We start from the raw sequence: 60,948 nt of genomic DNA, 5'->3' as shown, positions 1-60,948 counted from the left end.
AAATCATACTCTTTTTTTTTTTTTAGTTGAACCCTTTTAGTTGTATACACCGTAGAAACATACTGTCATGGATTACTTTCTTTTGATTAATATACAAATCAATATCTTGTTTTAAACCCCAACATTTTAACAGAACATGAATATGCTAAGTAATATAATATGCTAACCCTACACATGCAAAAGTTTAAATAAAGATTAGATAAAACATTCTTTTTGAATGAACTTTTTTATTTTATTAGTAAGATTGTGGAAATTGCATTCACAAACAAAAGTTCATAAGCTTTCTCTGCCCATGCTGTATAGGAAAGTCTGAAGAAAAAAATCTTGATACTAATACTAAACATGTGCACTGGTACATCGTGTGTACCATAAAAACCTGAGTGGTCACATTTTATCCATCTGATTTCATGCACAGCATACATACATTGTCATATACTACATCTAAGAATACATATGGCTTTGCAAAGTGAAGCAAACAAGTATGAAGTGTTGGTTAAAGTGATGTGAATGTGAGATACTTTTATTCCCCGTAATACAAAGTGGCATGCATTACATTAATATGAGTAATACTATGACACAGAATATTAATTAATCCAGAACTGGATCTAAAATTGGCATTGGAAATTTCCACATGCGGTATTTATAGAACAAAACTAAACTATTTCAGGTGTTAGCTGAATATTCAGTGATTTGTGCATTAAATTCTAGCTAAACAAAACCTCAGTTAAACAGTCAGAATATATATATATATATATATATATATATATATATATATATATATATATATATATAAATAATATTATATATAATTCATTTAGTACATTTAATGTTATTTTAATGACAATTAACTCCTCCTAATTCTCATTACCATAATTCACATACAATTTATTTATATATATGTTTAATTGTCATGAAAATAATGTCACAATACAAGTAATTATAACAATCCTTTTTTAACTTCTATTATAATTTTGAATGTTTAATTTGTTTTCTGTTTTCACTTTAAATGTTAAAGTTTTAGTAATTTAGTTTTTGTCATTTTTATTATGATTTATATTTTAAATGATGACAATAAAGTTATTAATAATGAATTTCAGTTTTAGTATAATCGAGCTAAACTATATTAAAATGAGAAATGTTGCTTCGCCAACTAACGTTAACAGAAATAAAATTAGTTTTTAGCTCATGTTAATTTTATTTCAAGTAAAGTCAAGTAGTTAACTATAATAACCCAGCCTAAAATAGGCTTAATTTTCTTTTTGCAAAACAATTTTTTTTTTCACTGTTTAATTTTGAGGGGAAAATGACATGAACATCAGAATGCTGATCGTCAGCTTCATTCCCAAATGTGTGTTTTAGTCTCGTAAACCTTTAAATAAATATTCACTGATCTAAAATCAAGTTGTGTGACCTTGACTAATGCATGGACCTAAACAAAAGACACATGCAAACATCCCAGATTAAACAAACCTGAATTTCATACAATCAGACCTCCTCAGCAGTTTGTAAAAGAACTGTAGAAACAGGCGTGACATCTTTAGATTTAGAGCAAGTATAAAGGACTCATTCACTTCTAGAAAAATTTCGGTTAACAAAGCACTGGATTATTCAAACTCTTTGGAAAAACTGCCTAACGCGTTGCATATCAACATAGCGGTTCAAATCCAAAAAAAGCTAAGCTTTTCAAGTTCATCTACTGCAACAGCACTAGAGTTGACGTGTCGAAAAAATACACATTGTGAAAAAACGCGTCTGTGTTCTTACTACCATGCAGTCTTCAGGAACAATGAACTGGATGTTTGGTGAAGCTGCAGCATTTCGAGCGTTAACTCTTTGTTGCGCGCAGCTTGCGGCGGAAATACTCCGGCGCGGCTTCATGCAGCCAATCAGAATCGACCAGGCACAGATCCCTCATGTAGCAGCGTGACGTGTGCAGGAGCTCGTTGAAGACCACGTAGGCAGGTTTGGCCTGGAAGAGGACAGATGAGGGATGGATGGACACAGTCTGATGGGTGTCTAGGGCCACGTAGCTGCCATCCAGCTGCAGTTCTGCAGCGTTCATGAACAAACCGTGAGCCAGACAGCGCCGGACGTTCGACAGGTCTGACAGAGACGATTCCAGCTTCATGTTCATCTGAAGAGCATATGATCACAGGGACTTATTGCATGCACACAAATCTGCATCATCTTCTGAATCTGTTGCTGCGTCCCTATTCGCCTACTTATACTACATCCTAAAAGTATGTACTCTTTTTGTGAAGAAAAAGTACATACTTTTGAGTGTTTAGCAGAAGAGTATGCAAGCTTCGGGACATACTACTTCGTCACCTAAATGGACTCTGTCGATTAGTAACGTGCATCCCATCGCAGTTTAAACTGCCCTGTCAATCATCCTCAGTTAAAATCCTCCACATTCAGTTTAATTTCCTGCCGTATCGGAGAGAAATGTAGCCGCACGTTGATCTGCCATGGGTGTTTAATGCAGAGACTCTCCTCATGTGTTTGCAGTTTTAATATAATGATGCATTTAAAATTTAGTGGCTAAACGTGTCATTACAAAAGTTCTCAATGCTGCTGCAGGTGAAATATAATGTGGATAACACTGAATAAATATATTTTTGTCAGGTTAAATATTGATAATTGATATTATATTGACACTCAAACCCCTATATATACATCTTTCTACGTAACTGTCAGTCTCACACATCCGCCATGTTTGTAGTTTTTTAATATTTTTATCCACGTTTGTAGTTCTAATCGAAATCACGTCAAACTCGCAATGGGTTGTGGGCAATATCAGCCGTTAGAGTGCGCATCGATCCGCACTTCGAATTCGGACCGGAAATAGTAAACCATCCAGGTATCGTTGGAATACTCTTTTCAGCATACTACGATTTGGGACTATTTTCGAATACTATTTAGTATGGATAGTATGCGAATTGGGACGCAGGGTCTGTCTAATTTCAACTTTTCCATCAGTTTGTACAAACAAACAAATATCAGATTTACTCAAGTGCACTTCAAATAGACAACTGCAGTATACTTCCAATATTAAATATATGTTCAGTACATTACTATAATTTCCCCATCGTACAAACTACTAAGATACCCAATAAAATGATTTAAGGCCAAGGGGTTAATCAATATCATGTCACAGATGCAGTATATAGAGTTATACTAAACCCAAAATATTCCAATTTGTTATGTGCAATAAATTACTTTCTCAGATCATAGACCAAAATTTAACTGGCGTTTGATACGACTCCAGATTGATTAAAGGAAGTCTAACATTAATTATTAAAATGCATTTGATGTGCTGTGCAAACAACAGTGATGAATGCAAAACAAAAGGTTTATTATAAGAACAAAGTTCACTGCAGTGATGACTGAAAAAGTCACTTGTTATATTAACATTTATGCATTATCTAAAATAAAATTTTTTTTTTTGAATGAAATGATTTTATCAGATCATGCATTCCCTGGTAATTAAACCTGTGACTTTAGGGTTGTTAGAGCCAAACTGTTACAAAAATAAAAAATCACACACTCACATAAAAAGCCAAGCATCAAAATGCCCAACTAAAGGAAACGTTGATCACCATAATGATGACCAAACAGAAGACAGATGTAGTTCTTGAGTTTCGCTTTCCTTCAGTGATGCTGCTCGTTATCATCAGCTGTTTTCAATGCTGGCAATCATAAATAAATAGTTCATAATGTCTGTCTGTTATTCAGATATTATTGTTTAAATTTTACTTTTTTGTGTGCAATTTGCAGTTACTTATTTTAAATGGATTTTAAAAAAAAAAACTGTAATGGACTTTTAAGGAATGGATTTGATTAATTCTAACTTGATTCTTATTTTGTTGAATTTAATTAATAATATTCATTGTAATATGAAAAAGTATGAAATGCTGTTTTTAAAGCTATTTGAAATATGAGGACATTTGAAATGTCCTCTGATAGTGGCCGGGGGCGTGGCCAGCACGAACAAATAAAGGCCGGTCTCAAATAAAGGCCGGGGGAAAATGAGTGGATAATCTCCTAAATGCTGTTAATTTAATGCGAAACCATCCTGATGCCACGCGCCCCGATTCATCGAGTTATGCCAGTGCGACACACACTAATCCTGGTCTCTTCTATAGTTAACCTAAACACTTTACAGGGATTGCTTTGTAAATTAAATTGAGAATATAACGGATGCATGTGCCATTTTAAATAGGCTACTGTAGTCTATGAGAGATGCGACGTCTGTGAAAATGCCGTGTCAGGCAGGCTACAAATATCGATCTTCACAATGCGTGCGCCTCAGTCTGCTCTGTCAGTAGTCAGGGCACTGATCAGGGATCAGCCCATTGACTTACCGGTATGTCCTGATCAGTGCCCTGACTACTGAACTAGGGAGCTGATTAAGACGCACCTAATATTAGCCTCTCGTCTCTTTTATGTCTTCTTAAAGGGGTACTTCAGCACTGGGAAGATGAATCTGTATTTAAACTGGGTCATCAATGCAGTAGAAATGTGAAATTATTTTTGAATTTGGTGTCTTCTAGACTGAGAAAAGACAGAAAATGTATTTTTGTCCCATGGGGATGAAAGACTACAATTCCCAGAATGCTTCGCTGCCCTGTGAGGCCATTCCCAACACCACCAACTTCATTACAGTGACTGAGTTAGAGAAGACACTACAATTAAAAACTGAACGTGTCTGTTCAATATAATGAGTCACCGCGCGAGTCTCACAGCACTGAGCACTAACTGCACGAGTGATGAGAGCTGAGGTAATCGCGACTACACTCGCGGCATACATTCACAACTCGAGTTCAGTCTGACGCGTTTCAGTTCATGCCTTTGCAAGCTTAACTTTCATAGAAATGAATTTGAGAAGTTAAAAGACTTACATTGCTCACCATAGCTCCGTTTAAATGAGTGCCTGTAGCTGCGAGCTGAGCTCTGAGTGTTATCTCCCATCCCCCAATGCTGGATTCAAAACATGCGGAAATAGCTCCCTCTGCTGGCTGTAGTCTTTAGCCTCTGGGCAAACATTCCTCCTATGATGCAAAAATCGTCATTTTGCATCATAGGAGGAATTTTTCCAGAAATAAAATGCATAAATCTCTTATCTCAGGGAGATATGAGGGGGGAAGCACAATAATTTGAATAATCTCCAGGGTTTCTACTGATACAAAGCCATATGCTAATCGCTGAAGTAACCCTTTAAGGGTGTCGCACCCAAGCCTCGAAGCTCAGCTCCGCGCAGCCCCGTCTCAAGCCTTGTTTATACTTTCTCCTGTCTCCACTGCGCGAGCCTCTGCTAACTGCGCGCGCTCCTCCCCAAATGGACAAGGCGTTTATACTTGACGCGCTCGCCGTTGTGCTATTCTTTGAAACGACAGAGGGCGATTCGGAGTAATTGTTCTATAAACCAGCGCGTCGAGAAGAAGTGGGCTAACGTGCACAGGTGATGATATTTATTTTAGTACATTTCACCAAAAATCACACTACAAAAGAATCGTGTAAAACTCAGTAAACCTTGGCTTGATATTATTACTTATGACATGAGAACAAAATATGCACTAAATTAACGATCTCTTAAATATTTCCTAATTTCACTAAACTTTAATGTCGTGATTTATTTATTTATTTGCTTAAACCTGGATCTTTATTTAAAATGGCTTATTTCTGCTTTTGTAGGCTCATTCCTTAAATATAAGCACCTAATTTGTATGTGCAAACTGGGGGCCGGTGTGCTGAGACGTCATGCTCGGCTAGATTCGCTGAGAACTCGTTCATCTTCGGCTGCGGAGCTGCGCGCGGAGTTACAAAAAATGCCTATTATTTTGTTGTATGGTGATTGTGGCAAGGGGGGCGTGGTTTAGCGAGGTCTGCAGCGGGAGAGAGAGCCGCGGGACGAGCGGTAAGTGAGTGGGTTGGACGCAGATTGATAACACCTGTATCTTGTTCCAGTAATGGGCGTGGAGAGAGGATAAAACGCCAGTGGAACCGGAAGCGAGGGAGAGAGAGAGACCGGACGGTTGATGCCACACACACCCAGAGACTGAGTTACCGGAAGCCGGAAGTGCCGACCCGGAAGTGATTGTTGTGTTATGAGTTTGAGAGAAGCCACACTATTGAGTGTGTTTCGACTATTGAGTTAATAAATAAAGAAAAGCATCAACCGTCCAGCCAACCCCCGTGTCCTCTTCCTTCCTTACATTCACGAACTTATTACAGTGATATTTTTGCAAATGTTTCTTAAAAAAAATCAATGATATTTGTCCACTGGAACGATCACTTTAAATTGAAAATGGTTTACATAAAGCATTTATATTTCAAACAGATGGAATTAGAAATACAGGTCTGCCCCTAATAAAAGCCTGCTTCAAATAAAAGCCGGTTCCCATCGGCAGTTCAGGTAAATCAAGGCCCCGGTCTTTATTTGAGGAATTACGGTATGTTCCTTGAGCTTTACTTATGAGATGTTAATAAAGTTTTTTTGCTAGGTTTTTTAGTTTACAAAATAAAATGCCCTGAACAAACATACAATCGCAATTCGGGACGGCGTTAAAATGAATCATCCACTTGTTTCCGACTCTGGGATCTTCTGAAGTCTGTACATGGACTCAAACCAGCAACAGTGACGTCACAGATGCAAATAAGCTTAATTTTTGGTGCTTAATTAAATGCCTCTTTTATAATGAGGAGGGCGTTTTAAGCTCTGAAACTTACAGGATGTTTTAATGGTACAAAGATAAACGTAAAGTTGATTTCTCATGCCATGATACCTTTAAACAAACACATTCTCTGAGGCTGCATTTACACTGCAGGTCTTGAGGCACAATTCTGATTTGGTGACTATATCTGATTTTTTTTGAAGACCCGCTTACATCATCTTTTCAAAAGCGACCCGTATCCGATATTTGCATTTACACTGTACACTGGCAAAACAGCCCAAGACGTTCTTAATCGGTGAAAGGAAGTAAAACAGCGCGATATGCGATGGACGCAGACAAAATGATTGCACAATGTTTTGCTCTCTGCACTGTTCCACACATCCTAAGTTTGGCAAAACATTTCTCTCTTAATGCGGAGAAAAAGAGGAGAGCCCTTGACGGGGTTGCCAGGTTTTCACAACAAAAGCTGCCCAATTGCAAATCAAAACTGTGTTAAAGTAGCCCAATTCTGCGTGAAAACCGCAGACTTGGCAACACTGGATCGCAGTTTGTGTCCACCTGAGTTGACGTCATTCGCCTCCGTCCTTTTTTCAATGACGTACGACTCGCATTTACTGGGGAATATCCGATTTGACCGCTTACATGGCAGACGCTAGGGGTGTAAGAAAATATCGATACACGTGAATATCGCGATATTATGTTTGGCGATACTGTATCGATTCTCAAAAAGACTGTATCGATATTTATATATTTATTTATTTACATCCAAGATTTGTGGCTTTGTGTTCGGTTTAATCCACTGACTATATAACACCCAACCACTAGATGGCAGTGTTATCTCAGAACGTATAACTGACGCGGAGCCGGAGAACCGCGTGCATCACTAGTGTTTACATTACCAAACCCAGCTCTCAAGACGATAGAATAATTCCGCTCTTGCAGAATACAGAGCTGAAGTGTGGACTCATTTTGGCTTCAGCTAAAAAGAAGCCACTAAGGAAATCGACAAGAATCATTTTGTTTGCAAAATAGGCCAAGTTATAATCTAATACTCGGGAAACACATTGAAACAGAGAGCTCGCTTAACATCCTGACGTCACCCGCGCTGCTGAGAAGTGTTTCGATAGAATGTCCTGCACGTTTTCCTCTCAGTAACAAAATAAACACACACCAAAACTGACAGCGGTGGCAGCAGAATGAAAGATCATAGCGGATATGATGACCAGCTCTGCAGTTCAGTAACGTTACTTGAAATAGCACTTTATACAATAGACTGCTTAATAGAAAATAGCTTAACGTCATTAAATATATAACAAACAGTCATTCAGTCATGAAATGGACTGCGCTTTCTGTTGTTAAATAGCCACTGCTATACTGTGAACCTTTAAAACATTTACACATAAAGAATCCTGCAGTCACTTTACATTTTACTTCACTCAGATTGCACAAAATAGTCATTGGTGATATAAATTATACTGTATTAATTAAATAAAATACTTTGTCTCGTGTTTTAGGCATATGGTTGTGTTCTTTATTCTTTTAAATTATAAAAAAAAAGAAGAAATATCGCAATATATTGCCTCTCTTACAATATCGCAATATATTACAATATATCGTATCGTAACCCCTGTATCGTGATATGTACGGATTTATTACCACATATGAGTGAGGCCTGAATCCGATCTGAGGATATCAGAATTCATGCGTTTTTTTTACTGCTTACACGTTCACATGTCATATCCGATCTGTGCCACATGAGAGGAAAAAATCGGAATTGGGTCACTTGAACCATGCAGTGTAAATGGGGCCGGAGTCACATTGGTACTTGGTTTTGCTCACTACATTTGTGTTTGTGCATATCTCTACCTTGATGCAGATGTCTCTCAGCTGCGAACGAACCTCCAGCACCAGCCCCATGTTCCTGCTGTTCACAAAGTTCTCTCGACACCACTCCTGGTGTAAAGCATGAAAATAAAAACAACATGAAGTTTTCTGAGGCAAAGAAAGAGCAGCAGTGAAAATCCCAAGCAAACTCAAATGCAATGCATTTCATTAAGATCCATGTAATCTTACAAACTAAGTAGGGATGCACTATATATTGGCCACCATTTCGGCATCGGCTGATATATGTTCATTTTTAATGTTATCGGCCCGATTAGAAAATTTGGCTGATATATTAAAAGCTGATAAATAATGTACTATTTCTTTTAGATGCGCACTGTTTATCATGATGGGTTTAAATTGCTTGAAACATGATTGGAATCACTTCAAAAAAGGAAAATACAGTTCAGTGCAACATGTCATATCGGCTACATAAATGTATAATTAGAATTAGGGATGGGTACCGAAACCCGGAATTAAACGGGCCCCGGGGCTGAATTTTGAAAGACCGTTGTATCGATAAGCTCGGACGTTATCGGTTCTGCTGTCGGTACTTTTGAAAATGCACGTGACGTGACGAGAGAGAGAGAGAGAGAGAGAGATAGAGAGAAAGAGAGAGAGAGAAAGAGAGAAAGAGAGAGAAAGAGAGAAAGAGAGAGAGAGAGAGAGAGAGAGCAAAACGACAGCCCACAGAGGACAGAACTAAACATTTAATTTAAATAGCCTAGTTTCACTTTACACTAGATTGTGATAATGTGATTTTATTTTAGATTTTGGCTTCTTTGGCAAAGATTATAATTTTGATATTTATGTCTAGCGCAACTTAATTCCCTTTGCAGCAGTTGCTACGCTGTCATTTCTCCATATAACTCAAACGTAATGACAGAATCAGCACGATCAGTGATTGTTGTAAAATACAGTCTAGCTACTGTTGGTAAATTGTGGGACGCGTTTTATAATAAAAAGAGCGATTAAAAGCACAAAAATGTGTGCAAGAGATTGTTCCCAAGTCAGCGCGAGCTCCGAAACAGCCGCAACGAGACGAGCAAATTACACTTTCGGTTTCACACTCACGTCTAAACAATCAAATGAACACACACATCTGTGTCAAAATGACCGGCTTGGAGAGTCTCTTAAACACAACACAGTTTGTGTCTAAAATGGACGTAGTTATTATGGATAGTTGGGAGAAAATGTAGTGCATCTGCCTATTATCAGTCGCCTATAGAGCTGCACATCTGTCTTAAAGAGGCAGTGGTATAAATAAACATGCTGACGAATTACTGCGAATTAAACAACCAAATGCAAAGAGAAAATCACTCACAGCTCTTGCATGAATAACTTCAGCTTTAATAAGCATTAATTTATCCTATATATGATAAACTATGCAGTGTTATTTTACATTTGATTACTAGAATTCTTCCTGAAATTAAAGCACTGTGTAGGCTTATATAATGTGTATCTTTGTTAATTGTGTGTGCAATGCATATATATATATATATATATATATATATTAAAAATCTCAAAAAGTACCAATAAGAATACTGTTAAAGTACCGGACCGATAAGCAGTATCGTTAAGAGTAGTAATACCGTTAAAACCTTAACGATACCCATCCCTAATTAGAATATCATAATTGTGGGATTGGGACATGGATTTTAAATGGCGAGACTTTTGTTTTTGTAATCAGGCTCTCAAAAATTAATACAAATTTGGGTTTAGATTTATCGGTCAATATAATGGTTATCAAATATAAAGAATAATCGTTATCGGCCTAAATTTTCAAAACAGTGCATCCCTAAATTCAAGAAAAAAATGAGTACAATTTATACATTAATCATCGGCTCTCAATGCATTTCATCTTACAAATTAGGAGCATAAGCATACTGTACTTGCTACCCAAGGACATTACCAAGTCAAATGATTTGCCATAAAGGGACTTAAAAAACGGAAACTTTCATATCCGTACCTTGTTACCGCTGACTTTCTTAAAGGCCCTGTAGATGTTGAGGAGCGTCATGTGGTCGCCCTCACTAGAGATGAACTTCTTGCGGACGGCGAGGACGTCGTCTCTGCGAGCCGGAGGATTGTAGAGGACCGAGTCGGCGGAGAGGAGCGAGATGATGGTCAAAACCTCCTCAGTGCAGCAGAACTCAGGTGAGATCAGGAGAGTCTATGGGCACGGAGAACAGTAAATCAAAGTAAACAAAAAATCTGCACAATGCTATTTGCTGCTCCCAAAAAATGTATTAAAAAGGACAATGTTTCGACCCAAAGGGTCTCCGTCAGGCAAACAACAAGCACAAAGAACAAGAACCAATTACCCAATCATCCAGTAGTGTCAAAAAAAAAACAAAAAAAAAAGGGAGATTATAACAATACAAAATAAACAATATATAACAAAACGGAAAACAATATATAATTTTGTCTGTATATATGTTTGTAAATTTTAAAGTGTTTTTTTTTTTTTAAACATTTGGCAGAAATGCTAACGAATTTGTACTGCCCTTTTAAATTAAATAAATTAAGGTAAGAGTAAAGTTAAGTAGACTGATATTTATGTGAAGGTCTCGGGAGGTTTTCTCCGGGAAACTCAAAGGATGTGTGGTTAACACGCGCTCCAGAGAGCCTCTTTTCTGTTCAATGACACATGACACCATAGGCGTTGCTAGGCCCTTTTTATGCCTCAGCACCCCAAAAAAATATGTGATTAACCTTTAAAACATATGAAACTGGCGGCAGGCTTCGGCTTCGTCCCGTTTTTTAGTCTGTCTCTCCAATCCGCAGCGGCTCTGAGCAGAGTGCAGCGCACGTCAGAAGCAGAGGTGTGTGTGTGTGTGTCTGTGTGTGTGTGTAAATCTGAGCGTCATTGGTCTGTCAACGCTCGTCAATGTCAAAATATTTGATAAAACCAATCAAATCAGAGTAGGCGGGCTTTATGGTCACACAGAAACTGCTGAGGCTGAGCGCAAATTTTAGCAGAGCAACTCGACGTCAAGTGAGATAAATGCAGCTAAATTAAACATTCATGTTTGACAGCTTCTGCTTTAAGTCAGAAATGTTAATCAAAAGAAAAAAAATATTTTTTTACATTTTTTAGACATTTTAACTGGAAATATGCCAATGTGATTCATAATATTAACAAAGCCATTTTCATCAGATTAGGCATAAGATTAATAATGAATGTGTATATATTGTAAATTAATATAATTCTATTTGTAACATTCAGTAAATAAAAAAAAAAACATCAGCTTTTTCAGCCTGTATTGGGCATAAGATTAGTAGCTTAATGAATGTTCATACTGTGATTTTAATAAACTTAAAACTTTGATAAACAGTAAATTAACGTGTCTAAGAAAATTATTCATGAAACATAAATATCAGTATGTTAATATGTAAACCATATGTTCACTTTATTCACTGACGAAAACGGAAAAAAAACAGTCAAAGCTCAGCGTTATGAAGAGACAGGGCAAGATAAAAACAGAGAAAACGAGAGATGTGGACATAAGAAAGACAAATAATTTACTGCCCAGTGACATGGTTTTCAAGCTATTATTATCAAATTTTTTGGCCTTCAGAACATCATAAAATGCTCATATGTAGATCATAGAAATCAAAATTTTCTCGGGGGACCATGTTAGAACCCCCTAACATTTGGGATCTTGGTTAAACCTACATTATTGGGTATGATTAATGCATGTACAATATGGCCATGCAGTAAGGTATTAATATTTGCTTTATAAGTAATGATAAACAGCCAATATCTTCTGGGTATGCATGTTTGTAAGCTATTAGTTAATAGCGCAATTTGGACCCTAAACTAAATAGTGTTACCATTTTTTCTACAGACCTTCCCTCACTGGGGGCTGAGCCCCCCTAAAATAAAAATCCTAGAAACGCCCCTGCATGACACTAATGCTTATACACTGTTCAGGATAAAGAGCCACACTGTACTGTAATGTCATTCAAACTATAGTCTCACATTGTCAGATATTAAGTCTTTAGTCTCAAATATAGAGGGTATACACATGACGATGACAAATGGATCGCTGCAGTTCACAGAAACAACTAGACTCTAGGCAGCGAAATGTATATTTGTATAATTGTGTTAATATGTTGAATTTTGGGTTAAAATCATACCCTATATATTGTATTGTTATAAATTGCATTGACAACTCGTCAATTATATATTTACCATCGTATATTCTGCCTAATTTAATGTTTTTAAATAAACACTGACAAAAACTACTCAAGTTTTAGGGCTGGATGATATGGCGATATATATAACATTGAGGTAAGTGATCACCTGGATTTAGACCTTCCTATACTGTATTTATATAAAGCTTTCACAGACAAATTTGCTTTATGTATTTCCCTGGCATCAAAATGCAGGCTCATATAAATGTCAGGAAATATGATTCCTGGCTGCATGTCAGTATATATGGATCACTGGATCTTTGGCAAGTTGTAAGGAACACTATATGGAGTTAAAACTTTAGTTTAAACTGTTAATCATGTTTTTTGCAGTTTCTCCTATGAACTCCAGTCACGCGCAGCCCTTCTGCCACTCAGTCCAGCTGAAGGGGCGTTCTCTGCCGGGAAAGTGACGTCAATGCATGCCCTCTGTACTTTATAATCAAACTATCATAACAGTGATTTGAATGAGCTCATCTGTCGGCGGTAAATTTCAAACATCACTGTGATCAGATGCTTTCTGAACGGCTGTTTTTTCATTTTTGTTGTGTGTTTATCTTGTATTTGAGAGGAAAGCGCGCAGGTCATATTCATATATTCATCTAAACGTCTCTCTCAGCAGCATGGACGGCAGCGGGATGTTTGTTAACAGTAAAACGCATTCAATCTCTTGTGTGTTACGTATGCATGAGTGTGAGCAATAAGTGCTGCTGCAGTTTACTGAACGGCCACCGGTGTCGCTAATAACAAGGATTTCGGATTCTACATATAGACCCTTCAAGTGAAGCCATTTGTATTCTTATGCATCATCAAATCAAATAAAAAAATAAAAAAATTACATTGCATTGTCAAATACCAAGTCATTGAGTTTGTCTTACTTTAGAGAAGCGAGGCTCTAGAGGGAAACAGGCCATTTTCTTGCCCAGCGGCGTTAATGAAACCTGCTCGTCTTTTCTGTCGACGGCCCCGAGGATGCTGAGCTGCTCCACGGCCGTCCGCATCGACTCTGCACACATAACGCACGGGGAAACATTTTATTATTGCACATGAAAGCTGATCATATTATTGAAGCAGCTATTGAGATTATCATCAATAATGAATGTGTGTAACTATTAGTGGACTAGTGGATATTTGTGTCCTTTTTTGTGTTGCGGTTTTATAAAAGCAACAACCTGGGGAAGGTCATATATTACAGCAGGAATCAGCGAACTAGGGAGTTGAGGAAAAGCAAATCATTATTTAAATGAGGAAAAATTATAAAATTAATATAAATAAATCTAAATCAATCAAATATCTGCCAGTGGGGTCAGAAAAAATATTTCAAATGAACTGCAAGATTTATTTATTTTACCGCATTGGCAGATTTTTTTCTTTATCTTGAGTCACTTTATTTTGAGTCACTTAAGTCACTTTATTTTGATACATTTTCAAAAAGCAAGACATAGGGCCCTATTTTACAAATCTGAGCGCATGGCCTGAAGAGCACGAAGCAGGTGCACTTAAGGCGTGTCTGATGCCACTTCTGCTAGTTTAACAATGGAAAAAAATGGTAGGTGCGCCAAAAGGGTTGCACCTAGTCTTTTATGAGTTTAGGGTGTGTTTTGGGCATGACATGCAATAAACCAATCAGTCTCCCATTCCTTTTAAAAGCCAGTTGCGCTCATGCCATGGCGGATGCGCTGAAATTTGCGAGCGGAAAGACTGACTGAAAAATGGGAAATGGATCTGCTCATGCGTGAGATTAAAAGAGCACGAGAAGACTATCTACAGGACAAGCCGGATTCCACCAAAGCTCCATGAGCATATGACATGTAGGCATTTTTATATTTATGAACACAATTATAATCTTTTACATTTTAATCCTTTCATTTTCATATTTAAACATGTTTTATGTGCTGCTGCACGTCACTGTGTGTGTAATAAGCAGAGTGGCCCTCATTTATCAAAAGTGCGTACACCAAATTTCCAGCGTACACCTTGCATACACCCAAACCCACGGTGACTTTGAGATTTATCAATATGGACGTTGACGTACGGCACGCTCATATCCTCCGCCAGCTCAGGAGGTGGTGTACGCACGTTTGAGTTAGTGCGAAAATGCACAGAAAAACAATTCCTAACACCACAAAACGCACTGACAAGATATGCTATATTATGACCCACTGTTAAAAACCACAACGACAACATTCAGTGTTTATTTTTGTGCAACATGAACGTCAATGTTTAATTTTTGTGACTTTACCAAAGCGTTTGATTTGTAGGAATATGTGTTCCTTCAGTCGCGAGCCTGTGCGCTTTATCTGACATTTCAGGCCCGACTGGCCCAGCAGCTGCGCACGGACTGGGACTAAAATAATTCAGACTGACAAAACAATAAAAATGTTTTGAATAAGAAATTCTTCTTTTAAATAATAAAATCAATAAAAACGACATTCTTCTTCTAAATAACAAGCGTCATTAAGAATAATAATCATAATAATAAGAAGAATCTTACAAATTGTCATGTAATTATTAATGTGAATGAATGGTAGTACTCCACACCACATCATCACTATTGTACAGCCAATACATGTGCTGTGATACGAAATTAAATGCTAATTGTTTCAAAACATGTGCTGTAAAATAATGCATTGTGGTAATTTATCATCCAAACAGCTATTTAAACTGCTGGAGTGCGCTTCTCAACCTGCACAGTCCCACACTATTAAAAGTACTCGTAATTTGAGTCCATATTTTGTTTTTGTAGGTGCCTTTTTTCCCACTCTTTATACTCTTAAATAAAACAATTTTGCATTTTCCACTTCCCTGGTGATGGTCTCGATGGGTGCGTCTCAATCATCTCACTAGTTCAGTAGTCAGGGCACTGATCAGGGAGTCAGCCCATTGACTTATGTCCTAATCAGTGCCCTGACTAGTGGACTAGTGAGATGATTGAGACGCGCCCGATCTCCACGTCGGAGAAGTTTCGCTTCTTTGCCGTCTTGTGTTTGTCCATGGCGTAAAATGAGGGCGTGGGGGAGGCGGAGACTTGAATATATAGGGGCGTGTTATTCTAATGACGATCGTTTTCAGCCGCGGCATTTATCAAAGGCAAGTATTGCGTACACCTGGATTGCAGAGGTGCGCAAAGCTTTATAAATCAGAGATGAGAGGAGTGTAAGCATAATCATACGCCAACATATACGCCTGTTTCTACAAAAGATTGATAAATGAGGGCCAGTGTGCGTGCAGTGTGCACCGGCCTATAGGTTCATATTACTAACACGCTCTTTAATTAACACAAAAAATACTGTTGTACTAAACTATTGACTTTAGAGCAGGTTTGTGTTGGTTGCAGTCGTTTTAAGTTCTTCAAAATAGCAACGCACCAACAATGCGCCTGAACACACCTGGTTTTCAGACCTGCATGCCCATGGGTGAACAGATACGCCTGTATGTGGATGTGGATGTGCTATTTAAACAAACGTGGAGCTGAATGTGAAAATGAGAACTGCATCAGGCTGAAACTAACAAATACATTTGTGTCGCTCTTGGCATCATATTGTGCCGGGTGTATGATAGGGCCCCTAATATCTTAAGTAAATTAGCTTCTCAAGTAAATGTGTGTTGATTTCAGAATGATTAGATATTTTTACTGGAAACAAGACAAAAATATTGATGAAGAAACAATTTTTTGCATTTGTTAGAGACTTCATACCAGGTGATGGTTTAGACATGAAGTCAAAGTTGAGAACATCAGGAACTCCCAGAGCGAGCAGCTGCAGGACGACACTGGCCAAGTTACACCTACAGAGTCATTAAAACCATTACTGAACACAGGCAGAAGATATAAACGTGCAGCTTTACAGGGCTTGCTTTAGTGTGCATTTAAAGGGCCGTTCACACTGGATGCGTTCTTACATTCAGACACAGATGCAAAAGAATGGAGCAGAAAGCAGGCGTCTCTACACGCATTTTACAAGATGAGCTGTTTTTCATTTGACTCACCACCTTAAAAGCAGTATTGCAAAAACAATATATTTGTGTTTTAAAAGAATTTTATTTATAATCTATTTATCTTTTTTTAAAGCAGTATTAGGGAAATAAGTATTTAAACAAAAATATATTGATTTTAAAGTAAATGAGTATAATTTAAAAAAAAGTATAGCTTTTTAGGACTAAGTAAAAAGTAACATCTTAGAATAATTTTAAAGATATATATTTTTTCACATCTAGTGTTTTAGGAAAATATGTATCATTTAACAAAAGAAGTACAATTTCAAAATAAGTGTAGTTTTTTTTTAAGTGTAATTTTTATATAGAGATTTTTTTTAGGAAAATAAGTATTTAAAAATGTATTTAATTTAAAAAAAGCTTTATTTTTAGTGAAAAATCTTTTTTTTGTTGAAAATAAGTATAATTTTCAAGTATATTTTTAAAGAAAATAAGTATTTTTCTAAGAAAGCAAGTATCATTTAGAAAAAAATAAGTATAATTTAAGAAGATAAGCCTCATTGATTCTGACAGTCAAGATGCTGAAAAACAGCGACTGGCAACACCGTAGCCAAAGGCTTCAACCTCCTGCATGTGAAAAACAATATATATTGTCTATTATATCACCACCACAACACAGTTCCAGCTTTAAAGGGTTAGTTCACCCAAAAATGAAAATGTGATGTTTATCTGCTTACCCCCAGGGCATCCAAGATGTAGGTGCGTTTGTTTCTTCAGTAGAAAACAAATGAAGATTTTAAATCAACCGTTGCTCGTATAATGAATGTCAATGGGATTTTTTCTATAAGAGTAAAAAACAAATACATACGAATCCATATTAAACCCTGCGGCTCGTGATGATACATTGATGTCTTAAAACATGAAACGATCGGTTTCTGCAAGAAACCCAACAGTATTTATGTTATTATGCTACATACGCCGAAGAAGGTCAAAACTCGGCGCGATCATAGAAATGTGTACATAGAGGCCTCATTCGACCAATCCGTGCATGCACTAATGAGGCATCTATATATATATATATATATATATATATATATATATATATATATATATATATCTATGATTGCGCCGGGTTTTGACCTTCTTCGGCGTATGTAGCATAATAACATAAATACTGTTGGGTTTCTTGCAGAAACCGATCGTTTCATGTTTTAAGACATCAATGCATAATCACAAGCCACAGGGTTTAATATGGATTCGCATGTATGTTTTTTACTCTCATAGAAAAAAAAAAAACATTGACATCCATTATACGAGCAGCGGTTCAGTTAAAAAATCTTCAAGAAACAAAATACCTACATCTCGGATGCCCTGGGGGTAATCAGATAAACATCACATTTTCATTTTTGGGTGAACTCTCTCTTTAAGAACCAGCATGTGATGACAGGACGTGTGGGCTGTACCTCTGTATCTCAGGTACGGTCATGTTGGCGAGATTGTCAAACTCTTCTTCAGTGTAGAGCCGGTAACATGACCCGGCGTCTTCTCTGCCGGCTCGCCCGGCCCGCTGCCACGCCTGGGCTTTAGACACCCGCTGCACCGCCAACACCTCCAGACCGCTGTCTGATCCACAGACACAGCAGCACATCAGCATCCCTCCTCAACACCAAAGCACTTCAGAGAAGAAGGCTGAGAGTCTCACCTGGATTGTAGCGTTTGGCCTTTACCATCCCCGTGTCAATGACGAATTTGATGCCGGAGATGGTGATGGACGTTTCCGCGATGTTTGTGGAGAGAATCACTTTCCTGGATCCCTGTAATGATCACAGAAAGGAGTGTGAGCAGAAGTACATGTTTATCAGACGTGTCGTGATTAGGGTTGGGTATTGTTTGGGTTTTTTACGAAACCGGTGCCAAACCGAACAGTACCGGTGCCTGGACCAATACTTAAAAAAAAAAAAAAAAAGAGTCACAAAACGACAGTTACAGCACTAATAACAGCAAAGTAGTCTGTATTCTTGGTATCATTTTGCAGAAATATGACCATATTCTCTGGCTAAATATTTTAGAACGGATTTACATAAATTCATCCTCGTCTCACGAAATACATGAAAGTAAGTAACCGGCGGACTCGGAGAAGAATAGAGTAAACTATATAGTTACGTATAATGTGTATCTGATATGAATAAAACACAGTCGAATTATAACTGTCAGATAGGATTGTCATTGCCGTTGCAGACATCAGTGTGTGTTTTTGCTAGTGTTTACGTGCATTTAAAGGGATTGTTCGACTCCTGTACGAGTTTCTTTCTTCTGCTGAACACAAAAGAAGATATTTGGAAGAATGTTTGTAACCAAGCAGATAGTTGTGATATGTGACGAGCTCAGCTATCAGTATCTGGCTCAGCACCAGCCAAAGTGCGAAAGCTGTTTGAACTTATTTCAGCGCTGGGAAGATGAATCTGTATTTAAACCTGGGTCATTAATGCAGTAGAAATGTGAAATCATTTTTGAATATCGTGCTTTCTAGACTGAGAAAAGACAGAAAATGTATTTTTGTCTTATGGGGATGAAAGACAACAATTCCCAGAATGCATTGCTCCGCACCGCTTCGTCTACATGAATGCCTGCAGCTGCCCGAGCCAAGCGATGTGAGTGCGATCCCACCCCCATGGACGGGTTGAAAACATGCGGAAATAGCTCCTCTACTGGCTGTAGTCTTCTCCATCTGAGGAATTTTTCCAGAAATAAAATGCATAAATCTCTTGTCTCTGGGGGATATGGGAGGGGGGGGGTCTAGTGATACAAAGCTATATGCTAATCGCTGAAGTAACCCTTTAAAGGGTTAGTTCACCCAAAAATGTGTGTCATTAACTCCTCCCCCTAATGTCGCTCCACACCCGTAAGACCTCCGTTCATCTTCACACACAGTTTAAGATATTTTATATTTAGTCCGAGAGCGTATGCAAGTGTATGCACACTATACTGTCCATGTCCAGAAAGGGAATAAAAACATCATCACAGTAGTCCATATGAGACATCAGTGGGTTAATTAGAGTCTCTTGAAGCATCCAAAATACATTTGGGTCCAAAAATAACAAAAACTACGACTTTATTCAGCATTGGCTTCTCTTCCGTGTTTGTTTTCAATCCTCAAACAAAGATTCAGACGGTTATACAATCATGATTCATGATTCGGCTCACCAATGTCACGTGATTTCAACAGTTTGGCAGTTTTACACGCGATCCAACGCGAGTCATTAATGACATAAATGTTATTTTTGGGTGAACTAAAACTCTTTAAGTGGCACCGAAATGAGGAACTGAAATCTGCGTTTTGATCCGATTCGGTACATACCGGTGATATGGGTAGCATATTGGCACCGGGTTTCGGTGTGTGTGTGTATGTGTGTGTGTGTATGTGTGTGTGTGTGTTCGTGGCTGTGTGTGGTGACCTTGGGAGCAGGATGAAAGACCCGGAGCTGTTGGACAGGTGGCAGCGAGGCGTACAGGGGCACGACCGTCATCGGCGCACAGGTCTCCGGCAGGTGTTTCGATATGTCCCGACAGGTGCGTGCCAGCGCTTCAATCTCCTCCTGGCCCGTCATAAACACCAGGATATCATGGGACGGAGGAGCTTCCTTAAAGAACACAAGGAGCGTTTATTTTTAAGAAAATAAGCAGCATGTTTAAAGAAAAAACCTTTGTTAAAGAAAAAAAGTACACTGTAAAAAAATAAGAATTTGAGTTGATACAATGAAGGAAATTGGTTTAATAAATAGAAATTCAAAATATTATTGTATCTGAACCACATAAATGTAAAACCAAATGTTTAAAAATAATCTGTTTTGTGATAAATCATGAAAAATTGCCATGTTTCACGCCATTACTACAAATAAAACACAATTACACAATATGCTTACAAAATCTTTTAATACTATTTGAATAAAGGGTGATGTAAATTCTCAAATGTTCATTGTATATTCTTTTTTTAAGTAGTATATATTTTTCAACAAAATAAGTTGTCTTTTTAAAACACACAAATATTGTTTAATTTAAAAGATTAATAGTTTCTTATGAGTATACTGATTTAAAAGAAAATAAGTATAATTTTTAGAAGGAAATAAATGTTTTACCATTTTAATAAATAAGTATCTTTTTTAAAGAAAATACATATTGTTTTACAATTTTATTTTAAAAATAATTATAACTTTTTAACCCTAATGTTTTTAGAATAACTATAATTTCTAATGAACATTTTTTTTAAAGAAAAATAAATAAATGTACTTGCTTAATTTTAGGATTTTTTAGGGAAAATAAATGCACTTTTAACATTTTCTGTGTCATTTCTTAAAAAAATATATACATTTTAAATAATATAAGTCTTTATTTATTATTATATAGAATAAATAAATAAATATCCTTGTTTGCACTTCAAATAAATCCAAAAACCTGCTGTGAACTGGCAATTCAGTGACAAGACGCGCGTGTGTGTGTGTGTGTGTGTGTGTGTGTGTGTGTGTGTGTACCAACCTGATGAATCTGAAATATAGAGACCAGCGCTGCCTGGAGATAGTCGGACTGAGGCTGTTTGGTGTAGTAGATCTGAATGGGATGCTGTCGGCCCTCCAGATACAGAACAGGTGATTTATTGAAGTACTGAGAGAACAGATCCACGTCCATGGTGGCAGACATCACAAACACCTACACATATAAACAGCATTCAGTCACGGACGCTCTCACAGCAGTGTGTGCAAAGCAGCAGAAGAGCAGCGTCAATCTCTGCTCAAGTCATGACACTCAGCAAGCCTCTGAGTATGAACACACAACCTAACATCTGATAAATATACGTATAAACATTGAGAAACACGTGAGAAAGCTGCTATTTTAACCAATAAACCGGGACATGTGAGGGAGTCTCCAGTCAATTGAGTCATATCTGCGTTACTCTCGGTTTCCGGTTTCATTCTGCAGAAATGCTTTACTCTTACTGCAGTGTGAACAAGTGTCAGACAAAGACACAGTGACACACACACAAACACACACTCAGATGTGTCTAATATGATCAACAGAGCTGCGCTTTCTCACACTCATGACCGGAAAAGTGGAAATGGCGAGGGCGACTGTGGCATAATAAAAGTCCTGCTGCTCGCGAGTCGTGTGTTATGTTAATCTCATTAATAATCGCTCCAGCGGCCGTGCTCAGCTCCTCAACGCTCAGCTCCTCAACACACAGTTTGACACGCGATCCCGAATCATGAATCAATACACTGATTCATAACCGTTTGAATCTTTATTTAAGGATTGAAAACAAATCCGGAAGAGAAGACAATGCTGAATGAAGTCGTAGTTTTTGTTATTTTTGGATGCTTCAAGTAGGGTTGGGCGATGTCACTTAAATCGGCAGCTGACGATTTGTACAGTAAAACATCGCGATGGACGATGATATCGTCTGGGGGGGGGGGGGGGGGGGGGGGGGGGGGTTGGGGGAGAGAGATAATAATAATTTCGTTTCGTTTTCGTTTTTTCGAACTAGAGCTTAGATCGGTTCAAAAAAATCAAGACCGACCCTACCCGAGCCAATGCACCCGAGAGGCCGGCCCTGCCCGACACCTTAACTGTAATTATGAGCCTGAGCCCCATTTAAACCCGACCATTTTTGAATACGTGGACGTTCTGTCGAGAACGAGCCTGTAATGAGCTGAGCGGAGCGGAGCCGGTGTGATCAGCTCAATAATCCGCAGGCGCGCACTCGACCCGCCGGTAAAATGATGTTGGTTCAAATCCAGCGCAGACATGACATAAATCTGTAGCTTAGCCCCACTTGTTGTAGCCATTAAACAATGTTTTTAATTTATGTTTAAATATTATAGCCTAATATTATTTTTTAATTTCATCTGATTATGATAGGCTATAAGTGCAAAGATGCGAGTGGGTCAGAAATGATTTTGGTGGTTATATTTAGTTTAATATTAAGTTTTGTTTTGTAAAAAGCCTTTCTTTCGTTTTGTACAAATTGCCTCTTAATTTTAATAAAGGTTTCTTCGGCCAATTGCATGCATTTAATTAATAAGAAGCAAATAAGTAGCCTAGACTATGAGGTCGCGGAAGCGATTGCTTTCAATGATCATGAACTTGAGCGCGTCTCAAATAAACTGAAACTCAGCAGGCTTGCCTCACAGACATGAGGAATATGTAGCCTAATATGTGTAGAAATGAAAAGATTTAAATAAGCATATAGTGCAGTGTTCAGAACTCACTGTAAACAACCAGCGCTATACAGATGATCACGGCGATGGGCATGAGCGGGATGTTAAAGTTTAAGGGATTTTTTTTTACCTCATATTGAATATGATCGGGTGAACGCACATTTTAAACAGGTAGCACTTATTCACACACGAACTAATCGTTCTCTCTAATGCATTCAAAAAGATCTTGTAGTGCTTACCTGCAGACAGTTATCAGTAGCCAGTAGGTAGCCTATACAGTTATTATATTCTTTTATATGATTTTGAATGAGCAGACATCTGTATTGATCCGTAGATAAAATAACTGATGAAAACGTTCATCTTTCCAAACTTCCAAACATACAAACAAATTTGCACTGCAAAAAGCATCAATGATATTTGACTTTTGATAAAGCCAGTTTGGCATAGTGGGGGGAAAATGCACACAAATGTTCCAATAAACCACGTTGAGGCTCTTAATCTCCTATTGCTTATTTTTTATAATTTTTTTCAGTTAATGCAGGTTATAACCCAAACTTTATAGTGATATTTCAGAGCTTACTAAAATACTTTAGCAGTTAGCCGCAAATTTCCTCGGAGCGCCGAAGACGGAGCGGTGTTTCTGATATCAGTGAGCGAGGCGAGGATGGTGAACCCGGAGCGGAGCTGGAGCGGAGGGATTCTTGAATGCTTAGAAAGAGCGTGGAGGGGAAATTGCCGCCGCTCCACTCCGCTCACAGAGGCTACTCTGGTGTGTTGACTCGCAAGACTCGCAGCGGGGCGGGGGCGGGGCATCACGATGGTGTTTCTCCATCGTGATGTCGCACAGCCATCACGATGGACGACCCTAGCTTTAAGAGATTCTAATTAACCCACTGATGTCTCATATGGACAACTGTGATGATGTTTTTATTCCCTTTCTGGACATGGACAGTATAGTGTGCATACATTTGTATACGCTCTCGGACTTAATATAAAATATCTTAAACTGTGTGTGAAGATGAACGGAGGTCTTACGGGTGTGGAACGACATCAGGGTGAGGAGTTAATGACATACATTTCATTTTTGGGTGAACTAACCCTTTAACGTACCAAATGAGAGGGTTTCCTGTATAGTTTACAGCATTAGTTGAGAGAGATAAGAAAAGAGATGTTCGTGTTTGATACTAAGAATAGGTCCGATTCTCTCGTACCTTCAGAGGTATTTTGTTCTGTTCTTTGCGTTTGCGTTGGGCGGCCTTCACCACGCCGAACAGGACGTCAGTGTGTACGGTGCGCTCGTGAGCCTCGTCCAGGATCACCACAGTGTAGCGCAATAATAACGGATCCCCGATAGCTTCTCGCAGCAACATCCCATCCGTCATGAACTTCAGCTTAGTCTCCGACGACGTGACGTCTTCAAAGCGCACCGTATAGCCCACCTGGCGAACAACCATCATGAAGATGTCAAGTCAGCTTTATATCTACAGAGCTTTATACAATACAGAAAATAACTGAATCAATTGTGTAAACTTCATCAAATAAAGCAGCTCCAAAATTTAAAGGGATACTTCACCGCTTTTTCATATTAAACTATGTTATTCCCTTAACTAAGATGAGTTGATACATCCCTCTCTCGTCTCAGTGCGTGCTCTTAATCTCTCTGATGCGTGGTGACGATCTGATAGCATTTAGCTTAGCCCTCTAAGCCCAGTTCATTCACTATGGGACCAAACAGAGATCAAGTTAGAACCGACCAAACACCTCCACGTTTTCACAGTTACACCAATAGTTGAACGATTGTCCCTCACATCTTCCCCTTACTCTCTCATCTCTGTCAATAGAGAGGATTTTTCAGGCGTGACTTTTTACTGCGCCGAGTCGAAGTACTCTCAGAAGTGCTATTTCGCCATACAAAATAGTTCTCCTTTTAAATACGCTTAGAAAAGCGCCACGTTTTATTTTATGTCACCATACTTGATCGTTCAACCATTGGTGTAACTGTATTTAAATAGGGGAAACGTGGAGGTGTTTGGTCGCTTCTAACTTGATCTCTGTTTGGTCCCATAGTGAATGAACTGGGCTTAGTGGGCTAAGCTAAATGCTATCAGATCATCACCACGCGTCAGAGCGATTAAGAGCACGCACTGAGACGAGAGAGGTGTGTGTCAACTCATCTTAGTTAAGAGAATAACATAGTTTAATATGAAAAAGCGGTGAAGTATCCCTTTAAGACAACTGTGTCCTTGTTCAATAATGTATTATGTAATGGCAATCATGTTCAAACAATCAATCAACTTTATTTATATAGCGCTTCAACAATGGAGATTGTTTTAAAGCAGCTTCACAGTGTTAAACAGAACAATATTGCAACAAAATTCCGTTCTGGACTGATGTTATCAACTTATTTTAATGCATCATATAGCGACAATACTGGCAGATCAGCATTATAGTTTATAGAATTAAATACGTTTAATTTAATTTATATATTTAGATGAATAACTTAGATCGTAATTTTATTGTTCAATTTGGAAGATGCATGACTTTAATTCAATAAAAATTGATAACACACCAGTTTTCCCAGCTGAACTCTCTTCTCCTCGGCCACTCTTCCAGCCAGTGATATGGCCGCCACCCTGCGGGGCTGAGTGATGGCGATGATGCCCTGCCGCCCGATGCCCGCCTCATACAGGTACTGCGGTATCTGCGTGGTTTTACCTGAGCCCGTCTCACCTGCAACAGGAAAGCATTATGTGTACATAACATAGTACAAAATGCATGGTATTACCTTGAAATGTGAACAAAAGGCATGGTACTACAATGATACATGTCCAAAATGCAAGATATTACTGTGGTAAGTGTACAAGATATATAATATTACCATAGTACATGTCCAAAATGCACAGTATTACTGTGGTATTGCCATGGCACATGTTTCAAATATATAATATTAGCAAAGTACATGTCCAAAATGCATGGTATTACCTCGAAATGTATACAAAATCCATGGTTTTACCACGGAGCACTACCAGTCAAAACACACTTTCACATTCTCTGTGATGGCAATGTGTGTCCAAACTTTTGACTGGTAGTGTTAGTGTCCAAAAACATTTTATTACCAGCCCAATGTCTAAGAAGTAGTGTATTGTAACAATACATGTAAAACATACATAGTTTACCACGGTATATTTTCAAAAACAAGGTATTAGCGTGATATACTTTGTAAATAGTGTCAGCTAAGATATCATAATTGACAGACAGACATATATGACTTCTTACCGATGAACACAGCATTGTGCAGCTGTCGGAGTTGGTTGATGATCTGTGTGCGGCTCTGGTAAATGGGAAGCTGTCTCCGCTGCGCGTCCACGCTGACTGGCGCGTGTCCCGCTCTGGGAAGCAGCATGCCGGGCTTCTTATCCAGGCGGAAGAAGGGAGAGCCCGGCTTAAATCTCTTCGCCGGAGGAGGGTCGGGGTCGTGGGGCATGATCTGCAGGAGACGCGCGGTTCTGTGAATCCGTCTCACTCACCGAGAAGGGCTGGTCTCGTTCATAAAGGAAAGACAGAGAGCAAAGGAGCCTCGCACTGCAGTTGTTTACATCATCCGCTCCGCTCATGTGGCTCCGCTCGGTCGGCGCGCGTCGATGACGTCACATCGCCTCGTGGCCTCGTGGCGCATCGTTTTTATTATGTTAATATTTATTTATAATTAGATGGATGTGCCTCCTAATTTGTTTTAAGATTTGATACGATTTGATTTAGATAAGATACCCTAAGAATTTTTTTGAAGGTGGAAAAACGCATTTTCTTGGCAGTCCAGTGTCAACATAATGCTAGTTGAATTAAATTGAGGAAAAAATAAGAGGAAATATTTTGTGTATGTTTTAAACAACTTGGACTTTAGGTCGAATTATAAATTTTGATTTCTTTAGGAAGCGCCTGTCACGTCTGCAGAGTGAGTGACATGTGTATTGACCAATCAGCGCACAGACACGCTCTACTGCGCCTTTGCGATTGGATGTTCGATGGCTACTAATATCGCGCCACTTCCTACAACAGTCTCTTTCTTTCACGCGTCCCTATTGCGAGGTGAGGTGTTATGCGGCCTTGTGCTGCTTTATTCATTTTAAACGATACTTATGATCAAACGAGATATAAATGTATCATAATTGTATTAGGAAACACGAAGAGATATAATTATTGCCTGATAAGTGTATAAAAATAGTAATTTGACGAAACCATTAGCTTTAGCCTGTTAGCTTAGGCCTTTGCGCCATGTGACGAGACATGAAACGTTTGGAGAGTTGATTTTCTCGTTGCAGGTGGTTCTGTGTCTTTTATTTTGATTTCTGGAGGTGGATTTTATTTTTCTATGCGTATGTCTTATTATTAAAGAGAAAATAACTATATTGTACAGTAGTACATAACTATTTGTCATTAATTGGCGGCAAGGAATCCGAAAATGTGATGTGTTAAACGCTAAAGACTGTTTTAACAATTTCAGAAGACATAAGAGTAAAACTTTCACTTTAAACACCAAGTTTGTGGGTGACTTTACATAGTTATGTACATATACATTTTACAGCATTATAAAGGAATCAATATTTGTAATCTTTTTTCATAATCCCCAATATCCTTTAATGTAAAGTGGCAATCTTTACTATTTTAAAGAGATTATGTCAATTCCCTCCAGATACTATGGCTAATTTTACACTGTAAAAACAAGTGTTTTACTTTTTTTTTACAAAGAGCTTAAATCATGAATATCAGAGTATTATGACATTAATGATTTGACAGGGTAGATGGTGTGCGTAATTAAAATGTTTCTTTAGTTTTATTATGAAAACAATATTTATAGGGGATTTAACCAAGCTGTCCTCTGATTATCCTAAATGGCATTTCAAAACGTTTCATCTAGGTGCAGTTTTTTTTTAAAGTACAAATGTTTGTGTGTGTGTGTGTATATAACAGCAGGCTATCTACAGATCAGCTGTGTCTGTGCTGATTGGTCGTTCCCCCTGCTGAAATAAAACTGTTTCCTACTATCCCTGTCTGTCTACATCCCACGACTTGCAGGGACGCTTGGTCTCAGACACTCTTTTTGTAGTAAATTAAGGCTGATGGATAAAATAAGTGGCTAAGTTACCATGGAAATGTTTAAATGTTAATGCTCATGAAGGGTTTTCAAATATGTGTTGGTATGGTCGACTTGGCTTTGCGATTCAACCAGCTGTATTATAGCACTTAAGTTTTGTACAATGCGAGACTAGTCTCAGAAATTCCGATGTCTTAAATGGCTTTCAATCTTTTGGTTTGCAGATATTTCAACCTTGTCTTTAAACCGGCTGTTCACCGATCCTTGGAAGCACTGCAAAGATGCCCAGGGAAGACAGGGCCACGTGGAAGTCCAACTACTTTCTGAAGATCATCGTAAGTTCTCGCTGCATTATGGTGTGACCTACAGCAGGCTATCTACAGATCAGCTGTGTCAGTGCTGGTTGGTCGTTCCCCCTGCTGAAATAAAACTGTTTCCTACTATCCCTTTGTGTTTGCATCCCACAGCTCACAGGGACGCTTGGTTTCAGACACATTTTAAACATGACACCTATCAGGTCGAGCCGTTTCTGATCTGTCTTTTTCTGTGTGCAGCAACTGCTGGATGACTTCCCAAAGTGCTTTATCGTGGGCGCAGACAATGTCGGCTCCAAGCAGATGCAGACCATCCGTCTGTCACTGCGGGGCAAGGCTGTCGTGCTCATGGGCAAAAACACCATGATGCGCAAGGCCATCCGTGGCCACCTGGAGAACAACCCGGCTCTGGAGAGGTGCGTGTCAGTCGGCGCACAAGGATGAGCAACGGTAGAAAAATTAAGGGCTTCTAAAGTTTTGGGGCCTCGTTTATGTTAAAACGCCTCCGTAGGACTGGATTTGATTCCAAGGCCACATTTACACATAGCTGGGTATTTAGAGAAACGAATATTCCCCCCTCTGTTTTCAATTATAACATCGTGCACACATTTGAAAAAATTGTTGTTTATATCAACTTGCACAAATACGCCCTCAAGCGCCATCATAACTATGCCAAACCTATGGGCGGCAGTGTAGGGAGAAGGATAAAGCCATGCAAGCCGATCAGAAACCTCAAAATCGACAACGAATGGCACAAGCCACTTCCTGTTCCTTTTTGAAACAACTTTCCTTCGTCATTTGTATTTATTGCTCCTCAATATAGTACAGCATATGCAAACAGGCCTAAAGCGTTTGCACAAAAGTAAACATGAGTACCACCATAACCGCATCCATGATCAAACAAACTCAAAACATAGGGCGCTCGCCTGACATAAGCATTGTAACATAACCGGCGTTATCAGAAATCTCCACTTTGGCTGGAGTTTTTAGAAATCGTTTCCTGGGATTAAAAACTGTTTTCGTCTAAATTAATCAGGGAAAATGAGAAGTCGGGGAAATATTTATATTGTGTAAACGGGGCCTAAATCCTATGGGTTTTATCTGCCAAAAGTGTGGAACAATCTAGATTTATAAAATGTTATGCACAAAGCAACAACTTTAATAATAAAAACACCAAGCCATGTTTTCTGAGCATGTTTCAATTTCCTTGCCCACTGAGTCTGAACCATAAGACGAACTCCTAATTATAGGCACCTTACAAGGCACTTGGCCAACTTACAGCACAATAACTAATCAATAAAACAAAGCAAACGTATAAATCAAACCATAAAACTCACTAAAGTTGTTCTAAACAAATGTGCTTTCAGGAACAATTCTGTGCCTTCCAACACTTTGTAAATCAATTTGGAAAAGGTTTTCATTCACATTTGGGATCCTCTTGTGCACATCTTTATAAATGAGGCCCTGAAGTGCTTTGCACAAACATTTTAACAGATAGAAATCACTCTTTATAGTCAGCCATCTCTATTAAATGAGGCATTGCCTTCAATGTTGTAGTGATGAGAGGATCTATGCTGTGAATCAATTCAACCGATTGCTTCACAAAATATTCAAAGTTTTGAAACCGCAAACATGCTGGTGACCTTTCTGGTCAAAACCGTGTAAATGCAATAAACCCAGGCCAAACATGCATAACACTTTGCAAATGTTTTATTGAAAGTGAAATCTAATGCATTTAACTGCTCCTTTAATCATATGGTCTCATTAAAACCTCTACAATATTAGAACTGATTGGATCTTTCAAAGCTTCATGGTGCAGTTTCAAAAGCACTCATCACTACAATATTGTTTATTAACCGTTTAGTCCTTCGGATTAGTATGATAGTCATGTATGCAGGTTAAGTTACGGACCGGCTGTGTCAGTGCCTGTTTGTCGTTCCCCCTGCACAAATCAACATGTCTCCTACTATCCCTGTGTGTCTGCATCCCACGGCACACAGGGACGCTTGGTCTCAGACACGCTGTATTCCCTGCATGTGTTTTCTGCAGGTTTAAAGAGTTCCACATGAATGATTTATTCCCTGTTTTTGCAGGCTGCTTCCTCACATCCGTGGGAATGTCGGCTTTGTCTTCACAAAGGAGGATCTGACTGAGGTCCGGGATCTGCTGCTGGCAAACAAAGTGAGTATCACTCAGTGACCGTGAGTGTTCAGGGAATGAATGGCTCTCTTTTGACTAACTCTTATCTCTAATAATAGGTGCCCGCTGCTGCCCGTGCCGGCGCCATCGCCCCCTGTGAGGTGACCGTGCCGGCCCAGAACACTGGTCTGGGTCCTGAGAAGACCTCCTTCTTCCAGGCTTTGGGAATCACCACCAAGATCTCCAGAGGAACCATTGAAATCTTGGTGCGTACCAAAAGTCAATGATTATGAACGCGCATTAATCAAGATTATTGTGCTGCGTTGTTTTGCAGTGTTTTTTACAAGTCTAACACTCTCTTCAGCTTTTTTTTTTTTTTTTTTTTGTGACAATCACTACCCTTTTTTGTATATATTTATATATATTCAGTCCAATGAAATCCACTAAGGGTATTTTTCTTTCAATGCATGATGTTTCCAAATACAATATGGAGCAATCATGTTTAATAATTTAACTTATGAATTTCTCTAGTGGCATAAAATATTCTTTTAACCCTCTGGTGCCTTTTTTTTTTTTTTTTTTTTTTAACCTAACAAACAAAAAAAAACAATGTAAAATTTGGATTTTCAATCTCAAATTTATTATTAATGGCTTTAATAAAAAGCATTTTAGACAAATTTATTTAATGTAAAAATTGACAGTTTGTGCTTCAAAGCATTCAAGATTTGACTAAGTTAGAAAGTTTACAAAAAAGTGAAGGTATCAACTTGTGCACATTACTTGGTATCATAAAATCCCCATATATTAATAAAAAAAAGTAAACCCATGGTATGTTCTTTTAATGAAAATTAAAAAACAAATTGGTAATTTGACCATGTGAACAGCACTCGAGGGTTAACGGTGTTTTGCAGCTTAAGTGTTATTGAGGTTTCCAATTTTGACTGACCTGTTCCTGCAGAGCGACGTTCAACTGATCAAACCTGGAGACAAGGTGGGCGCCAGCGAGGCCACGCTGCTCAACATGCTGAACATCTCGCCCTTCTCGTACGGGCTGATCATCCAGCAGGTGTATGATAACGGCAGCGTCTACAGCCCTGAGGTTCTGGACATCACTGAAGATGCCCTGCACCAGAGGTTCCTGGAGGTGAGTGGAGTTTAACCAGTATTATGGACATCATGCTACAACCTCGTAGGGATGTCACAAGTACCAGTACTTTAAATTAAAAAAGACGATACCAGCATTTCTTAGTATCGAGTATATCTGCTACCCGCAGCTGCTTTCTTCAGTCGCTTCTGTGTTGATCTAAGCGCAGGGCTGTAGCCGGTTATATACTGCAAAATACTATTTAAATAGTACACCTGCACATTTTGCGTCTCTGTGTGACCGACAGATGCTGATATAGACGCACGCACGCTCAGTCATTGTAGTCTCTGCCAATTGCCGCGTGTCACTATATGAGGACACAAACGCAAGAACAGTCTCTTCGTAAGAATTTATCGCTTCAATTGAGCAAAATCATGTCATAAGAACACAGCAACTCTGAGGTCTTCACGGCAACCCGTCAAAATAAAAGTTCGGCTTAACAGTAAGAAATTGACAGAAAATATTAGGCTACAGTAGATTTAGCTATGTGTCTAATACGCCTCTATTAATAATAATAATGCCTAGATGGTTGCTTATTTTTCACTTGATCTTTAAACAATGTTTAATTTTAAACAGCATAGGCTATCCTTTAAATTTGTTTACTTATAATTATCATAAAAAAACTAAATTAAATTTTTGAAAAATAGTTAGTCATATTTTTTGCGCTGTGGTACTGTCAATTTTGTTATTGGTAATGACTACTGGAATTTTGGTATTGTGACATCCCTATTACCTCGGATAATGCAGGTTAAGTTACGGACCGGCTGTGTCAGTGCCTGTTTGTCGTTCCCCCTGCACAAATCAACATGTCTCCTACTATCCCTGTGCGTCTGCATCCCACGGCGCACAGGGACGCTTGGTCTCAGACATTACCCCATCCTTCAGGCCTGGAAAACCTTGCATTCCTCTACATCTGTCTATAACCTGTCCATTGTTTTTCTTTCAGGGTGTGAGGAACATTGCCAGTGTGTGTCTGCAGATCGGCTACCCCACCATCGCCTCCATCCCTCACACTATCATCAATGGATACAAGAGGGTCCTGGCTGTCGCTGTGGAAACTGACTACTCCTTCCCCTTGGCCGAAAAGGTACAACTTGGTTCTTTTTGCTATGATTCTTACATGTGCTCATCCTGACTTGCATCCGTTTGTGAGTCTAAAGCCCTATTCGGATGGGATTAGCTTAACATGGGGAGGTGGGGGTAAAGTAATTTTACCTCAGATCTGTATTATTAATGGCCAAATCGCACTGGATAAGACATCTCAGTAAAACTAGCAGAAGTGGGAGGGGTAACTTTACGAACCACAGTAACCTCCTTGTCATTTGCATGACATTGCTCAAAAGCGCCTGTGTGTATACACGTTATATAAGTTAGGTCCGGTCTAGTGATTCAGATTGGATTGTGTTGATAATGGACACTTATCTAGAGCTAAAAGAACGGTCGTGCCTCGAAGTACTTTGGATCTTTTTGCTTTAAATGGTATGTGGAAAATACTGGAGGTTTGCCACAGTTTTCCCACCACCTACAATGCAACCGACTGCTTCAAGCGCCTCCATGCTTGCAAAACGCGCCAAACTACTTTTAAACAAAGTGACTTTTACTGTACATTTCTACAGCGGGTCTATTCAAACTGGATTCGTATTAGCCAAGGTCATTTTTCTGGACCTTTTTAAAGAAGGTAAAAGTCTTGGTAATCTTTACTGACATTGTCCGTAATGATTACCGAGATGGCACATTTGGATGGGACTAAAATCACAGAACCTCTGGTAATAACTTTACCACCATCTCCCCATGTTAAGCCCTATTCGGACAGGATTAGTTTGTCAGTTTTTGTCTTGGCAGGCAAGGACACGTGGCCTGACAATAAATGCATTTCTGCCTTCACTTGCACAAATGGACAAATCTGACTTGCCTTTTTTTCCTCCGCAGGTGAAGGCCTTCCTGGCTGATCCCACTGCGTTTGCTGTCGCGGCTCCTGCTGCTGCCGCTGCGGTGGAGAAAGCCGCCGCTCCTGCTGCCAAAGTGGAGGCGGCCAAGGAGGAGTCTGAGGAATCTGATGAGGACATGGGCTTCGGCCTGTTTGATTAAACTGCTCAATGAACCTCAATGTCAGTTTATCACCAATAAAACATCTGGAAACCACTGTTGGGACTTGTGTCTTTGGGTTGGTGTGCACACTGTGTAGAAAATTGTAAATCTTGCTATTAATTCCTTTTTAACAAAACAACCGTTAAATACATTTTAGTCTTCTAATGCACATGTTGCTTTATCAAGGGGTCCTTAAAGTCCAAGTGAACCGGAAGTATCAAGTGAGTTTTCTATGGTGCTGTGACTCATTTCCAAGTGAATTAAGATATTGAATAGAGGGCAGAGTTTTACTTTAGCGCTCCTCCATCTCTCGCTCTTAGTTGGATGGCAGTGGTTAGATTTTCAAACCTCGCTGTTTCCAGACCCGAAAGTAACTTTTCAGATTTTGATTTAAGAATACTGCAACACTTTCTTCTGTGTATTAGCTTGCACTGATTAATTGTTCACTCTAAGAAATGTAATATCTGCTAACAAAGTAAATAGGGTCAATTTTGATTTCGTGGTGACTTTAAAGGAAAACCCCAGGTTTTTAGAAATGGGTTTTATTCAACTTCACTACATTTAGATATGTAGGCTAATGCATTTATCTCAGTGAATGCATTGTTTTAGTTTGGCAGGGTTGCTAGCTTTGGATTACATTCATTATGCTATGTTGCTAGCATGCCTCGTAAGTGATCCACAAAAAACCCCAACCTAATTACTACCATATATACCCGAATATAGGATGAGGATTTGTGTCCTAAAAATAGGGGGTCATATTCACGATGTAGACAATCACATCTATTAAACTGACCGGTAACAAGGTCACGCTGTTGACGCTCACGCAGCCTCTCGGGGATAAATCACATGACAAGCTCACATGAACATGCTTAAAGGTGCCCTAGAATGATTTGAAACTTAAATTTTTCTCTGATACCTACATAGAGGGTATGTGGCTTATTTAAGGGCAAAATTGGTCCAGATACAGTTTTACAGGTCCATTTACAACCCTATAAATTGTCCCTAGGATGTAATGCTCTTTTTTTGCCTTATTTGGAAGGGTCATGAATATTAATGTTGAGCTCTGCTCCGATTGGCTTATTTCGGCAGTTCAGTGAAGCGGCTCGTGAGTCCTGACGGAACACAGACCGGCTGAATGACTTTAAGCAAAACATCTCAAATGGAGATTGCTGAAATGCAGCTTATTTGTTTATTGGTGTTTTCAGATCATCTGCACACGAGAAAGAGCTCAAATGCTTCAGGTTGCCAGATTTCAGTCAATAAATCCCCCAAGCAGTAGCCTGACAAGCCAGACCCACATCAAGATGTTTGGTCTAGAACCTCACCATTGACAGCTCAATCCGAGGGGCGGATAAACGGTTGTCTTTCAAACTCCCTCTGCACGCGATAGGATAGCGCTACAACTAACTGGAGCAATGACGGTGAAGCGGAGCTCGCTGATAGATTAAACATTCGCCGTATCCGGTCGGCTAAACTCCGAACACATCTTCCCTTTTTAAGAATGACTTCAGTGCCGTTCTTTGTTCTTTTCTCAGAGAAAAGCTTAACTCCACGTCTTCCAGAGTTGCGCTCAAAGCTGATTCGAAAGACCGTCGTTTGCCATTATGTTAAGCCCCGCCCACCGACTATACACAATGTGATTGGCCCGCCCAGAGTTTGCCGTTTACAGTTCAGAAGGGTATTGAGAGTTGCTAGACGACACTCGCGGCAGATTAGATTAGCTGCCGCTAGGGTGCGTCTAGATTTCTAGGCTACCCTAATAGAGCTTTTCTGTGAAAAGAACTCGTATACTATCCAATGTTTTACCTAAACATGTCCAATCTGGCAACCATATGCACGCAAGCTCTCTATCGCGCACAGATGATCTGAAAACACGAATAAACAAGTAAGCTGCATTTCAGCAATCTCCACTCTATCGTTTTAACTTATTATGGTGGAAAAGGTGACATTTGCTAGAAGGATCGAGTGAACGATCTGTAAGTGAAGTATCTATGGTTGTATTTTGTAATTAATACAAAATAATATTACCCTTTGTCATTAGACACACTATTTAGTTTGGTATGGTACTTGGTGTTTCCTATTGTTACTGTAAGCATCTTGCGTTATCTAGACAATGCGGTCTCTCTAAGAAACTACATTTTTGAACTTTTTTGTCTTTACTGCTTGCAGGAATACAGTCACCCCTTTCTTCAGTTTAAGATGCTGAGCGACGCTTGCTTGAAATGGGCCGAACAAAAGAACGATCTTGAATTAAATTGTTGTGCTATTGGATTATAAACATCAACCATGGCTGTTGACATTTTTCATCTGTGGGAAGGGTAGACAAGTCTCCAGCACAGCCTGAACATGACATGCGATGTGTCCATGAGAGAAGTTTGTTTACCTGCAGTCCCAGTTACCGTCATTTCCGCCTGACAATGAACATGTTTGGACAGATGCAAATGTTGGGGGCGTGCATATAAATGATCCCCAACGCTTACATCACGGTTGGGTTTATGTTGAGAAGCACTTTTTTTTCCGTTGTGTTATGGATTTACTAGATTTACATAAGAAGGAGGAGGCAATGTTGTTTGAGACTCAGAGTATGTGATGTCCATGTACTGAACTATTATTATTTCACCATGGCAAGGTTAATTATATTTTTTATTCTAGGGCACCTTTAATGTCGAGCCCTGAAATGAATGGTGTTCAAAATTGAATTATCAGAATTTTCAAATAAAAAATTCTGTTGAAAACCAGATTTTTTTCCACTAAAATCTCTCTTTCCCTCAAAAATAAGTCTGGAAAACGGGGGGTCGTCTTATATTCGGGTATAGACGGTACTTGTGGCCTGAGTATTTGCAACGAGTACAAATGGTAACGCAGATATTGACTTGGGACTATATTATGGGGAAGCACTGCTACTTGGGCGCAGAGATATCACGCAGCACAATGCGATCGCTCAACAGCCGGACTAGAGATTCTTTTATTTTTTATTTATTTTTAATCACTTTTACTCGGGACATGCTAGCTGGCAACATAGGATTCCATTCATTATGCTAAGCTAGCCAAACTAAATGCATATGCACTGAGACAAATGCATTTGCCCACATATCTAAATGCAGGAAAGAAGTCCTATTTCTAAAAACGTGCGAGTGTTCCTTTAGGGAATGGTTCGGGTTACTAAACTTAAAAATGAACAATTCTTTATAGTAACATTTTCATGATCTGTTTCTTCAGAAAGTCAAACAATCCAGTCCCTGACTGCTAACAAAAAACTTGCACAAAGGATGAATGTAATGCATGAATTGCTACATTAAACGCAGGCGGAAACATTTCTGTTTGATTCTTTATCGTGTCCTGTTTTTCTAAATTCTCAAGCTGTTAGGGCTAATTTAAGATACAGTTTCCATCATTTTGATTAGTTGGCAAACTAATGTTACATCTAGTTATATGTGAATTAAAATGACAAATGCACAACCAAGTTTGCATATACATTTTTAATAAGCCAGTCGTTTTACCTGACTGACATGCATTATATTCAAACATTTAAACCATTTTCATTCTTAAACTGATTACATTTGATTTTCACAAATTGATGGGTTTGTTGTAAGGAATTTAAGTTTTTAAAATATGATTTCTAAAACCAAAAAGATACAAATACTTACTACTCATTGTGCATTTAAATCTCTTAAAATAAATTTCTGGGAAATTGAGTCACACTGCTTCTAAAGAAAGCAAATCTTGATCCTTGTGGGTTATTAATGACAGGCCATTTTAAATAGTTTGCCCAAAATACTAGGGGGAAAAGTAAATCAACATGCGGAAACATTTTGAATACTCAATAGAAATAAAATAAATGTTTTGCTGACAAATTAAATTTAACACTGTTGTAAAATAACTGCAGGACAGTTTAACCTATATTCAGATTTTAGTCATCGCACGAATCTCTTCCACCACTTTTGCCGCATTGTTTGTGATGTTTTTTCCAGCGACCTCCATAAGATCCGAGATCATCTCAGCGCTGTAAGAACCTTGAAATGTGCTATATTTGCTCCTCCAGGCCTCAATTTGATCTAATGAAACAGTAACACACTTAAATCAGAACACAGTTGACATTTCAGCTTAATTCAGGAGTAGGGGAGACCGGGTATGGTTGTAACACTTTTTTCTTCAGCACCTAAAACTACCTTTTTTTTTCAGCTATACGTCTGAAACTTTTAGGTGAAGTACCCACACTTGTCTACTACAAATGGCAACAATTTAAATTTCTCCAACTATATTACAGAATTTTTGAGATGATGACAAATACAAGGTGGTCCTTTGTTACAACCTACCCTATTACTGAGGTAGGTTGTAACACATTCTGGGGTAAGTTGTAACAGGTAGACAAAATGCACCAAAACACAAAAAAGGGTACTCCAAGTGTCATGCCACTAGGGTTGGGAATCGTGAGAAATTTTCCGGTTCCGGTTCCGATTCCGCCTAACGATTCCAGTTCCGATTCCGGTTCCATTAAAATTATTGAACAAATAGTGGTAAAGGAAAAAGGCACAATACGCAACTTTAAACAATACTTTTTTGGGTTTATTACTTGCTCTCAAATGAATTTACAGGTTGGCAATGTCACAAAAAAAAGTCCTGTACTATACATATATTACAGGATTAATCGAGCCATATGGAATTTATGGAAATTAAAATAAAGATGTTCAAATTTACACCTCTGAAATTGTCTTATTACATTTTCTCTCTCTGTTTTAGGGATGTTAACCGATGACCGTTTGACCGATGGTTGACCGTCAACGTTAACCGATCAAAGTTGTCGGTTAAAAAAATCTCTAAATTAGGCTATTATAGACAGTGGACTAAACGCTACTACAGTTAGCCATCTCATTCCAAAATATTTTTGTGTGAAGTGAACATATCCCTCGCGCTCAATTTTTCATAACTCTCCTGTTTGTACTTAATAAACCAATAAAAACATTTGGCGCGAGGTCACAGCGTTTGCGCGCTCACAAGGTTTGCAAAAAGTAAACAGTTAGAGCCAGAGCAGACGACAGTATGAAGCGTGCATTCCGCATAAGATGGGCTTACATTTGGAAATATAACTTATTACATCTACATTTCAGTGGTAACACATAAGGTGTTGATCGTCTTTCTTTATTATTGTTAGCACTAACTTACCTCGAACTAAAGCGGCGTCTCTTCAGAGCTGTCATTTTCTTAAATGAGCCGCGCCAATGTTTCAAATGAGCTCATAACGCTGGACAAATGCCTTTATTTTCAACGCGATCACCTTGTACCCAAACCATTTCGAAACTAATGAGCCATGGTCCTCGGATTACAAACAAGCTCCTCGGCGCCGCGTTTGCGGGACTCACGCTGTGGGGGATTTTAAAAAAGTGACGTGAGGGGAAAGGCGGCAGCACTAGGACAGTGTGTGAGTGTGTGAGTGTGTGTGTGAGAGAGAGAGAGAGAGAGAGAGAGAGAGAGAGAGAGAGAGAGAGAGAGAGAGAGAGAGAGAGAGAGAGAGAGCGCGGCTCGCGGCTATGCTCCCAGCGATTCGCACACACATTGCACCAGAACCGTTTTCGGAACCGACACTCAGGAATTTCGCGCGGTTCCGGTATTTTTCAAAAATCTGTATCGTTTCCCAACCCTACATGCCACAAATCAATATTTTAAATCAATAGCTGATAATTAACATATTTACCCCCATTCCACATAACGAACAAATGAAATGCATCCTTTATCAGTCACAATAGTCACAAAAACAAACAAAAAAATGCATTTTTAAGTCACAATGGTGACAAGAACAAAACAATTAAGCGCATTCTTAATCTTGTCAAATGAAATTGGTCAGGCCTGGACTGCATGCCTGGTGGACCCAAAAGCTACATAAAACACACTTGACCCACACTTCTTTGGGTCTTGAATTTCTAAATGGTTCCATGCAGATGACACAGAAAGAAGGAGTTATCATCCTTCACCCTTTTCCAGGCAGGTTTTTTTTTTTACATTCTTTTTTTCTCACCCAAGTTCTAGGCATTCTGTAGTATTATTAAAATCACAAAAAGTTTCTTATTTGTATGTATGGGGATGGTTGTAACACTTTCCAAACACGTGTTACAACCTACCCCACCACTGTCACCCACTGTTTAGCTAGCTGTATTAGATGGTGCTTTGAAATTTGCAGGAGGTTGATACACCATTCTTTACTAGAGAAACTAAAGTTTGACCTGATATAACTCATACAACATTATCTACAACAGTAGAAGTACTAAAGAATATATTATCTTGTTATTTTTTTAACTTTTGTACCTCAGAATTTGATTTTTAGCTGTAGCTTCAGGAGAAATGGCAACACAGACAGCAAAACCTCCATGTGAGACCATAAAGGAAGTCTGAAAAAACTGAAACTGTCAGATGACTCCTATCTTATCCCTGATTCATGAAAATGGTAGTGTTACAACTGTCCCCGTGTTACAACTATACCCGGTCTCCCCTGCTGTAAGAGTTTAACTTGCCTCCACAGTTGACCTCATTGAAGAGAGGGATGTGAATCACGGTTGGAACGCTTTGGCCTTTAAACACATAGAAGTCCTTCGGTTTCTCTAAGTCCTCACTGGGAATGATGACCTCAGGGAAAGGGATGTTTCGTTCCTTGCATGCCTTGGCAGTTTCCCTCACTGTCTGCAGTGAAAAACCATAACAATTGCTTTAATTTTTTTACATTACTAACATTTTCCAGATTCTGAAACTTGTGAGTGAAGCTGTAGAGAACGAAATATGCGCATAATACCATGAAAGGATCACCATCGCTGAAATCCAGGGAAATGATGAGGTCAATGTTTCTCTCTTCTCTCAGGACTGAGAAGTAGGGCGAGTTGAGCAACAGCCCGGCGTCTTCAAAGTCTCTCGTCTCACTTTCCAGAAAAGCAGCGGACACTGCTTCTTCTAAGATGTCCAAATTCGGGCTGCCTGTGATGGAATTTGTTTTGGCCGGCCATGCTATGACGAGGAAAATATAGCCTATAAAAACCTGCCTTTCAAGTAGACGTGTGCCAGTATTTGACATATCGCTGCAATTAATATGCACTATTTGCAGGGGCGTCAGTTTGTGTTTAAAAGTGGTGGGGACAAAACATCAGGTGAAAAAACATTACAGCAGGATGGGAAAAATATTGAATAACGGCACATCAAAAATGGGCATAGCATAGGCCAGTCAACAACACGAAAATAGTCAGCATAAAACCCACAACAATTATGTCTACTGCACATGTAACGGCCCCTGCAACACCAGCTCAACTGAACATTAGGTCATTTACATTGAAATTCATATGTAAAAGAAAACATCATAAGCATACAACGCAACATATCTGCATCAAATAACACCAGATAAAAAAAATTTTTGGATTAGCAACCCACATAGCAGTGGCGGCTGGTGAACGATATGATGGGTGGGGCAATTTCTTGTGGGGGGGTCCTCCCCCATAAAACAATTATTTCGTAGATGTGATTTCCTGCATTATGGTGCATTTTGACACGCGTTTGATGTCCGCTTTCCTATACCAATAAAAGAGCTCAAACCAGTCAATACCAATAGTCTAATAAAAACACAATATTCATTTATCTGCTTTAGAAATCAACAGTTTCACAGGTAATGATAATGAACAAGGTGCATGATTATTATGCTCCGTGTCCAAAAAGTGCAAACGCATAACGATTAATTATAACGGGGAATAAAACAATCTAGTTCTAATTTTTTAAGGTTCACTGTAGACAAATTGACAATTGGATAATGGATACCAGTCTGTGTTGATACCACAGATAGAGAGAAGGCTCTCGAAGAGAGGGTGGATGTATAGCTTAGACAAGAAAAAACTGTCTCAAGAATCTGTTTAAGTTACTGTTTAGCGTATGAATGTTTTGGGGTCATTTTAGAATCAGTAATCGTTTATTAAGTTACTTTTTTGGACAATGTACATTGTTTCTTTCTGTATTTAAACTGCATTGCATGCTTTATTTTGTGCAAATAAACCTGAAAAAAAAATTGGTTTGCTTGATTTTTCTGAACATTTTTACCAAATGCTTTAAAAAAGTGGTGGGGACAAAATCAGCCATTTCAAGAAGTGGTGGGGACATGTCCCCAGCATCCCCAGTGTAAATGACACCTAGGACTATTTGTAGATAACATGTTAGCATTAAAACAAGAATGAACCTCATTGGTTTTCACTGAAGCTCAACGATCGTGGGAGAACTGTGATCTCTATTTGAAACAACAACAAAAAAGTGATTTTTAGTTTATCCAGAATCGTGCAGCTCAACTTTGCTCTAACTTTTCTTTAGTTTATTATGTTACATGTAAGAGATAATGTTCATAATAGACTGTATTTGTATTTTAATCGGTACATTTTCTGTTGCATGAAATACAAATCTACTTGGCATAGTTTCATATCATAAATCATTAATTATTTGTGGATTGATTTAAATGTTCAAGATTCTTTTCTTTTTATTTAATCTTTTTAAAATGATAGTGCGAGTGTAAAAAGTAACTAAAACATTATTAAAAACAGCAATAAAGGTTAATTTAAATTGTAAAACTTTACAATTAAAACACGAATAGTTAAGCAGATGGCTACATGTTTTAAATGATAACATTAATCAGGGGAACTGAGGTTATCACTTTTAAATTTAAAGGGGGGGTGAAATGCTGTTTCATGCATACTGAGCTTTTTACACTGTTAAAGACTTGGATTCCCATCCTAAACATAGACAAAGTTTCAAAAACTAATGTTGGACGTTTGATGGAGTATTTCTGTGTCAAAAATACTCCTTCCGGTTTCTCACAAGTTTCTGAGAGTTTTTTCGAGTATGGGTCGGCTTGACGTCGACAGAGCGGAAGGTCCTTGTACAGGCCGTACGGGGTCTTCTCCCGGTAGGGTGCGCGCGCGTGACTAGAGCGAGAGAGGAAATGCACGCCCATAAACACTCGCAGATCCAGTCGTCCGTGAACACTTCTGTCGGTTATAGTCCGCGCCGCGCTCCACTTCATTCCTCCACTTTGACATCAAGCGACTTCAACGCTTCAGCACAGCATTCCGGGAAGGCAGCGCTGCATTTGAACCGATTTGAACGCAGAAATGACGGGAAGCTTCACAACATCGCTTCAGTTGCGCCGCAAAGTGGATGTCCACTGTCAGGACTTTACAAAATCATACCAAAGTAGTGTGTTTTTGACGGCGCGGTCCCAGCGATAAAGGTTCCCGGTCGTGCTTTGGAAGCAGCCGGTGAGTAAAACTGCTTCAAATGTCTGTGCTGTCGGCTACCGTCGCGTGAGTAAACATCAGTAAACGACACGATCGCGTGCTTCGTCATTCAAATGTGCTAACGGTTACTCCATTGTTGTTCTCTGTATAACGTTACACTAGTCTGACGTGCAAAACCGTTTTGCTTGCTACTGCTAAGGTTTAGTCTCATACAATAGTCCATAAACCGAATCATGTCCTCATAAACTGCGAGTAAACACACAAATGTTGACAGGCCACTAAATACAGTCCATACCACAGAGACGGACGTCCTGCTGTTGCTGCTTCTCCTGTTCAATTTATTTCAGCCTCCGAATTAGATTCTGGATCATATCTATTAGCTGAGATCGATAGCAAGGGTTTCTCCACGCTTGAGGACGTCAGCGCTTTGCGCGCTCGTCATTCTTTAGCTCCGCCCACTCGATACGCCTCCAGGCGCTCGTTTTTTTCCCGAAAGACTCGGTACAGCCCATATTTCTTTTATAAATATAATAAAACTAAAGACTTTTCGGAGATATGAAGGATGCAATACTACTCTATAGGTACTCAAGATTGACATGAGATTGACTGAAACTGAGTGTTTCACCCCCCCTTTAATATAAAATGTTGATATAATACAACTTTTACTTTCCGCCCACTGACCTCAATCAAGTTTTGGCCGTTTGTTATAAAAAGTTTGTGCACCTCTGATCTAAGGGATCACAGCATTATTATATCATTCACACTGATTTTCCAGTAAGCACATCTGTTCTTACCTGTCATTTTGTGGAGAAAGTTATAATGCCTGCCCCAGATCCACTTACTGAAGCAGTTCATAATGCTCACCCAAGCATCTGTAAAACAAATACACTTCAAAATGAATTACTTTCTAAAGCTCTTCTGTTCTGGGCTCAGAAAACAGTTGTTTGTTCACCCAAAAAAGAAAATGTTGTCATTAATTCCTCTCCCTCATGTCATTGGACAGCCGTCAGTCCTCCGTTCATCTTCACACACAGATGAAGATATTAGTGTTGAAATCCGATGGCTCAGAAAGGCCTTCATTGACACCAATGTCATTTCCTCTCTCAAGACCCATAAAGGCACTAAAGACGTCGCTACAAAGCCCATCTCACTACAGCGGCTCGACAATCATTTTATGAAGAGACCAGATTAGTTTTTGTGCGCAAAAACAAAACAAAATCGGCCCCGTTCCCACTGCAGGCAAAAGTGGCCCAAATCCTCAAATCTAGCCCAGATCTGATTTTTTCCAATGCGGCCGCAGTGTGAACAACCAAAGTGGATTTGATGCGGATATGATGCGTATTTTATGTCAATCTATGTCGACATTTGTCACAGTTATGCACCAGCGAGGTACAACAGACACTAGACACAACAGACACAGACAGTAACATTAAAATCTTGACTAGATATGGAGAACAGCGATGGAGCGAGTCAATGGAGGGAGAGTGAGGTGTTAGACCTAATTAGTATATGGGGGACACAGAAAAACGTGGCTTCAGTGCCAAAGGAAGGCGACAAAAGGCCAAAATAACCAGCCTGCTCATTAATGTTATGGCTTCCATTACACGAACATCTCTGAATAAAAGCGAAAATGCTTACTTCCTCCATAACCTCCCGAACTTTAGTGCAACAGCGTGCTGCGTCTGATGTCATTTGATATTGTTCTTTTGCACATGCGGGTTAGTTTGAAACCTGAAACAGTTCACACTGGAATCAGATATAGGCCACATTTTAAAAGGTAATGTGAACAGCCAAACAAAAAATCAGATCTGAGCAAAAAATCAAAATGGAGCATTAGGACTTGCGGTGTGAACGGGGCCATAGTGACTTATATAGTGATGATAGATTTCAAAACACAGATTCCTGAAGCTTTGAACCGTTATGAATCAGTGAATCAATTCATGATTCGTAAAACTTCATAAAATGATTGTAGAGCCACTGTGGTGAGATGGGCTTTGTAACGACGTCTTTAGTGCCTTTATGGGTCTTTCTGAGCCATCGGATTTCAACAGTAATATCTTAATTTGTGTCTGAAGATGAATGGAGGTCTTACAGGTGTCCAACAACATGAGGGAGAGGAATTTATTACATAATTTTTGGGTGAACTAAGCCTTTAAAGCTACACTAGATGTGACTTTTGGCCCTCTAGTGGTTGAAGCATAATACTAGTTATGTATGACTGACAAATATGCATGCATCACATTAAAGGTGCACTGTGTAGGGTTTTAATCCTAGGCTTTAATTAGAACTACAAACGCAGATAAAAAGTGTTAAAAAACTACAAACATGACGGATGTGCGAGTCCGACAGTTAAGTAGAAAGATTTATATAAAGGAGTTTGAGTGATCAAATATCAGTATTTAACCTGACGAAAATATATTTATTCAATGTTATCCACATTATATTTCACCTGCAGCAGCATTGAGAACTTTTGTAATGATACGTTTGGCCATTAACATAAAACGCATCATTATATTAAAACTGCAAACACATGAGGAGAGTCTACATTAAATACCCACGAATGGCAGATCAACGTGCGGCTACATTTCTCTCCGATACGGCAGGAAATTAAACTGAATGTGGAGGATTTTAACTGAGGATGATTGACAGGGCAGTTTAAACTGCGATGGGATGCACGTAACTAATCGACAGAGTCCATTTAGGTGACGAAGTAGTATGTCCCGAAGCTTGCATACTCTTCTGCTAAACACTCAAAAATATGTATTTTTTCTTCACAAAAAGAGTACATACTTTTAGGACGTAGTATAAGTTTGGCGAATTGGGACGCAACACACACGTTCCAAGATTCTGCACTCTAACTAGGCGTCATCAAATTAGGCCCTTGTTTTGAATAAGCGACCTCTAAACAAACGAATAAACTTAAAGGTGCACTATGTAACTTTTCCATCCGCAAAAGTTACATAGTGCACCTTTAAGTTTATTCGTTTGTTTATGTTAAAACAATGGTTGGAAATTTTATATGAAATTTAAATACATCATTCTTAAAAGTGTAGCTCAGCATCCCCATGACTCTAGAAAAGTGGTGTGGAGAATGGAGGGATGGATATTAGAAACCTACTAAGTGGCCATGCACTGATCCGTTTACTCAAACCGTTGAGTACGTCCATGGTGTAACGCTCCAAATTCAGATTTTCTTCTTCTTTGTCATCAATAATCAGCATTTCCAGATTACGTTGACCTCCGGAGAAGCCTGTAAAAAGATGGGACATGTAAGTTAGTAATTATTTCTATTGTAGTGTCTGTATCTACAAGCAAAATGTACTTATTATAACTAATACATTTTTAATAGAAAGCAACTTGCTATGGCATGTCTTAAAATGTCACTGTCAATTTCTCAAAATGCACACCAAGCATGTTTATAAAAGCTACTTAAATGTCCTAACTGAACTAAAGTTTAATCAAAGCCCTCTCTGTGAAACCCAGGACTTTATTTTTACATTTAATAATTAAAGGGATAGTTGACCCAGAAATTAAAATAAGGTAAACAATAATAAATGGCGTGATCATAGAGATATTTACATAGACTTCTCATTCGACCGATACGCAGTGCAGACACTAATGAGGTTATATATATATATATATATATATATATATATATATATATATATATATATATATATATATATATATATGTGTGTGTGTGTGTGTGTGTGTGTGTGTGTGGTCTTTTGGTCTCTGGTCTTTTGACCTTATTTAACAGAAGTAATGGTGCTGGGGAATAGATGAGATCCATATTTTACTGATATGAGGTAAAAAAATTACACAAATACTTCGGGGTTTCTCGGAGAAACCAATCGTTTCGTGTCTTAAGACATCAATGTGTCGCCACGAGCCACAGTGTTTAATATAGATTCGTATGTCTGTGTGTTTTTTATTCTCATAGAAATACACCCCATTGACACGCATTATACGAGCAACGGTTGAGTTAAAATCTTCATTTGTGTTCTCCTGAAGAAACAAACACACGTTACATCTCGGACGCCTTGGGGGTGAGCAGATAAACATCACATTTTAATTTTTGGGTGAACTAACCTTTTAAAATGGAATCCAGAAAAATTAAAACAGAAAAAATAAATCGGATTTCAGAAGTCCCCGGACATGGTGTATTTAATTAAGATGTGAACACAAGACTGAAGGGGACATACAGACATTCAATGGCTTGTTACCGTTCCGTGTTTCTCTGATGGATTCCTCAAAAGCAGAAGGATCTTTGCCATTCAAAACCGAGAGATTCCTGTCCACGAGATCCATGAGCACCTGGTAACATTCCTCTGCATCTTGTTCTAGTATCACCGCTGATTCTAGCCCTGTGCAAAAGGCCAGTTTAATGACATTGGTGCCCTGCCCTCCGCTGGACATTTATTTTATTGCGCTTACGGGATACACAAATTATTAATATTTCTGTAATTTCATTGGTTTAAATCAGCAGAAATAAGTGTCAATCAAAGAATATTTTAGGCCTGTGTGAGTACGTCTTAAAAAAATAGTTAAATTCTCTTTTTTTTTTAGCTTCTACTGTTTATTTTTAATTGCTGTTATGTTATATTATGATACTAAAACTTTGTTTATTTTCTTTAAAGAAGTCAATATGCTCGCAATGCGCATTCATTTCAGCATAAACCACGCTGAAAAAGGCTTTAAATGCAACTTTTTGAATATTTGGCAAAAATATTTGCCTGATTTGATAGTTAATTTAAAGTGCATATTGTGTGTATAAACCAAAGGGAAAGGAACACCTGCTGGACTTGTATAAATATGTCCTTATCTTTATGCTAATGCATTACTACTTTATATTGTTAAGTTACTGTTTCTGTCTCATGGTTGTATTAATAGTCATTATTGTTATTATTGCTCAAATGACACAAATGGGAACAGTAAAATACTTTTTTGTGGACATCTCCAAGTGATTTACTGTTCTCTGAACATTTTTTAGCATGTTGTCACCTAGTTTTAAAGGAACTGTATGTATGACATGTATTTCAATTAATCATAAAATGGCCCTGATATGTCACTAGAATATAAAATATATAAATATAAAAAAACTGTTTTCTGTGTGAATATATATATATATATATATAATCCTCTCAGCTTTGATCACAGGAATAAATTTGACTTTAATATATACATTCACACATAAAACTCTTTTTTTATATTATAATAATATTTCACTTTAACCAAACATCAAATAACCGTTAAATTGTTAAAATGTTAAATATGTAAGTAAATAAAGCCTATAGGAAATGATTTACTCGTATTCGTTTGCTCAAAAACGTCTTCCTTTTTTTGAAAGAAATCTGAAAAACAAAACAAACAAACAAAAATGGTAAAATAAATAAATAGTGAATGGTAATTAAATAACTGTTAAATTTAATTTGAATTCAGTCCTCAGAACAAATGCAGCTGCACCTTTTATCTTTTGCAAGATGTGTTTCTTAATCTCCTCTTCATCAGCTAAAGCGCTGCCGCACAGAGCTGCAGAAAAACAGACAATATCAGCAAACATAACATTAACAATAAAACGGTGGACACGGGTACCAGTCATACGCAGCACATTTGAGCTTCAGTCAGAACAAATGAGTCTGAGATAGGACTACATTTGGACTAAACCACTCAATATGGATTCGTTTTATGATCTCTTTAAGAACTTTTTGAAGCATCAAAGTGGTACACTCTTAAAAATGCTGGGTTGTTTTAACCCAATGTTGGGTCAAATATGGACTAACCCAGCAATTGGGTTATTTTAACCCAGCGATTGGGTTGTTTTAATCCTGTGGTTGGGTTATATATTTGCTTAAGACAACCCAATCGCTGGGTTAAAACAACCCAACTGCTGGGTTAGTCCATATTTGACCCAACATTGGGTTGTTTTTTACTCAGAATTTTTTTTAGAGTGTAGTTGCGGAGGGACAAAAAAACTCAGATTTTATTAAAACGATCATCATTTGTGTTCTGAAGATGAACAAAAGTCTTACGGGCTTGGAACGACATGAGGGTGAGAAAATGATGACATGAAATTATGAATTTTAGTTTTTTATTGAATATCCCTTTAATAGAGTGTGTTACCTTGCAGGTAGAGCATGTCAAATTCATCCTGTGGATTTTTCTTAGAGCCTTTGTGAAACTGACTTCCAAAGTTGGAGGTGTCCACAAACGCTCCAGTGAGGGAATAACCTGCTTCATGTGGAGTGATCTCGAACCAGGGGTCTGCAGACAGACGCACGTCATTAACATTAACACTAACATTGACTGTTTGTCTCCTTCTTTTAGAATTAAACACTGACCTCCTTCATTTCCCTGTTTGCTCTGCTTGTCGATCAGTGTGTAGATGGGAAACGGGTCTTTACCCTGCTGGTTCCACAGCTGTGTGAGTGTGTGTTCATCGATCTATAGAGAGCAGAGTTTTTGCAGCATCATGTCATTGTAGACACTTGGAACAAATACATCCTTAAATGAACTTAATGAGCCAACAAGTTCAAGATACAAATCTTTTTTTTCTTACATTATTTTTATTTAGTCAGAAATAAACAGCACAACCTGTCCAGGCTGATTAACAAACTAAAAACGTATTAAATGGTTCTTTGTAGTGAGCCAAAAACAGCGTGTACACACATGCATAGCCCAATTCATGATTACAGGTAGGTTAGGGAATTTGTCTTAAAAAAACACTTTATACTAGTAGAATAGAATACTAATACTAATAGAAGTGGTCTAAATAAAACGCACATATACACCTATGCTATGAGGCACAACATTATGACCATTAACAGGAGATGTGACGAACACCGATGATCACTTCATCACGGCTCCTGTTAGTGGGTGGGATATATTAGGCAGCAAGTGAACATTCTGAAACACTTCAAAAGTGTTCCAAGGAAGGAATAGTGGTGAATCGGCTGGCTGGCTCATGTGGGCCGAGCAAACAGACGAGCTACTGGAGCTCAAAAAGTTAATGCTGGTTCTGATAGAAAGGTGTCAGAATACACAGAGCATCTTAGTTTGTTGCGTATGGGGCGGCTTAGCCGCTGACCAGTCAGGGTGCCCATGCTGACCCCTGACCCCGCCATGGATGGATGACTGTGGGCGTGGCTTACCTGGGGAACACAGGGCCCCAGGATGCACTATGGGAAGAAGGCGAGCCGGCGGAGGCAGTGTGATGCTTTGGGCAATGTTCTGCTGGGAAACCTTGGGTCCTCCATCCATGTGGATGTTACTTTGACACGCTCCACCTACCTAAGCATTGCTGAGACCATGTTCAGCCTTTCATGGAAACGGTATTCTGGTGGCTGTGGCTCTTCCAGCAGGATAATGCTCCTGACACAAAGCACAAATGCTTCAGGAATGGTTTGAGGAGCACAACAACCAGTTTGAGGCATTGACTTGGCCTCCAAATTCCCCAGATCTCAATCCAATCGAGCATCTGTGGGATGTGCTGAACAAACAAGTCCAATCCATGGAGGCCCCACCTCCCAACTTACAGGACTTAAAGGATCTGCTGCTAATATATTGGAGCCAGATACCACAGCACACCTTCAGGGGTCTAGTGGAGTCCATGAGTTATGCCTGATCAGTGTACAAGTACATTTAGACCACAATTTTTACTTAGTATACATACTGTTAAATAAGTTTGGATAGTGCATTTTCATGACTATTCTCAAAAAGGGGGGCGACAGTTAAGGGGTTAAACACACAAGTCTTATATCACATTCATTTTCTTATTAATTTAGTTTTAGTGTTATTTATTATCATCCATTCTACAAATTGACTTCTCTATGCAGTAATCTAGACCAATTCACACCGCACAGACAAACACCAACCAACATGTTGGCTGTTGGATTTATAATTTTATGAAAGATAACTGCCATGTCCCAACCGACACTTGAACATGTTCAGTCAGGTGAAAACAAAGCCTGACCAACGGCAACAGATGCTGACAGAAACCCAAACCAATGTGTTTGTCTGTGCAGTGTGAATTGGCTTGAAGGGCAAAGATATTTCGAAACAGTTGATGTGCTTCATAGAAAAATGGCTTTGTTATTTATTTAAAAAATAAAGCAGTGAGATTATTAGCTACTTGGTGGGAATGCAACTCTTTTGAATATTATTCAATGACCCATGTCACGCCATAAGTCCACAAGGACAGTTGCTTGCTTTGCCACTTCTCATGCCATCCTATAAATAATTTATTTTCTAGATTTACAGACCTCTTTCACAAATGTTGTGACGACCATCACTGCCCAGACGTCAGTCAAGCTGAAGCAGTCTTTCTGATAATATTTCTTCAGTTTGGAAAATGCATCTGTCCAGCTGACTTTAGGACCGTTGAGTCTCTGGACGATCTTGTCTTTTACAGCCTCTAGTTTGGTGGACCAGTCTGGTTCCTGATATAAGGAGGCCATGCACCTTCAGAGGAACAACATACTGCTGTCATTATGTGACATTCAACCCATCTGTGTGTGTGTGTGTGTGTTATTTCTCAGGGTTCATACCAGGTTGATCCAGAGACTCCGCTCAGATAAAGGACACAGTCCAGAAGTCCCACTTTATGGAGTTGAACCATTGATCCCAGCAAACCCACCATGGCTCTTTGTCCTCCTCCAGAACCCAGTAATGCTATGTTTGGCACCTCATTCTGAAACACACACACACACACACACACACACACACACACACACACACACACACACACACACACACACACACACACACACACACACACACACACACACACACACACACACACACACACACACACACACACACCTTACTTTTAATGTTAGAGCCCAGCTAACAGGAAACTTTCTTAAACTTTAGCAAGTTCTGGCTTCTTCATGGAAAATTCTTTTTTTCTAAAATGTTTAGTCACGTTCGTTTTTAAATGTTACAGAGCAGAGTTTCAATAATGTAATGCAAAATGTAAAGTTGTGCTTTTAGTATGAACATGTTAGTCTTACTGTTATTAATAAGCTAATGTGCTCTAAAAAATGACACAATTCACATTTTGAAGATATAAGCATTCAAAAATGACGGTCTCTCTCTTCCACCAGTATGGATCATTGATTTTGATGACATCACTGCACTTTAGCTTCTCATCAGACTTTCTGTCCAATCAAATGCTCTCTATAATCTGAAGCACCACCCCCTACATTATCTACTCTTCAAACATTTACTATTTTTGACATGGTAACTTGCACATAGTGCACTGTATAGGGGATAGGGAACGATTCAGACAGTGAAAATATGCTTTCCAATGCGGCATATTAAGACTGGTTTCACTTCAGTGTTACGTGAACCGGTTCAGACATGACAGTCACAGCACAGAGCGGATCATGCAGAGGTGGACAAAGAACACAACTTCATTACTTGAGTAAAAGTAAAAGTACTACTGGTCAAATATTACTCCGTTACAAGTGAAAGTTGTAAAAAGAGATTTTTACTTGAGTGAAAGTACAGAAGTATTAGTTTTCAAAAGTACTTATCAAAAGTAAATTTCCTTTTTTAATGTCAATGCATTATTTTATTATAGTTGTATAAATGCACATTATCCCATCATGGTTTAATCCAGTCAGTGATGCGCCATCAGACATACTAGCATACGACTAACTTAAACTCATTTAAATACTGGTATAAAAGTTACAAAGCTGCTGTCACTTTAAGGCCGAATGCACGGATCCAATACACTGATACACATCTGATATTCTCCAACTGTTTACCTCCACTTAAGACATAATCAACTTTGTTGATGTGAATACTCGCCAAAATTAGCATTTTGACATCCGTCTTCCTCCATTTTGCTCTAAACTATAAATCAGTGTTTAATAAATGCTGAGAAATCATTGAACTTCACGAGACTCTACAAGAGTGATTCCTGAAAGGCTTTCTGCAAAAACCCAAATGCCTTTTAAAGAAGAAAAAAATCATCCACTGACTTTCAAAGCTGTGACAGAAACTAGTTTTAACTTTAAAGACTTTGATAGAAATGTAGTGGAGTAAAAAATACGATATTTGTCTTTCAAATCCATTGAAGTTAAAGTTTCCAGAAAAAAAAACACTCAAGTAAAGTACAGATACTCAAAAAGTGTACTTAAGTACGGTACTCAAGTAAATGTACTGTAAGCTGCACGAGCTGCAATATGAACAAAACGCTATTGATTATTTAAAAAGATGGAAGGCGCAATAACTGTTTTACAGCGATTAATGTAGTACTATATATTTTAATTGTCAGGAATTTGTAGACACTTTTATAGCACTGAAGTTTCATCACCATTCATAGGTCATCTCAGTTATATGAAGTATAAAATTAAAAACTTTACCTGATTGCTCTCTATCTGAAGTATTTTCAGGCTTTGTTGAATAGAGTTTCTCCTTCTGGCTACAAACTCCTCCTCATTCTTATTCAGAGACGATTGAATTCGCACTTCACCACTGCAGCGACAGACAGACACAGACAAACAAGTGCTCAATCTATTTGATGTGATTTAGATATTGCATATTCTAGTTTTCAAAACCTGTGGTTTAATTTGAACAGTTATTCTCATAGTTATCCAGTTATTTGTAGACTTTAATTGTGTTAGTAATTCAGTGCAAATTTTTTTCCCAAAGAGCAATACAGTGTCTGCCCAGATCCGGTCCACATTTGGAATGAGGGGAATTCACCTGTACCAGATTTGGCTCGGATCTGGGCCAACCCTGTGCTGCTCTCTGGGATTTTAATGCTTCCATGAATCTGAGCAGGATTACATACCTTTCCTGGGGTTTGGATGCACTCATCTATAAAACAAAACAGTCCACATGAAAGTCAGTTTCTGTTATTTGAGATGTTATATATGCTATTATACAACGATCAGGCATAACATTATAACACTGAGTATCTCTTCATCACGGCTCCTGTTAGTGGGTGGGATATATTAGGCAACAAGTGAACATTTTTCTTCAAAGTTGATGTGTTAGAAGCAGGAAAAATGGGCAAGCGTAAGGATTTGAGCGAGCTTGACAAGGGCCAGATTGTGACGGCTAGACGACTGGGTCAGAGCATCTCCAAAACTGCAGCTCTTGTGGGCTGTTCCCGGTCTGCAGTGGTCAGTATCTATCAAAAGTGCTCCAAGGAAGGAACAGTGGAGAACCGGCCACAGGGTCATGGGCGGCCAAGGCTCATTGATGCACGGGGGAGTGAAGATTGGCTTGTCTGGTCCGAACAAATAGATGAGCTACAGAAGCTCAAATTGCTCTAAAAGTTAATGCTGGTTCTGATAGAAAGGTGTCAGAATACGCTTGCTGATCCCTGACCCCGCCGAAAGCCCCAACAGTGGCACGTGAGCATCAGAACTGGACCGCGGAGCAATGGAAGAAGGTGTCCTGGTCTGAGGAATCACACGGACATCACGTGGATGGCCGGGTGTGTGTGTGTGGGCGTGGCTTACCTGGGGAACACATGGCCCCAGGATGCACTATGGGAAGAAGGTGAGCCGGCGGAGGCAGTGTGATGCTTTGGCCAATGTTCTGCTGGGAAACCTTGGGTCCTCCATCCATGTGGATGTTACTTTGACACGCTCCACCTACCTAAGCGTTGCTGAGACCATGTTCAGCCTTTGATAGAAACGGTATTCTGGTGGCTGTGGCTCTTTTGGCAGGATAATGCATTGGCAACAATGCAAAAATGATTCAGGAATTGTTTGAGGAGCACAACAACCAGTTTGAGGCGTTGACTTGACCTCCAAATTCTTCAGATCTCAATCCAATCGATACAACAGCACACCTTCAGGGTTCATAATGTTATGCCTGATTGGTGTATTTACTGTATAGCAACTGAGTGATGCTATCATGTTGATATGGATAAAAAAAAAAAACAATACCTTGTTAAATCTGTCACAAATAATTAAGTTCTGGGGCCTGTTGCACAAAAGTAGAATTAAGACATCCGGGATAAATGACTCAGCTGAGCTCAATAAAGCCAAAACATGTGCGTCCAGGCTTAATTGGTTGCACAAAGACCAAGCCAGGATGAGCAGACACGGATTCATTAAGCCAGGTGAAACCAATCCTGGATATGTGCGTGCTCACGGCTCACTCAAATAGACCCCGCCACAGATCACAGATTAACTGATTTACCATGGCAACTAGAGCCGCGTACTTTTCCCCGTCGGAAGCACAAATCCTCATGGAGGCATACGAGGAGGTAAAATATATAATTAAGAAGAAAGGCAACACCGCCACAGTGATAAAGCAAAGAGAAAAAGCGTGGCAAAGTATTGCAGACCGTCTGAATGCGTTAGTAGTGCACAATTACACACTCACCGCTCCGCTGAAACATCACAATTACAAATCAAATATTTAATTCACATCTCCAAAAACGCAGTTGTACTGTAATTATGAAACGGTTAAATTTTTTATTGAAATGCACTGCATATATGAGTGAAATTGTGTAACGTAACTCCATCACACTGTATAAAGCTATGATATAGTATTATTAAAGCCTTACATTATTATTTTACGTTACTACGCTCAGTACGGTTTAATCTTAGCCGTTGTACTCTGCTTATTATGTTGTCCACCGTTTTTTTGTGTTTCCCCTGCTTTTATTAATGTAAAGCAGCTTTGACAGAATGAAACAATTGTGAAAAGTGCTATATAAATACAATTTTCTTGAATACATAGATGAGCTATAATAATAATCACTTTAATTTATATAGCGCCTTTCACAGACCCCCAGGAAGCACAGCAGGCCTACAACCATGCCCATGCCAGGACCAGGGCCAGAGTTGAAATGACCTTTGGCCTCCTGAAGGCACGCTTTCACTGCCTTCACAAATTAAGGGTCAACCCTGTTAGGGCATGTGATATTCTGTCCTCCACAATGTGGCCTGCCTGAGGAAGGAGAGGGCCCCCAGAGTGCCACCAGCCATGGACTGGGACAATCCGGCAATCTTCCCTGATGACGACAGTGGTCGGCTGCTGAGGGACCAATATGTGTTGAATTATTTTAGTTAGTATGTGTGCTTTCAATTTAGGTAAAAAATGTCCTGCTGTGGCAGAGGAAATAGGGTTTTTTTGGGTTGTTTTTTTTTTTTACGAATTTGGCCTCTTATGATGATTGTGCGGTATACTGTGTGTAATACAAGGCTGCAGGGAGGCTACTGCATCCATTCATTTGTCTGTTCAGTTGATGTGTATGGATTTGTCCTGCATTTATTTTAGTGTGCAGACATGCAGGGTGTGTTATATACAGACCTTTGAATGTGTATGTATCATTTTGTATAATATGCTTTGATTCTGTGCTTTCCATCTTGTAGAGTCACTGTGACTTCAGTTTCGAAAGGAGCTGATAGTTTACCTGCTTTTTGTCCTTATTTAATAAAGGAACATAATGTTACACATTGTGTTTTTATATTCATATGGAATGTGTATTTGTTTATATGACAGAGTACTAGGGCCCCACTGAGGAAAAAGGATAAAGTCATACATTTATGAGGCTGGTTCTTTCTGCAGAAAAGCAACATATTCTTTTTACAGTTTTGATAGTTATGACAATGTGATACTTCATATTCTGGCACATCAGCATGTCTTTGTTTATGAAACCATACTGAAGTACAATTTCACGAAATGCCCCACATCTGTCATTTTAACAACTGTCCTCCTTTAAAACAACTGGTTACAATATTATGACTTGTCTTTTTTTTCCCCTCTGTGGCCCTAATATTCTATCATTTTATATATAGCCTTATAGTCTATTGGAAACTGTAAATTATCTAATGATAGCAACATCATCTAAAAATCATTATTTATCCAAAATGATTGAAATTAATGATCACAAACGTTTAAATAATGACAGTGGGTCTAGTTATATGTGATAACAATGTATAGTGAGCAGTGAAATAACTATTGGTTTCCATTTGTGGCGACTGCTGACTGACATTAGGGATGAGATTAAATAGATCCTGGAATTTAGCCTGGTCTGGAGCAGGCTAGCTCCACAGAATAAATCTCCATGGTAATTTATACCATAACATATCCTCCTGCCCCCTATCCAGCTTTAGTGCAACCGGATTAGGGATCAATTGAGCCAGGATCACCAAGATATCCTGGCTTAATCCCTTATCCTACTTTTGTGCAACAGGCCCCTGGAGGCAAAAGAGATAAATATAGTGTCAAAGTAATTACAAACCTATCATCTAACAAGGAAATATAAATAAAGTTTGTCTGAAATGACAAAAGCTAAACAATTGAATATTTAAATAACATGAAACACATAATCTGGAATATTTTACACTTTTTACAACTATATTTAAGGTCACTATAAAAAGGAAGAAGATTCAATTAGCCATAAACAGCTGATTAATTCAAGCATCATACAAACATAATCCTTATATATTTTACTCATAAAAAATATGAAAATAAAAAGAATGGATCAATAGCAGCCCTGTAAATTTTTTTTTGCAATTTTTAAGTACAATCAACTTGGCTGTATAAATCTTTTCAACTTAAATTATATTAAACAGACGTAAAAAGTGTGTTCCAAACGTACAATTATTTATAGTATATTTAAATAACATTACACAGATTTTGATGTTTTAAATGTTTCCCTGAAACACGAATCCCTCAAATTATTTTTCACCATGATTTATATGTATCCACATTTGATAGTATGCAGGTCACTGCTATTGACCATAAAACCTTATAATTGCACTTTATTTACCTAAAGCTTAAAATATAAAAAAAGCTTAAAATATAAAATATATACTTACTATTTCTGTAAATCCTGAGTCTTAACCAACAAACCCGTATCAACACAGCAGTCGTTCTCTTCTTGACATGCGGCAGAAGATGCTCTTTATATGGCTCTGAAAATACACTGCAAGTCCATACATAATCATGAGGGTGTGGTTGTGGGACCGGGAAAAATTGGATATTTCCTTTTTTTCCTGGAACAGGTTGATCAGGCTCTTTTTACAGAGAAAAGGCAAAGGGTTTCAGACACATTACCACTAGAACAACTGAAACATTCTTGCATATGAATGCTTGCATATAAATTAAAAAAGTGTGATATTTCATCTGGGAACACAAAGGTTTAAGTTCTCAAAGGTTTGACATCATGCATCTGAGCAACTAAAACTGTTAAAAGGGACATATGCCCTCTTCACAAGATACACCTCAGTGGCCTGTTGCACAAAGCTGGTTTCTATTGTTATCCAGGTAAGTTCGAGATTAGTTTGAGCAAACTCTGGTTTTTCGGGCTCAAGAAGGTGGATGGGTTTCTATCTGTGTTCATCATCACCATGGTAACTTACTCTACACAGCTAACCTGTTCTGGAGCAGGTTATATTCTGCGGATCGCAAACCCAAACTGGACCAATCAGCTGCAAGTAAAGATGCAATAAAGCCACACCCCCCCTGTATGTCTTATTCCAAATTAAATTGTATAATGAAAAAACATTTGAAATAAAATTGTGCATCTTTTGGTGCTAATTATTTATTTATATTATATGAATTATAATCACTTTGAATTCATAATATCTTCATATAAATATTATATTAATTGACAAGTAGCCGTATAGTAATATAAATACATGCATTCATAATTCTTTTAAACAACCTGTATTCCTCTGAGCTCTTTGTGAACCGATAATTATTAGGCATATTTCTTTATTCACATCATGCATTGATATAGTCAGATATTCTTTCAGCTGCTTCTCAAACTCTCGCCGCAGCAGCAGCGTTTATTCCTGCTTTGTAAACACATTTAATTTCATAGTAATTTTCAAAACGATCTCTCAATCTTCAGAAGAGAAGTGAATCAAACAGACGCTGAGATTGGTTGTTTGCCGCACGTGTCACACTTTCAGGTGCACGCGCTTCAGAGTTGATCTCTGGATTAAACCTGAGCTGACAGAGGCCATGTCCACACTAATATGTTTTCATTTAAAAACGTATATTTTTCTCTCCGTTTTGGCCTTCCGTCCCTTCCGTCCACACTGAGACAGCGTTTTAAGTCAATGAAAACGTATTGTTTTGAAAACGCTCTCCAGAGCGGATACATTTGAAAACGCCGTCTACGTATAGTAATGTGGACGGTGAAAACGGAGGCTTTTTAATACTATGACGCATTTTTAGCCATGTGATGCAGTCATATGACCAATTCAGCCAAGATGGTGAACGACATTGTACAGCAGTTGTTTTGTATGCTTTCTGTTTTGACAGCCTTGTTAAATATTAAAGTCAGTTTGTACATACTGTTAAAAAACTCAGTGCCTTTTCTCGACATTGTCGCAAAATGAGTATATAAACGAGTAGCGGAAATGACGCAAGTCGAAGCGTCTTGGATTTGCTCATGCACAGTACGGGGATGTAAGCGTTTTCAGACGTTTCAGTGTAGATGAACACTTTTTGGAAAACGATTGAAAATGATAGTGTGGACGTGGAGCGTTTTTAGACGAAAACTCAGTTTTTAAATTTATCCGGATTAGTGTAGACGTAGCCAGAGAAAGTTAATACCGAGCTTTGAGAAACGGTTGAACTTGATCTAAACCAGGTTGGATTTATCTGGATTTGTCAACTGTAAACCTACTCTGAAACTCAGAGTTTGTTCAGCTAGCTTCATGCAACAGGCCCCAGGTGTCCTCAGAGTGTGTCTGTGAAGTTTCAGCTCAAAATACCCCACAGATCATTTATAGCTTGTCAAATTTGCCCCTATTTTGTGTGTAAGCAAATTGGGTGTGAGCAAAAACGCATTTTTTTGTGTGTGTTACGACCCTCCTTTGATAACAACCTAGGGATTGGAGGAGGGGAACATTTTAAACCCAATTCTGAATACTGCCTGCAATGACTGTGTGTGAGATTAATAAACGAGACCACGCAAACAACTTCTTAAACAATCATTTAATTAATATTAAACCTAATAAATAACCACAAATGAATGAACCCATAAATAAGATTTAAAAAATAATAAAGATAAAAAATTCGGATAAATCCGAACTGCTGAAATCACGTGACACTGTCGACCCGAATCACTGATCGATTCACACCGTTTGAATCTTTTTGGAGGAACGCGGAAGAGAAGACAATGCCGAATAAAATCATAGTTTTTGATATTTTTGGACCCAAATGTATTTTGGATGCTTCAAGAGACTCTAATTAACCCACTGATGTCTCATATGGACTACTGTGATGATGTTTTTATTCCCTTTCTGGACATGGACAGTGAAGTGGGCATTGACTGCATTATGCTCTGGGACTAAATATAAAATATCTTAAACTGTGTGTGAAGATGAACGGAGGTCTTACGGGTGGGGAACGACATTAGGGTGAGTCATTAATGACATAAAATTCATTTTTGGGTGAACTAACCCTTTAAGTTGATTCCAAAATAATTTATTTAAACAAGGATAAAGATAATAACTCATGATTTTAATCGACAACTGTATCCAGTCAGTAAATGAGAAGTAAAAGATATAGTGCCAAAATAATCAAACTAATCAAAAATATAGTGCCAATCACAGGGTATATGCAGGAATCCTGAAGTTAATTTCAATACCTTTTTAAGACTTTTTAAAGACCTTCTCAAAATATTTTAAGACCTCATCGCACTTCAAGTTCTAATCGGCAACAAACCTTTAATAAACAGTTGTAGTCGAATGTAGACTTACAATCTCCATCGTAGGCCAATTTTGTGAAACTAAATATGTCAAACTAAATATAAGGACATCACTCAGGCAGCAGTAAAGGCTACTGCGCATTTAAGACCTGATGCAGGCATACTATACAGTTCACTTAACGCATATTCAGACTATGTCTGCTTAGATACTCATCAAGATGGACATGATGACATACTTCTTGTGTGAGTTTGTCCGTTTAAGAACTCAATATTTGCACGTTGTGAGACGAGCGCGCGCTCTCGGTTGATGCACAGCGTCAGATCTTCTCTCAGCGCGCGTGAGTCTCACAGCGCGTCTTCACCCGAGTTGTGACGGAGAAAACGA

General features: G+C 38.7%; 3 protein-coding genes and 2 non-coding genes across 6 annotated transcripts; 3 read left to right on the top strand and 2 right to left on the bottom strand.

Moving 5' to 3' along the window:
* Positions 1 to 895: 895 nt before the first annotated feature.
* Positions 896 to 26,790, bottom strand: dhx33 (DEAH (Asp-Glu-Ala-His) box polypeptide 33). Its single transcript, XM_067439687.1, has 12 exons — positions 26,171 to 26,790; positions 25,464 to 25,624; positions 24,106 to 24,333; positions 21,219 to 21,389; positions 20,141 to 20,326; positions 18,388 to 18,499; positions 18,149 to 18,308; positions 16,450 to 16,538; positions 13,631 to 13,758; positions 10,525 to 10,728; positions 8,541 to 8,627; positions 896 to 2,134 (listed from the first exon to the last, which is right to left on the bottom strand). The coding sequence occupies exons 1-12, from the start codon at positions 26,376 to 26,378 to the stop codon at positions 1,826 to 1,828; spliced, it is 2,043 nt and encodes a 680-aa protein (XP_067295788.1). The 5' UTR covers positions 26,379 to 26,790; the 3' UTR covers positions 896 to 1,825.
* A 143-nt stretch (positions 26,791 to 26,933) lies between these two features.
* Positions 26,934 to 33,726, top strand: rplp0 (ribosomal protein, large, P0). The gene is made up of 8 exons (XM_067439688.1): positions 26,934 to 26,980; positions 28,211 to 28,321; positions 28,541 to 28,716; positions 30,394 to 30,481; positions 30,559 to 30,705; positions 31,398 to 31,583; positions 32,530 to 32,670; positions 33,513 to 33,726. The coding sequence occupies exons 2-8, from the start codon at positions 28,268 to 28,270 to the stop codon at positions 33,669 to 33,671; spliced, it is 951 nt and encodes a 316-aa protein (XP_067295789.1). The 5' UTR covers positions 26,934 to 26,980; positions 28,211 to 28,267; the 3' UTR covers positions 33,672 to 33,726.
* On the top strand, positions 30,192 to 30,320 carry LOC137072191 (small nucleolar RNA SNORA63). The gene has a single exon (XR_010904640.1). It is a non-coding gene; the product is annotated as a small nucleolar RNA SNORA63 (small nucleolar RNA).
* Positions 32,325 to 32,453, top strand: LOC137072190 (small nucleolar RNA SNORA63). The gene has a single exon (XR_010904639.1). It is a non-coding gene; the product is annotated as a small nucleolar RNA SNORA63 (small nucleolar RNA).
* Positions 33,727 to 37,141: 3,415 nt separating the features above from the next.
* On the bottom strand, positions 37,142 to 55,667 carry LOC137072134 (cytosolic phospholipase A2 gamma-like). 2 transcript variants are annotated; one of them, XM_067440348.1, is made up of 15 exons: positions 54,829 to 55,667; positions 53,721 to 53,746; positions 53,290 to 53,401; positions 51,466 to 51,608; positions 51,181 to 51,379; positions 49,261 to 49,363; positions 49,043 to 49,183; positions 48,386 to 48,451; positions 48,229 to 48,273; positions 47,146 to 47,286; positions 46,038 to 46,169; positions 43,714 to 43,791; positions 40,453 to 40,661; positions 40,178 to 40,343; positions 37,142 to 37,726 (listed from the first exon to the last, which is right to left on the bottom strand). In XM_067440348.1, the coding sequence occupies exons 1-15, from the start codon at positions 54,994 to 54,996 to the stop codon at positions 37,575 to 37,577; spliced, it is 1,881 nt and encodes a 626-aa protein (XP_067296449.1). In that variant the 5' UTR covers positions 54,997 to 55,667; the 3' UTR covers positions 37,142 to 37,574. The 2 variants fall into 2 exon arrangements, with proteins under 2 accessions (XP_067296449.1, XP_067296450.1); XM_067440349.1 differs by lacking the exon at positions 48,229 to 48,273.
* Between the last annotated feature and the right edge of the window lie 5,281 nt (positions 55,668 to 60,948).

The sequence above is a fragment of the Pseudorasbora parva genome, chromosome 3 (assembly GCF_024679245.1).
Source record: "Pseudorasbora parva isolate DD20220531a chromosome 3, ASM2467924v1, whole genome shotgun sequence".
NCBI lineage: Eukaryota > Metazoa > Chordata > Actinopteri > Cypriniformes > Gobionidae > Pseudorasbora > Pseudorasbora parva.
The sequence above is the reverse complement of the archived record's forward strand: the minus strand, read 5'-3'. Positions and strand labels throughout refer to the sequence as shown.

What these genes read in the sequence shown, in the direction of transcription:
- dhx33 (XM_067439687.1), bottom strand. Translation starts at nt 26,378, where the DNA reads ATGCCCCACGACCCCGACCCTCCTCCGGCGAAGAGATTTAAGCCGGGC. An exon ending in GCACAATGCTGTGTTCATCG is followed by an intron (nt 25,625 to 26,170) that starts GTAAGAAGTCAT and finishes TTCCTGTTGCAG; the next exon opens with GTGAGACGGGCTCAGGTAAA. An exon ending in ACCGTACCTGAGATACAGAG is followed by an intron (nt 16,539 to 18,148) that starts GTACAGCCCACA and finishes ATGACTCTGTAG; the next exon opens with GTGTAACTTGGCCAGTGTCG.
- rplp0 (XM_067439688.1), top strand. Translation starts at nt 28,268, where the DNA reads ATGCCCAGGGAAGACAGGGCCACGTGGAAGTCCAACTACTTTCTGAAG. An exon ending in ACTACTTTCTGAAGATCATC is followed by an intron (nt 28,322 to 28,540) that starts GTAAGTTCTCGC and finishes TTCTGTGTGCAG; the next exon opens with CAACTGCTGGATGACTTCCC. An exon ending in ATCTGCTGCTGGCAAACAAA is followed by an intron (nt 30,482 to 30,558) that starts GTGAGTATCACT and finishes CTCTAATAATAG; the next exon opens with GTGCCCGCTGCTGCCCGTGC.
- LOC137072134 (XM_067440348.1), bottom strand. Translation starts at nt 54,996, where the DNA reads ATGAATCCGTGTCTGCTCATCCTGGCTTGGTCTTTGTGCAACCAATTA. An exon ending in TCACAACATTTGTGAAAGAG is followed by an intron (nt 49,364 to 51,180) that starts GTCTGTAAATCT and finishes TGCTCTCTATAG; the next exon opens with ATCGATGAACACACACTCAC. An exon ending in GCGATGGTGATCCTTTCATG is followed by an intron (nt 40,344 to 40,452) that starts GTATTATGCGCA and finishes TTTTCACTGCAG; the next exon opens with ACAGTGAGGGAAACTGCCAA.